This window comes from Oncorhynchus nerka, linkage group LG7 (assembly GCF_034236695.1).
Source record: "Oncorhynchus nerka isolate Pitt River linkage group LG7, Oner_Uvic_2.0, whole genome shotgun sequence".
Classification (NCBI taxonomy): Eukaryota; Metazoa; Chordata; class Actinopteri; order Salmoniformes; family Salmonidae; genus Oncorhynchus; species Oncorhynchus nerka.
Genome location: NC_088402.1, coordinates 79,727,250 through 79,799,338, shown reverse-complemented (window position 1 = coordinate 79,799,338; position 72,089 = coordinate 79,727,250). Strand labels below are relative to the sequence as shown.

General features: G+C 40.2%; 3 protein-coding genes and 1 pseudogene across 3 annotated transcripts; all 4 read left to right on the top strand.

The window, feature by feature from the left end:
* Nucleotides 1–26,944: 26,944 nt before the first annotated feature.
* Nucleotides 26,945–29,966, top strand: LOC115132862 (homeobox protein Hox-C13a-like). The gene is made up of 2 exons (XM_029665601.2): nucleotides 26,945–27,608; nucleotides 29,707–29,966. The coding sequence occupies exons 1-2, from the start codon at nucleotides 26,945–26,947 to the stop codon at nucleotides 29,964–29,966; spliced, it is 924 nt and encodes a 307-aa protein (XP_029521461.2).
* Nucleotides 29,967–39,615: 9,649 nt separating this feature from the next.
* Nucleotides 39,616–42,106, top strand: LOC115132861 (homeobox protein Hox-C12a-like). Its single transcript, XM_029665600.2, has 2 exons — nucleotides 39,616–40,232; nucleotides 41,158–42,106. The coding sequence occupies exons 1-2, from the start codon at nucleotides 39,617–39,619 to the stop codon at nucleotides 41,394–41,396; spliced, it is 855 nt and encodes a 284-aa protein (XP_029521460.1). The 5' UTR covers nucleotide 39,616; the 3' UTR covers nucleotides 41,397–42,106.
* A 12,464-nt stretch (nucleotides 42,107–54,570) lies between these two features.
* On the top strand, nucleotides 54,571–58,358 carry LOC115132480 (homeobox protein Hox-C11a-like; annotated as a pseudogene).
* Nucleotides 58,359–65,859: 7,501 nt separating this feature from the next.
* On the top strand, nucleotides 65,860–69,796 carry LOC115132482 (homeobox protein Hox-C10a-like). Its single transcript, XM_029665167.2, has 2 exons — nucleotides 65,860–66,686; nucleotides 69,482–69,796. The coding sequence occupies exons 1-2, from the start codon at nucleotides 65,936–65,938 to the stop codon at nucleotides 69,760–69,762; spliced, it is 1,032 nt and encodes a 343-aa protein (XP_029521027.1). The 5' UTR covers nucleotides 65,860–65,935; the 3' UTR covers nucleotides 69,763–69,796.
* Nucleotides 69,797–72,089: the final 2,293 nt, after the last annotated feature.

Here is a 72,089-nt window from a genome sequence, read left to right as displayed (position 1 = left end):
CTGCTGTGCTGTACTTCTGTGCTGTGTTGTTGTGCTGTGCTGTTGTGCTGTGTTGCTGTGATGTGCTGTTGTGCTGTGCTGTTGTGCTGTGCTTCTGTGCTGTGTTGATGTGCTGTACTGCTGTGCTGTACTGCTGTGCTGTGTTGCTGTGATGTGCTGTTGTGATGTGCTGTTGTGCTGTGGTACTGTGCTGTGTTGCTGCGATGTACTGCTGTGCTGTACTGCTGTGCTGCTGGGCTGCTGTGCTGTGCTGTGCTGTGCTGTGCTGTTGTGCTGTGTTGCTGTGCTGTCCTGTTGTGCTCTGCTGTTGTGCTGTGCTGCTGTGCTGTGTTGAGGTGCTGTACTGCTGTGCTCTGCTGCTGTGCTGTGCTGTACTACTGTGCTGTGCTGTACTGCTGTGCTCTGCTGCTGTGCTGTGCTGTACTGCTGTGCTCTGCTGCTGTGCTGTGCTCTGCTGTACTGCTGTGCTCTGCTGCTGTGCTGTGCTGTACTGCTGAGCTGTGCTGTGCTGCTGTGCTGTGCTGCTGTGCTGTGCTGCTGTGCTGTGTTGCTGTGCTGTGCTGTTGTGCTGTGCTGCTATGCTGTACTGCTGTGCTGTGCTGCTGTGCTGTACTTCTGTGCTGTGCTGCTGTGCTGTGTTGCTGTGCTGTTGTGCTGTGCTGTGCTGCTGTGCTCTGCTGCTGTGCTGTGCTGTACTGCTGTGCTGTGCTGTTGTGCTGTGTTGCTGTGATGTGCTGTTGTGCTGTGCTGTTGTGCTGTGCTTCTGTGCTGTGTTGCTGTGCTGTACTGCTGTGCTGTACAGCTGTGCTGTGTTGCTGTGCTGTGCTATTGTGATGTGCTGTTGTGGTGTGCTACTGTGCTGTGTTGCTGCGCTGTACTGCTGTGCTGTACTGCTGTGCTGCTGTGCTGCTGTGCTGTGCTGTGCTGTGCTGTGCTGTTGTGCTGTGCTGTGCTGTGCTGTTGTGCTGTGCTGTTGTGCTGTGTTGCTGTGCTGTGCTGTTGTGCTCTGCTGTTGTGCTGTGCTGCTGTGCTGTGTTGAGGTGCTGTACTGCTGTGCTGTACTGCTGTGCTCTGCTGCTGTGCTGTGCTGTACTACTGTGCTGTGCTGTACTGCTGTGCTCTGCTGCTGTGCTGTGCTGTACTGCTGTGCTCTGCTGCTGTGCTGTGCTCTGCTGTACTGCTGTGCTCTGCTGCTGTGCTGTGCTGTACTGCTGAGCTGTGCTGTGCTGCCGTGCTCTGCTGCTGTGCTGTGCTGCTGTGCTGTGCTGCTGTGCTGTGTTGCTGTGCTGTGCTGCTGTGCTGTTGTGCTGTGCTGATATGCTGTACTGCTGTGCTGTGCTGCTGTGCTGTACTTCTGTGCTGTGCTGCTGTGCTGTGTTGCTGTGCTGTTGTGCTGTGCTGTGCTGCTGTGCTGCTGTGCTCTGCTGCTGTGCTATGCTGTACTGCTGTGCTCTGCTGCTGTGCTGTGCTGTACTGCTGTGCTCTGCTGCTGTGCTGTGCTGTACTGCTGTGCTGTGCTGTACTGCTGTGCTCTGCTGCTGTGCTGTGCTGTACTGCTGTGCTGTGCTGTACTGCTGTGCTCTGCTGCTGTGCTGTACTTCTGTGCTGTGCTGCTGTGCTGTACTTCTGTGCTGTGCTGCTGTGCTGTGTTGCTGTGCTGTTGTGCTGTGCTGTTGTGCTCTGCTGCTGTGCTGTGCTGCTGTGCTGCTGTGCTCTGCTGCTGTGCTCTGCTGTACTGCTGTGCTCTGCTGCTGTGCTGTGCTGTACTGCTGTGCTCTGCTGCTGTGCTGTGCTGTACTGCTGTGCTGTGCTGTACTGCTGTGCTCTGCTGCTGTGCTGTGCTGTACTGCTGTGCTGTGCTGTACTGCTGTGCTCTGCTGCTGTGCTGTACTGCTGTGCTCTGCTGCTGTGCTCTGCTGCTGTGCTCTGCTGTGCTGTACTGCTGTGAGGGCTGTACTGCTGTGCTCTGCTGCTGTGCTGTGCTGCACTGCTGTGCTGTGCTGCTGTGCTGTACTGCTGTGCTCTGCTGCTGTGCTGTGCTGTGCTGCTGTGCTGTGCTGTGCTGCTGTGCTGTGCTTGTTTGACATCATTTACTTATTTCCAATACATTTTTGGTTTGGTAAAGGCACGAAATATGACATTGTTATAGGATCCCAAATAATCTGGGTGCATAACTAATTTAAAGGATTAAGGATTACATGTATTTCTATCTTCAATTTGCACACAAGGTCCAACCTAAACTTGACCTCTGATTTTAACCCAAACCCTCTAAAACAGAGATGTGAGGGGGGCTGTTGTTGTCAGCTCGGGGATTCAAAATGGCAACCTTTTGGTTACTGGCCCAACTCTCTAAGTAGTGTACCATAAAGTGAAAAGAGTGCCATGGGAAAGCCAAAAGGTTTATGTGCCAGAAGACACAAATAGTGACAAAGACTTTCTGGCTATTTAATTACAGGCTTCTTAATGGCTTCCATGTTGCTCTGGAATACCACTGGTGGTGGTGGAGGGATGGAAAGAGTGGGATGGGGGAGGGAAGGAGTAAGGGATGGGGGAAGGATGGAGGGAGGGAGAGAGGGATGGTGGGGGGAGGGATAGAGAGAGGGGGAGGGTTGGGGAGAAGGAGAGAGGGGGAGGGTTGAAAGGTCGGAGGTAGGATTGAGGTGGGATAGAGTCGGAGTTAGGGTGGAAAGGATGAAGGGAGAGAGACATCGATGGAGGGAGAGGGAAGGAGGGGGATGGAGCAAGGGAGAGAGGGAAGGAGAGAGGAAAGGGGAGGGAGAAATAGAGAAGGAGGGTTGAAGAGAGGGGAAGCGAGGAAAGGAGAGTGAGCAAAGGAGGGCAGGATGGAGGGAGAGGAGGGAGAGAGAGGGATAGAGCAAGAGGGAAGGAGAGAGAGAAAGAGGGAGGGTGAGTGAGTGAGTGGGTGAGTGAGTGAGTGACATCAGCGTGCTTAACTGTATCCAGATTGTGGCTAATTAAGTAGGGAGCATGCTGTAATGGAAACCGAGTTCAAACTCCTTCACAGGTGTCAAAGAAGACAGAGAAACAATACCTTCTAAATCATGTGGAAAGAGTTTGGATGGGGCACGGGGAGGGCAAATGGGGTGTGCACGGGTAGCGGGCTCCTCTCCTCTCTGGTGGAGTGTGTGTGTGACATTTTTTCTCCATTCGGTCAGGAATTGGACCTGAAAAGATCCATCTCTGTGCTTCACATTTGTGGCTTGTGTTCTTGGGTTTTATAGAACTAAGCACCACGCACCCATTTTCCCTGTGCCTGCCTGCCTAACCTTGCATAAGTGTAGTATGCCCCGCTATGCACACTATTGTCTCTGAGTAGAGTGGAGTCTTTATTATCCCGAGGGTCAATTCAGAACAAAGTGTTTTGTTGGTAGCTTAGAAAAGAATGTATTTTTCTTCAGAGGGAGTTGCTGTGGTTTATTGTAGTGGTATATACACATATCTTTATATTCCTGGGACACATAAAATAACGGCCCAGACATGGGTGTGCAGATGGAGACTAACGCCCACATGAATCAAGAGAGAAATGGGGGAATGAATCCCAAAGGCACCATATTCCCTGTAGTGCACTACTTTTGACCAGAGCCCATAAGGGCCGTAGGGCACTACTTTTAACCAGAGTCCTAAGAGGCCGTAATGCACGGTATAGGGAATAGGGTGCCATTTGGGACGTAACCGGGGACATATATGTCTCTGAATGAAGCCTATGAATCTTATTCACTGTTAGTTACTAGGTTTAGTAAATTTACCAGAGATTAATATGAATAAGTCTTTGGAGATGTTGGTAATACAGTATGTAATGACCTTTTGTAATCCTATAAGGCCTAATGTTAAGACCTACCGCTTTAATACCTGCGTAGCAGTAAGACGTCTTGTCGTGTCGTGTCCCTTGTATATATCGTATATATCGTTTTTTTTCTCGTTTTTACATATTTTTCTTCGCATATCTTTTAAAACATTTTGCTAAACCTCAACTTCCAAATACTCTCCTGCAACCCGCCTTACCCAATGTAGCTATTTTTCCTAAAGTATTTATATTTACTTCGGATCCGGAACCCCTCAACTGAAGCTAGCCAGCTAACTACCAGCTATCAGTCAGCAAAACATTGCTAGCGGTCTTCAGCTAACCGGTCATCAGCTAACCTTTAGCTGAAAGCTCTCACCAGTTCGAACAACGCGACTCTAAGCAGAGCATAACGGACCTATTTAAAAAAAAAAAAAAATATCCCCGGATTCCCACCGCAAACGGAACATTTCAGCTGGATCTTCACAACTAGCTATCTAACTAACCGCAACCCCGGATGATTACTCCTGGCTAGCGTTTCCACCCACTTAGCTTGAAGCTAGCCCGGCCAGAGCTCCTGTGCTACCACCGTAGTATACTCCTGGGCTACAATATCCGGACCCACGACCGGTCTATCGATGTCACCGCATGAAGAGGAATAAACAGACTCACCCCATCGCGACGTCCCCCAAAGGCTAACTCTCTAGCCCTTGCTATCTCCTTGCTTGCTAATTCGGCCTGCTAACTGCTAGCTTGTCTAGCCCCGGTCCGCTAACTGCTACCTTGTTTAGCCCCGGCCTACTAACTGTTAGCTTGTTAGCACAGGCCTGCTAACCGTCTGAATCGCCGCGTCCCAAACACTCACTGGACCCATATTTACTTTCTATCTCTTTTCGATTTTTAATTTGTTTATACCTTCCGGTAACCTGCCTCACCCAATGTGATACGGAATCACTATTATTTTTAATTTTTAGAACACACTCAAGAACCTCCAGAAGCTAACCAGCTAACTAGCTACAAGCTATTTAGTCATTGTTAGTTTTTTTAACCTGGATAACACTCGCCAGTCCAGCTTCCCTGCCCCATCCACCGCTGCCCCCTGGACACTGATCACTTGGCTACATAGCTGATGCATGCTGGACTGTCCATTAATCACGGTACTCCATTCTGCTTGTTTATGTTTTATCTGTCGGCCCCAGCCGCACTCAGGCTCTGTGTGTAGTTAATCCGACCCTCCCTCTGCCTAGTCAACGCCATTTTACCTGCTGTTGTTGTGCTAGCTGATTAGCTGTTGTTGTCTCACCTACTGTTTTAGCTAGCTCTCCCAAATCAACACCTGTGATTACTGTATGCCTCGCTGTATGTCTCTCTCAAATGTCAATATGCCTTGTATACTGTTGTTCAGGTTAGTTATCATTGTTTTAGTTTACAATGGAGCCCCTAGTTCCACTCTTCATACCCCTGATGCCTCCTTTGTCCCACCCCCCACACATGCGGTGAACTCACCCATTACAACCAGCATGTCCAGAGATACAACCTCTCTCATCATCACCCAGTACCTGGGCTTACCTCCGCTGTACCCGCACCCCACCATACCCCTGTCTGCGCATTATGCCCTGAATATATTCTACCATGCCCAGAAACCTGCTCCTCTTATTCTCTGTCCCCAACGCTCTAGGCGACCAGTTTTGATAGCCTTTAGCCGCACCCTCATACTACTCCTTCTCTGTTCCGCGGGTGATGTGGAGGTAAACCCAGGCCCTGCATGTCCCCAGGCACCCTCATTTGTTGACTTCTGTGATCGAAAAAGCATTGGCTTCATGCATGTCAACATCAGAAGCCTCCTCCCTAAGTTTGTTTTACTCACTGCTTTAGCACACTCTGCTAACCCTGATGTCCTTGCCGTGTCTGAATCCTGGCTCAGGAAGGCCACCAAAAATTCTGAGATTTCCATACCCAACTATAACATCTTCCGTCAAGATAGAACTGCCAAAGGGGGAGGAGTTGCAGTCTACTGCAGAGATAGCCTGCAAAGTAATGTCATACTTTCCAGGTCCATACCCAAACAGTTCGAACTACTAATTTTGAAAATTTCTCTCTCCAGAAATAAGTCTCTCACTGTTGCCGCCTGCTACCGACCCCCCTCAGCTTCCAGCTGTGCCCTGGACACCATTTGTGAATTGATCGCCCCCCATCTAGCTTCAGAGTTTGTTCTGTTAGGTGACCTAAACTGGGATATGCTTAACACCCCAGCAGTCCTACAATCTAAGCTAGATGCCCTCAATCTCACACAAATCATCAAGGAACCCACCAGGTACAACCCTAACTCTGTAAACAAGGGCACCCTCATAGACGTCATCCTGACCAACTGGCCCTCCAAATACACCTCCGCTGTCTTCAACCAGGATCTCAGCGATCACTGCCTCATTGCCTGTATCCGCTACGGAGCCGCAGTCAAACGACCACCCCTCATCACTGTCAAACGCTCCCTAAAACACTTCTGTGAGCAGGCCTTTCTAATCGACATGGCCCGGGTATCCTGGAAGGACATTGACCTCATCCCGTCAGTTGAGGATGCCTGGTCATTCTTTAAAAGTAACTTCCTCACCATTTTAGATAAGCATGCTCCGTTCAAAAAATGCAGAACTAAGAACAGATATAGCCCTTGGTTCACTCCAGACCTGACTGCCCTCGACCAGCGCAAAAACATCCTGTGGCGGACTGCAATAACATCGAATAGTCCCCGCGATATGCAACTGTTCAGGGAAGTCAGGAACCAATACACGCAGTCAGTCAGGAAAGCTAAGGCCAGCTTCTTCAGGCAGAAGTTTGCATCCTGTAGCTCCAACTCCAAAAAGTTCTGGGACACTGTGAAGTCCATGGAGAACAAGAGCACCTCCTCCCAGCTGCCCACTGCACTGAGGCTAGGTAACACGGTCACCACCGATAAATCCATGATTATCGAAAACTTCAACAAGCATTTCTCAACGGATGGCCATGCCTTCCGCCTGGCTACTCCAACCTCGGCCAACAGCTCCGCCCCCCCTGCAGCTACTCGCCCAAGCCTCTCCAGGTTCTCCTTTACCCAAATCCAGATAGCAGATGTTCTGAAAGAGCTGCAAAACCTGGACCCGTACAAATCAGCTGGGCTTGACAATCTGGACCCTCTATTTCTGAAACTATCCGCCGCCATTGTCGCAACCCTTATTACCAGCCTGTTCAATCTCTCTTTCATATCGTCTGAGATCCCCAAGGATTGGAAAGCTGCCGCAGTCATCCCCCTCTTCAAAGGGGGAGACACCCTGGACCCAAACTGTTACAGACCTATATCCATCCTGCCCTGCCTATCTAAGGTCTTCGAAAAACCAAGTCAACAAACAGGTCACTGACCATCTCGAATCCCACCGTACCTTCTCAGCTGTGCAATCTGGTTTCCGAGCCGGTCACGGGTGCACCTCAGCCACGCTCAAGGTACTAAACGATATCATAACCGCCATCGATAAAAGACAGTACTGTGCAGCTGTCTTCATCGACCTTGCCAAGGCTTTCGACTCTGTCAATCACCATATTCTTATCGGCAGACTCAGTAGCCTCGGTTTTTCGGATGACTGTCTTGCCTGGTTCACCAATTACTTTGCATACAGAGTTCAGTGTGTCAAATCGGAGGGCATGCTGTCCGGTCCTCTGGCAGTCTCTATGGGGGTGCCACAGGGTTCAATTCTCGGGCCGACTCTTTTCTCTGTGTATATCAATGATGTTGCTCTTGCTGCGGGCGAATCCCTGATCCACCTCTACGCAGACGACACCATTCTATATACTTCCGGCCCGTCCTTGGACACTGTGCTATCTAACCTCCAAACGAGCTTCAATGCCATACAACACTCCTTCCGTGGCCTCCAACTGCTCTTAAACGCTAGTAAAACCAAATGCATGCTTTTCAACCGTTCGCTGCCTGCACCCGCATGCCTGACCAGCATCCCCACCCTGGATGGTTCCGACCTTGAATATGTGGACATCTATAAGTACCTAGGTGTCTGGCTAGACTGTAAACTCTCCTTCCAGACTCATATCAAACATCTCCAATCGAAAATCAAATCAAGAGTCGGCTTTCTATTCCGCAACAAAGCCTCCTTCACTCACGCCGCCAAACTTACCCTAGTAAAACTGACTATCCTACCGATCCTCGACTTCGGCGATGTCATCTACAAAATTGCTTCCAACACTCTACTCAGCAAACTGGATGCAGTTTATCACAGTGCCATCCGTTTTGTCACTAAAGCACCTTATACCATCCACCACTGCGACTTGTATGCTCTAGTCGGCTGGCCCTCGCTACATATTCGTCGCCAGACCCACTGGCTCCAGGTCATCTACAAGTCCATGCTAGGTAAAGCTCCGCCTTATCTCAGTTCACTGGTCACGATGGCAACACCCATCCGTAGCACGCGCTCCAGCAGGTTTATCTCACTGATCATCCCTAAAGCCAACACCTCATTTGGCCGCCTTTCGTTCCAGTTCTCTGCTGCCTGTGACTGGAACGAATTGCAAAAATCGCTGAAGTTGGAGACTTTTATCTCCCTCACCAACTTCAAACATCTGCTATCTGAGCAGCTAACCGATCGCTGCAGCTGTACATAGTCTATTGGTAAATAACCCACCCATTTTCACCTACCTCATCCCCATACTGTTTTTATTTATTTACTTTTCTGCTCTTTTGCACACCAATATCTCTACCTGTACATTACCATCTGATCATTTATCACTCCAGTGTTAATCTGCAAAATTGTAATTATTCGCCTACCTTCTCATGCCTTTTGCACACAATGTATATAGACTCCCCTTTTTTTCTACTGTGTTATTGACTTGTTAATTGTTTACTCCATGTGTAACTCTGTGTTGTCTGTTCACACTGCTATGCTTTATCTTGGCCAGGTCGCAGTTGCAAATGAGAACTTGTTCTCAACTAGCCTACCTGGTTAAATAAAGGTGAAATAAAATAATTAAAAAATACCATCCCAGCAAGCAAAATTGGTTGCAATGACGTCAGGTTGCCGTTTTTGTGACATCATGGTCAGGTTGCATTCTGATTGTATTAGACGTCTAATTGTGTTGTTTTAGGCATCTTTTTAGCAACCAGAAATAAATGTATTTACTGTAGCTGGTTGTCCTGTGGTTATCTGTTGTCACTTCGACCAGAAAAACAGATTTCAACCAAAGATTACATCAATATGACGTCCAAAACCAATGTTGCTTGCTTGTCATTCACATCTAAGAATAATGGCGCCGGAGAGAATGGCTGCTGTTTTACAGTCTCCAAACCAATTGTGCTATTGTGTGTGTTTTCTCCTGTTATTTCTAACTTATTTTGTACATAATGTTTCTGCCACCGTCTCTTATGACCGAAACAAACTTCTGGAAATCAGGACAGCGATGACTCACCTCACATTGAAAGACAATTTCTTCTTTAACGAGTTGGACGAGAGGGATTTATTCCAGACACCCGACAAGGCCCTCATCCCCATCCAATATCTGTGGTCTTGGGTGCCAAACTCTCCCCTGCGCCTGGGGCAATAGATCCTGACGACACGGAACCCTCCATGGGTCCCCGCCCAACCGGCGGATGATCTCCGGGAACTAGGGTTGTGTGGGCCAATGAGGAGGCACCAGAATCAACAACAGACCCTTCTGACATACCCTCTCCAAAGTGGCCTGAATCAGGTCCACCGGAGGAAATGCATAAAGCAGGGTCTGAGGCCACTGATTCACCAAAGCATCCGTTTCCAACGGAGCGCCAAGAACAGACAACAATGTTTGTTTTCTCAAGATGCGTAAAGATCTATGTCGGCCCTGCCCAAGTCTGGGTAACCAACCAGAGGTGCAGTCTCCACTCCTTAGAGATTGGACCCCACCTAAAAAGTAGATGCGCACCCACATTGAGAGATCCGGGGAGACACCAGAGTGACTGGAAATTTGCACTGCTCTATACGAGCAGATAACGGGCCAGCTTCAGGAGAGAGAAACACCTCACCCCTGTTGATGTTGATGTATGCCACCGCTGTCCTGTTGTTGGACTTTACCAACACATGCTGGCCCTCCAACATTGGAAGGAAACGCTTCAGTGCCAGCAAACTGTCAGTAGCTCTCGGGGGCCTGATTGGTGTCACACTTTTGCCCCAACCCCAGCTAACACACCTGACTCCAATAATCAACTAATCATGATCTTAAGTTTAGAATGCAATTAGTTTAATCAGCTGGGTTTGCTAGGGATGGAGAAAAAGTGTCACACCACACCGGCCCCTAGGGAATGGAGTTTCCCATCCCTGCTCTAGGTAATTCATATGCAGCGTCCCTTTTCGCTGTACTAAATTGAGGAAATGAATGCGAGCCCTGGAATTATAGCCAGGAACACAAGGGTTCTCAGGGCGGGCTCGGCAACAATTGGCCCATTAGGGCTTGATTTCAGTTTTATTCAGGTGAATATGATTGATCGTTGACTCCTCATAATATGTTACACCGAGTAACCGACTGAAAGGGAACCCTAAAACGAACTATAACCCTTTATCTTGGTTGACCAACTGGGTTCCCCATTCTGACCAAAGAACAATATCTGGTCACCTGTATTCTGTGTCTGGTGTTGAACCCACAGGCTGTGTGATCAGATGACAAGTGTTGCTGGTCCACTATAGTGTCATCTATTGCAACTTGGTCTTCCTTCAAACGATGTGAGTAAGACATTCAAGCATGTTAACCCTCGTAAGGCTGCCGACCCAGACGGTATCCCAAGCCACGTCCTTAGAGCATGTGCAGACCAACTGGCTGGAGTGTTTATGGACAAATTCAATCCCTCAGCCTTTAACACCATAGCACCATGCAAGCTCATCACTAAGCTCGGGGCACTGGGTCTGAACCCCACTTATGCCACGCTGATCCTCAACATAGGGGACCCACGGGGGCGCATGACTGAGTGGCCACGTATGGCTACTCAAACACCTAGTTTGCTGATGACACAACAGTGCTAGCCTGATTGCCAATAATGACGAGACAGCCTACAGGGAGGAGGTTAGAGCTCTGGCTAAGTGGTGCCAGAAAAATAACCTCTCCCTCAACGTCAACAAAATAAAGGAGCTGATCGAGGACTAAAGGAAACAGCAGAGACAGCACGGCCCCAGCCATATCGATGGAGAAAATGGCCCCAACCATATCGCAGTTGAGAGGGTGAAACGTTTCAAGTTCCTTTGCGTGCACATCACTGAGGACCTAAAATGGTCCCTTCACACTGACAGTGTGGTAGGGAAGGCATGAATAAATGTTCTTGGCCCTTCAGACCCTCACAAATGTCTACAGTTGCACCATTGAGAGCATTCTGTTGGGCTGTATCACCGCCTGGTACAGCAACTGCATCGCCCACAACCACAGGTCTCTACAGAGGGTGGTCAGCCCAAAGCATCATCGGAGGCACACTGCCTGCCCTCCAGAACATCTACAGCACCCGGTGTCACAGGAAGGCCAAGAAGATCATCAAGGACCTCAGCCACCTGAGCCACAGCCTGCTAACCCTGCTATCAACTAGAAGGCAAAGACAGTATAGGTATAATGTTTACATACTGTTTTATATATATATACTGTATTCCAGTCAATGCTCATCCTATATACGTAACTACTGCTGTACACACCTTTTTATTCATATACTGTTCATACTGTCTAAACACACCATTCACATACATATATTTCACTGAGTGTACAAAACATTAAGAACACCTTCCTAATATTGAGTTGCACCCTGTTTTTGCCCTGAGAACAGCCTCAATTAATCTGGGTATTGACTCTACAAGGTGTGGGTGCTGGCCCGTGTTGATTCCAATGCTTCCCACAGTTGTGTCAAATTGGCTGTATGTCTGTTAGGTGGTGGATCATTATTGATACACACAGGAAACTGTTGATCTTGAAAAACCCAGCTGCGTTGCAGTTCTTGACACAAATGGTGCACCTGGCATCTACTACCATACCTTCGTTTAAAGGCACTTATCTTTTATCTTGCCCATTCACCCTCTGAATGGTCACATACACAATCCATATCTCAATTGTCTCAAGGCTTAAAAATCCTTCTTTAACTTGTCTCCTCCCCTTCATCTACACTGATTGAAGTGACATCAATAAGTGGCTATAGCTTCACCTGGATTCACCTGGTCAGTGTGTTTCATGGAAAGAGCAGTTGCCCTTAATGTTTTGCACACTCAGTGCATATTCAGGACTCTGACATTGCTCGTTCTGATATTGATTATTCCGATATGTCCGTTTTTTGTGATATTTCTTACTTTTGGATTTGTTTTGAGATAGTGCTGCACTATTGGAGCTAGAAATATAAGCATTTCACTGCATCTGTGATATCATCTGAAAAACTGTGTACATGACCTATAAAATGTGATTTGGTTTGATTTGACCAGACCACTATGGTCTCAATGGATCAATTTGATTGACATTGCTTCTAATGTTACTAGTAAGATTCTGCAATGTGCATCTCACACAATCACTGTCAAAACATAATTGTGATTAGCTAGGTGTCCCTCCAATTGGCAACAGATTTTTAAGCAATATTCAAAAATATGCATTAAAAAATATGCACATTTTCGAACAGGTGAGGTGTTTCCAGAAAACTGACTTGTTGTGGATAAAAGTCCGTGTTTGATGACGTAGTGCACACAACATTTACTTTTTCGTTTCAGTTTTCATGTGTAAATAAAAATCTAAAGTTCAATGTGTTTCCATTGCATTTTCAACTGAACGGATAGTTTTGTCACAAAAACTTGTTGAGTGAAATAGCAAATATTCTTCTCTGGTCTTGGCATCTGAGCTCTGGTCAAACAGCTAGCAGATACAGTGCCTGTGGGCTGTGCGGGTAGGCTAATATACATGATGATATTATTATGGATAAGAGCGAGAATATTTTGGGGGGTCAAATGGTAGTCAAGCATCTATCAGCATGTCATCAGAATAAGACCCTCGGTATTTATTGGAAAGGAGCATCAAACTCATCACCTTGCACTTTCACCACCTTGTGAAGTTCATCATAGTTGATCAGTATGAGTCATAGTGGGAGGACCACACACCGTTCACTCCAAGTTGACTTCCATATGATGATGGTTATTATATCAATATTTGCACATAAATGCGTTTCCACCTCCATTTATCGCATAATTAATTTCATCGACACAAAAAAATCTCACCATGTCAAACGAACAAATGATCTTTGGCATGTATAAAATTGTACCCAAACTTCCTGTTTCCATTACAGCTGCCGTGTTTTTTAATTTATTATATGATATGGCTTTACTTGCACAACAGATATGAGTGGAAACGTGATTAATGAGAATGGTAGTTTCATAGTAACTAATCCTATATTGTTTCAAAAAGATTGTCTGAATCGTTTCCATCTACAGACATGTAAAACCCTCTCATGCATTTAATATCTTACTGATGCAGATTATTTTACAACTCGTTCAACCGTTAATTATCCAATTAAAAGAGATTCATTAATTAAGGTTCCAAGCAGCACCGATTATATTTGTTCTATGTTCTATCATATAATTTAGAGTTCGAAGTGAAGAGTTTTGTTGGTCTTTCTATAAAATCCCACGCAGGATGAAATGTAACAAAATGAGCTTTTTCATCACCCCATTACTCTACGGAATATGTTCATGAAAAAGCTGCAATTTCATGTATTTTATAGAATGATTCCCTGAACAAAACAACTTTAATCCAAACATGGATAGGTCTTTAAACATACCAATTAAATCAATAAAATACATTGGAAGACTTGGAGAACAAACGATACCCACAGTTAAAAAGTTTATTTGGAATTCGTGATGTTTTGACGTTATCTGATTACTCCAAGAACTTGATTTGGAATATACTGTGGGCAGCGGCATGCTACTTTATTTTAACGTTTATATTTTTATGAATATTGACATTTTTTGTGTCCTCTTGAGCTGCATGTTACATGATAGAGGGAGCACCAACAAGTGACGCCTTCAAACCGGTGTGAATCAGACTTGAATATACCTCACCACATCAATTTAGAGTAACATTTTGTATCAACTTATTATCAATATATTGTTATCTAATTTTAGCCGGTAATTGTGATGGAAATTGAAAGCACAACGTAATAATGCAATGTATCTTTGAATATCGGCACAAACGATGAGTTGTGGTAATACACATTAATATAACGTTTAATCAATAAATGAAATTACATTTAAGGGCATTTCATCAGAAATCAAGTGTCGAAATATTAAATACTTAACCGATGATGTAGATGCAGTTTCTCTTTTACAGGTATCGTTTCGTGTATATTATCTTAGATGGGATATGTTATTGCCTTTCATGGAGCTTAACCTACTGTAGTAGGATTTTAAAAATAGTTGTTTTTTATTTTAAACTGAGCTCATAGAAATGTTTAGAAGCCAGACAAAACAATGATATAGCCTACCACACACACACACACACACACACACACACACACACACACACACACACACACACACACACACACACACACACACACACACACACACACACACACACACACACACACACACACACACACACACACACAGGAATACACTAATCCAAATGGAGAGTCCAAACAAAGCTGACAGGATCAAGAGGGATATAGGACGAAAACAGATGCAGCAGGCTCCTGAGGGTATGGTCTGGCTATGGTTGACCATCACATTTCAAATATTATCAACGTTCACCTCCTTGACGTATAGTGGGCTACGGTATTGACAGTGCAGTACGTCCCATTACGCACAGATTCGTACATTTTAGAGGGACATGGACATGTCATGGATACTTCTTTGATCCAAACGGTATAGTCGCGCTCCTCAATTTGTTCAGAGTTGTCAAACGAAGCTCTGTGATTTTAATATTTTTATTGGACTGACATAATACAATAGGTTAGATCCTATATTTTACTATTTTATTTTGGCTCGGGTCTCTGGACCCCGCTCTGTGTGCTACCGTTTATTTTACGACAAGGGTGAGTGAGGATGTATTTTACTGAGCGCACCCCGGCTCTGTCTGGGGAGACAGACTTTGAACTTGAACTCAGATCTTTTTGTCTTCTTTTTGTCTAGTCATTATATGAACTTAAATAGGCAATAGGGTATTTTATGAAATATCGATCAAAAGAAAGTAAATCGAAAGTGCATGGTTTGCGTTTTTGTGTAGATTGCAGCCTGAGAAAGTTGGGTACCTTATCCGTAAGCGTTACCTTTTAATATCTGGTGACATATTGACATATAGGCCACCTGTGGACTACCATTCCCGTGTACCAATTGTGCGTCAGAAAAGCATCAGGGAGGTTGAATGAAGTCAATGGCCATCTTCCTTTTCTAAAACATTGTGTCATGAAAATATGAAAAAATATCCGTCCTTTTCGGTCTTATTTCTCATTTGAGGGGAGATGGTCGTTGTAAATCCCTATAATCCCTATATGAGACATTTTGACAATAAAACGTATAAGCCAAATACCAATTCCTCAACTCGATCCATATGAGACGCATTGCATTGTCAACCAGACACTTTTCGTTGGATTAAAGTGTGAGTTAAAAGACGAAATTGTTTGGGCTATTTGCTCGATTGAAATAGGTCTATACCGGCTTAATGGGCAACCCCCGTCTTTTTTGGTTGTTGATTATTTCGCATTTAATTTGTTAAGTTATTGAAAACATGTTCCGATAGTATGCAGCACTTATGAAACAAGAGGTTATAGAGAGGACATTAGTGAGCCAATTCCAGCTGTGCTCTCGAATTTCAAACTTGATCGATACGAATTTGTGGACCATTTTGAGATGTCTGAGACGACTTTGAATGCATGGATACTTCTTAGAATGGTCGTCCTTGACCTTGACCTGTGACACAGACAGAGGCCATAAAGTTACATTTGAATAAGTGCGAGGATATTTACATATTGAGTCTTGAAAATAGAGAATAGAGGAGACGCATTTAAATAGAAATCCGAATGGGCTGTTTTAAATGAAGGAAGCGGTCAGTTTTCTCATATCTCATGCTCGAACTGAAATGACTGAATGAACGTCTTGCAAATCTTACTATTTCAGTTATTGTGATAAATGTTTTATTTTTAAGTGTGCTTGATCAGTATGCAACTGGAATATAGAGCCTATTGACTTAAACGCACGAATGGATATGCCTATTGGAGGTTATTCGCGCAAACGAGATTGAAGAGAACACAAGATGTAACATCTTTCCAAAAGTTGTGACATTGAACATATAGAAATGCTATGTTCAACAATGCTTTATGTGTTTGAGCATTTTTTAAAGCTTTTTGTTAATGATTATACATAATTTTTTATTTTATCAATCACAATCAGATCCTCGATCAAATTCATTCATGACTGAATGCGTGTAGGCTCAATCTTGTCCTTCTCACACGTGTCCCTCTGGTTTCTTCTGGATGACGTGAGTATTCCTGAGATCCCATGACATTTGAACGCAATTCTGAATGTTTTCTTTGTCAGCCTGTTTCACATGTCTTTAGATGGATGTAGCGCATCAACGTTTGCCACATCTAAGGTATACCTCTCGAGGAGATGAGGTATGCATCGCACCATAATTCCAGGCTGCCTTCTAAAATGTATTGTTTGCGTTACGTCTTGGGGAACTGCATTGTAGCTAAACTGAAGAAAGATAGAGAAAAAACGAGAGAAAAAACGATAATTAATTGACTGAATGTGGGAGAGCACTCAAACATAATAATGCAGAGTATAGTAAATACATTTTATACTCAGCTGTTATCAATACCGTGCCATCTACCTACTTGGAAGTAGCCTACAGATGTAGGATCTTAATTTGATCACTCTTTTGTTTATGAGAATGTTCATGCGCAGCAGGAAATGCAAACTTGCAGTGTATTGAAGGTTTAAATAGGCTTGTAAAGTTTGTAATTTCCACTTTAACATTTCAGACTTGATTTGCCCTAACTTAAAAGGTAACAACCCACACAGAAATTGTGGATATAAATAATTCACATTTCCTGTTGCTGCAGCATTATTTTCCTACTGTAGCAAACCGTCTCAAATTAAGATCCTACATCTGTACTCATGCCGACACATACATGCATTTGGGGATGTCTTGAGGTTTCAAAACGAGACGGCTTCTATCTACATTCTAAGTATTCAAATTCTAAATTCACTTTCAATGATGATTTGTGTCGTAGGCCACATGCATGAGAATATGTCACATTATTGGGCTGTTTGTATGCATTTCTGGTGGGCCTAAACAAAAACGACCAGTGTGTTTTCATTATTCTTTGTAATACCCAATAGTTTTAAACTTAAGCTTGGAACTTCATTTGTAGAATTAAATTGTAGCATGTCGCATTTAATACACATTTATTCGTGGTTGTTTTTCGGTTAGTATCATCAAACTTTTAAAATGATATTTCACACGGTATTTCTGTGGGGAAGGAACTTTGAATTGCAGCTAAATACATCCGTGCATTGTATTGGGAATGTACTGTATAGAGCAGGCTACTCAATGCACCGTGATGTCACCCGTTGTGAATGAAACACCTGTTGCAAATAGGGAAACTACACAGAGCAGGTTTCACATGTTTTATATTACATGTTGCCTGGATTGGACGTTGCTTTTGAATTTAAAATGCTTTGCACGGTACAGTTCTTACATCCAAGACAAGCAGAGAGCCCCACATGGATCTGAAGAAGTACTATGGCTGAGTGAGTATAACACGTTAATATTCTGAGGTTGGTATTGTCAATTTAATGCAAGTGTAGTACTTTGCAATTGTAACATACAAAATAAATTGTCATTATATTGTATCAACATTGTTCTCATTAGAGATGGAACGCGTAAATAGAGGCAACGTTTGTATTAGCTGCCTGTTTGTGGTGTGGCATACATGATTAGTGTACATGTCCCACTGACAGAATAATTCTGACTTTTATTTTACCCCATGCAGTTTGAAGATAGGCCTTCATCAGTAGCCTATAGAGCATCCGTCCTTCCACACCCAATAACCAATGATTACCTCATCGAATTATGGAAGAGGACATTGCTGCACGTGCACAATCTATTCATATTAAATGTTAAACATTTCGGGATGTTTATGTTGTAGGAACGTTAGTAGCATAGACCTACAGATTCGGTATAGGCTACTGTAAATGTTAACATATTCATGTTTATGTGTATTGTATTATATCATAATCTGATATTATATTGTGACTTATTATACTGTGTTAAAATAAATCATGTGTATATGGTATGTAATATATAATTTGCAAACAAGATACAATGGAACTGTGGTCAAGACGTTCCACATCTAACTAGAACGCACGAGGTGTAGGCTATGTTCTTCAAATCTTGATAATCACACCAGCAGAACAATGTTTTTACGTCATGTGTTATTTAATTGACTAATTCTGAAATAAATACAATTAAATAACCGTTGAATAATAGTTCAAATATAGGCTAGATTTTTAGAAAATCTGAACAATAATTAAAATATGAAAAATTCTCCATCCACTGACAGGTGAGTGCTTTAGTGTTCCGTGGGAATGTTTTCATCGCACCTCATATGATAAAATACCTTTTCGCCCTTTATTAAACATGCAACATGGAAATAAAAAGCGAATAATATCTCCTTATCAATAGCCTATGATGTTTCAAGTTACCAGTTTAACAAACAAATCAAGCAACTACCAATAGGCCGGCAGTGTGTCAATAACCGTGCTTGTATTTTGTCGTACTGTCTGGACAGCGGCTGTCTGAGCTCTACCTTGAACTTGGACTTCCGACGAGATGTGTCTGCATCTGCAACCTGGGAGGTTTTTTTCTGCGTTCAAGTGATTCAAATAATTGGACACATTGCTTCTCTATACTCTATATATACTATACTCTATACTCTATACCTATATTCCCTATACTTGTTTTACTAGTATTGATTTCGCTGATAGATGCTTTTTCAAAGGAAGGTTTAGCCTCTTGGTTGTGTTACCTTAGTTGAATGCACAGATTGTAAGTTGCTCTACATAAGCTAAATGGAAATGATCCAAGAGACAATATGCCTACATGTAGGACCTGTGCAGGCTAAATGAAGACAATCTAGCCTATTGTACGCCTGCATGTCATATTTGGATATGAATATATACTTGAACGTCTTTTTATTAGATGCATGGGAATCCATTTGATGTTTAGTATCCACCGCAGCGAGGGAATTCATGTTGTTTGTCAAATTCAAACTATTCTTATGATCTGTATCACACTGGGATATTACATAGCCTACATTCTACATTTCCGATGTGGAGCTACATTGTTTACGCAAACTTTTTACAGAACTGACCTCTTGTTGTTTTCCCAAAAACCATATAGCCTATGGAAAGGAAAAACTGCTTGAAATGGTTACATTTGAAACACATTCAGAATGAAAATAGTATGGTGAAATAACAAGTCGCTGTCTGCGGTATTAAGTCATTGTGAATGTACTGGATTTAAGTAGCACCCTTTGTTATTTCATATTCCTTAGATCCGAGAAAGAAGCGCTTTTACTCTTTGGCACTACTGTAACTCAAAACAGCAACGCAAAACACCGAGGCTTTATACAGTGCAATGACCCTTAGTTATATGCTAAGTATCTATAGGCTACATCTACACTCCCCTAACTATGCATTTGGCTAGTGAAGCAGAAACGTTTCATTTGTCTCTAGTCTATAATACAGCATTTTGGATTTGAGATTAAGATCCATTTTGACCTCAAATCCAAAATGTTGTATAGAGTATAGACCCAAATAAACCCTTTTTATCTTCACTGTCCAAATGAATACAGTGTATCTATATCTATAATTGTTTCGCATAGACCCTGAAAAACGTTGCTTGACTGCTTACCAACTTTGTGTAACAAGACAAAATCCCCCTCACAATAAAACAAACATCATAGTTTGTGGTTCAGACCTACTCTGCATCGCGCATGAATATGCAAATGATTTCCAATTGCCTAATCTCGAATATGAAATCGTAAATGATGGAACATATCCGCAATGCGACATTAACCGATATTGATAGTTCAGTATCTCATCTCAAGACGCACGTGAGGAAATCCACCCTCTGTCAGGCACTCTCCCCTCCCTTGCTAGGTTTGCTCGTGCATGTCTAGGTGTGGCCTTCGCACGGATTTGGTTATGAACTGTTTGCGGTTAGCAGGCATACAAGCACTTAAAACAGTCACCTTTTTTTATTCATTTAAGAAGAATTTTGATTTACCTGCACTAAAGAAGCTCAACAAAGGATTGTAGTTGGCCTTCAGATATGGTGATATTTGAATCACTGTTATCTTGAGCTGATACATGCCTTCAGATGCACTTTATCAGCAATAAGGTAGTACATACAGGCGACAATCTCAAGTCTTCAACGATGTATAAATGCTGCACATGTTACCTCATTTCACATCGCTGAGTGTAAATGTAAAGGTTTTTTCCCTTGTGGATGACAAAATAAAGTCAAAACTACAAAAAGTATATGTCTAAAATATATTTAAGAACTGTTTGAATCAAAACCGTCATCAAATGATTTCGTGGACTTCTGGCTCAAAATAACATTCATATTTAACTGTTATTGGCTTATATTGTCAAGGAAATAATCAAATAGTCTCCATTATTTTATTCAAAAATGTATATGTTTCTTCTGAGAGATCAACTTGTTCAGGCTACTGTAGTCATACATGCTAACGTAACAAAAAAAGTATCCTGTATTTACACATATATTAGTTGCAGGTTAATTGCCTGAGCGCACCAGACGCAGGCCTGTCATACACGAGGCACTACTGAATACAGGGTCTGAAAGAAGATGGTCGAAACTGCATGTGGACAGGAAGAAACCTGAGCCAACATGACTAACTTTCCAAACTTAGAATCCCAGAATCCTTGAATACTCGAGTGTGTAAGCGCGCGCTATGGTATGATATGCTATGCTTCGCTATGCATATGTATATATCTGTATGTATGGAAAAGTGATTCATTTAACAAAAAAAACTATATTTGGTGTAAAATAAGAAATGTAACTTAATGTCGATTGAAACGTGTTTTAATCTACGTTATCTTAGACGCACACGCAGAGTTCCTACAGAACACTGATTTGGCATTAGTAATACACACATATAAAATTACTTTTTAATCTGACGTCTCATTCCATACTTTACTTCGATTAATACATATTTTCATGTTCCTTTCAATAAAAAAACAAGATATTGAAATTCTTTTATTTGTGTGTTGCTTTGAGAAGTTATCTGTGATAATTCCAATTCACTTTTACGCATGGTTTTACGAATGGATATTTTTGATTGATATGAGTTTTTCATGACTATAAACTTATTTTAGAGTTCATTACTTTACAAATATCATGATCGTGCAGGATTTGTTTCAAACCATGTTTCCAAATGTGAGCGCATATTTATGTTAAATTAAGTGCACGAAACTCCATCTCGAGATTGATCTTTGTAGTTTGCTTATTCGATTAATCAACTACAAAACTAGCATATTCACTACACTTTGATGATTTAAACAACTAACATATTTCTGTGGTAATTATGATAATCATTTGTTAGATTTTCAAGCATAGCCTGAAGTTGTTGACAAGGCAGTTAGCTAGTCGTAAATAACTGTAGTAGTTTCGACATAGAGCTTTACCTGCAGTCAATCACTCCATCCATCCATCCATCACTCACTCCATCACTCACTCCATCCATCCGGCCATCCATCCATCCATCACTCACTCCATCACTCCATCCATCCATCCGGCCATCCATCATATGCTTGCACACCAGAGGCTACTTCAGAGAATTCTACGTGATCCGCCAAGATACTGCATCATTCCACCAGTGAAATTGTACCACAGTTTTAGACATTGCAATGTTGCCGTTTTGTACAGATGTAGAACTATTTGAGACAGTTTGTTACAGCAGGAAAATAATCCTGCAACAACAGAAAATGTTAAATACTATGAGGATATCAATTAATTACATATTTTATAGGGGTTGATACATTTTCGTAATTGAAAATCAAGTCTGAAATGTCAAACTTCAGAAGCCTTTTTGAACCTCAAATACACTACAAATTTAAATTAAAACGTCCTGCATTGCATGAAGGTTTTCCTGCAGCAAGGTAATCAAATTAAGATCCTACATGATCTGGCTTGTTCTATTCTGTTCTATTCTATTCTATTATGTTCTATTCTATTATATTCTGTTATGTTCTATTCTATTCTATTATATTCTGTTCTATTCTATTATGTTCTATTCTATTCTGTTCTGTTCTGTTCTGTTCTATTCTATTATATTCTGTTCTATTATATTATATTATGTTCTATTATATTCTGTTCTAATCTATTGCATTGGAAAAACCGACACATTGTTAAAGAATCCGCATAGAAAATAATTAATAATTCACTGCGCTATAGAGGACATCCTTATGTAAACAAATGACTGGTACTAAATCGCATGCTTTATGTGGTGAGCAGGCAGAGGAGCACACATGGTAGCCCCACCACAGGTATGTAGGTTCCTACGCGGTCTGTCCACCATCACCATGGGGACCTGCCTAGCGGGTGTGGTGGTGATGTGGGCCCCAACCCAAAGTTTACTTCCCAAATGATTCTTCCAGCCTTGCTGCCCGGCGAGACAGAGCTAGCACGATTTTAAGGACGTGTGTGTTAAATCTGGACAGAACTCAATTCCTGACATGTGCATTTAGCAGCTGCTGTTCAATGCTTGTTCACAACACTACACTAGGCTAAGCTATATCACACTATAGTGAAATGATTCTATTGGTGCTTGAAAAGTACATGCGTAAATTTCGGCAAGTGGTTGATTTTAGTTGATGGTGTACAGCTAGGCTAGCGTTTCCCAAATCGGTCCTGGGGACCCCAAAGGGTGCACGTTTTGTTTTTTTCCCTAGCACCACGCAGCTTATTCAATTAAACAAAGCTTGATGATTAGTTGACTATTTGAATCAGCTGTGAAGTGCAAACATCCAAATGTGCACACTTTGGGGTCCCCAGGACCGAGTTTGGGAAACGCTGCCCGAGCCTATGCTTGTGAGGTTCCATCCGATCTATTTCCGGTCAATTTAGGAAATGAATCCGTTCTTGAATTGAACGTTCACCGTAATTTCCATTGTTTCATTGTCGCATAAGGTTGCTGGAATGGAATTGATGATAGTCGACCCCTATCCTGACCTCTTTCCTGCATGCATGTTGCAGCATACTAGACTTCTGGATCAGTTGTTTCTTGTATATTTATAAGCGGTGTTGGGGAGTAGTGAACTACATGTAGTAGTCAAATAGTAATTGAACAACATTTTGCAGTAGTTTGGTGGTAGCTGAACTATATTCAAATGATGGTAGTGTTTCCAGTAGTTAATTACTGGAACTACACACTACTTTCTTTGCAAAAATAAAATATGGGAGTAGTCAATAATTTAATTTCTTTCTCGGAAGCTCCACCTGCCTGATTCTCACTTGAAACATGTTTTTTTGTTCTTGTTTAATAGGCCAAATTACACATTCTGTTAAGATCTGACTCCAAAGTGATCGGTTCATGCAATTTGTAGTCTGTGACATTTCAGATTTAGATATGCTAATTTATCACGAAGTAGTTTGCATGTAGCGAACTACTTTTTCAAAGTAAATTTAGTTAATTCAACTATGTGTTTCTTAAGTGTAGCTTAAAACTTCTTCCAGTGTGAAGTAATTGGTAGCTTGGTAAAACTATTTTTTCAGAGTAGCTTCCCCAACACTGTTTATAGGTTTGCTATGTGGGGAAATAAGGAAATATAACAGGATATTGGACATGATTTGGCTCATGGAGATATAACATTTTAAGTCTCATTGAGATGTTTAATCATTAGCATGTATTATAATTATATAGAGGATGTTCCATAGCTCGCATGAGGGTAGCTTCACTAGAATGTTTAGAAATCTCAGTTATCAGAATACTAAGAGATGATAGGAAGATCTACTTTTCCATGATCATATGGCTTCGTTAGAATTAGGTTATGGTATAGGAGGAAATATTTGGACTTTCGAAGCACTGAAACTGGTATTGTGTCATTGTTGGGTACTAGTTTACTGCAGATAAAGGATATCCTGAACGAATAATGGTCTTATAACCCAAAGTAATGCAATTATAAGTATCGTTGAGTAGACCTTTTATTGCGCAGGGAAATGTAATGTAACTCATCTACCCAAAATACATGTTGTTGTCTTTACACGTATAAGGACGCAAAGGACTATAACTGTATTGTCATAGGCCGGGCCTGCACACTTTTCAAGAAGCTTACCGCAAGAAGCTTACAGAACGTTGGTGTTAGTTTAATAAATACCTGTATAACACCCAAACTTACATTTTCTATGACACTTCCACTCTCAACCAGAGGAACAAGTTTGAAAAAGGACTCATGAATCATAACCATAATCATTTTTCATGCTGTAGAAATTATTGGTGTGATATCTTTATCAGGTAAATATGTATCTCAAGGGAAAAATGTTCAATATTTGGTTACAAGTTAAAGGTTTTCTTTTTTTTTAACTGCCGGCTTGGCAACTCCCGGTTAACAAGAGAACACTATGTATACTTGGAATCGTGTGGTGGGTATACCTCGCTAAAAATTACATTGCAACATTTGTATAAGCCTATAAACCACCCATCGAAATCCATATAAAATGGATAACATTTATTAACACCTCACAGTGGCAAAGTTTCATGATAGAAAGCACATGCGTTAGTTGTAGTTTTACCTAATGCATTGTTATGGCACGTCTGTCTGTGTCCTCTTCTCCACACAACCACATACCTATTAGTTGTCTTGTCCCTTTAAAAACACCGGAAATTACTCGAGCCACTATTGGAGTGCAGTCCTTTCTTGTCTTTATACTTACTAGCCCTCCGCAGGTATTTCAGAGCCAGGGTCTGTAAACTACAGAAGGAGTTTTCATGCATACTCGACAGCGTGAGTGTGAAGTTCATTCTTGTCTGTCTAGACTCTGATTACGACCTTGTTTGTCTACGTTTTTTTTTTACCTTGACCTTGGACTTCCGTGCAGCTGCCATTTGGATGAGCCGGCCCTCCATATCTGTAATCTCCGGACAACAGAGTACTAGTTGTCTCTCTGACGACGAATTACAGCCATCTAGTTGTAGCCTGGCTTTCCTTTTCCTGTGTAGATATCCATCTAATGTGCACAACACTTGCACAATGGTGGTACAACTGTTTCGCTGTCAGCTTTACAGTCGATTGGACCAGAGATTCAAGTGATCGGAATTAGTTGTCTGAGTCAGTGACATATTTTAGGATAGGCCTAAGCATCACAAGTAAAGCTGTTTAATTTGTTGAATATTCAGTAGTCCTATCCTATTGTCAACCTCCAAAACACCGGGACAACCTTTGGCGTCCTAAACACATTTTAGAAACATGTGACTTCCATCAGAACATTTACATTGTCTATGGTTTTATGATTTTTATGATTTTCCACATGTTAATTTAGACTATTATTACCAGTTATAGACATTAATGCATTAGTCCAAAGGAAAGAAGGACAAATGAATCAGAAACGGAATCTTTATTCCAAACTATGAATAGGTCCAACCGCTTATTTTTTATTTCAGCGGACAGAGTATTATAAAAAATAGTGGAACTAACAAAACTCACTTGCGAGGTAAATTTTTCTGAAGTCTTTCTGAAGTCTACCGATTGCAAAAGGCTGGAAAAACTGAAGCTTTTTGCAAAAGCATAGCTATCAATATTTCTTCGAAGACGAAGGCATACGATAAGAACAAAATATAGACAGATCTTGCTTATTTTAGTTAAACCTGACCCAAGATTCAGCTTTTACGCGTTACCTTTGGATTACCCAAAAGGTGCCAAATGTGATGCCCAATATTTTCTCTCACAAATATGATTATTATTGTTTTAAAAAGAAAGGATAAGTCATCTTTAGAGCTGAAATAAAGTGCATTTGGAATACGTGATTATATCTCACCAAGTACATTTTGAAATTAAAGATGCAATCCTGTAGCATAATTCAAAGCTCTGAATTATTTTTTTTACAAATTAGACCAAGAAGTTGAATTCATGCCAACACAGTTTCGAAATCCTGAAACTGATTAGCCGTAGTTGACACAGTTTACTGACAAACCTTAATGATCGACCATTTACCAATGGTCGATCGTATCATTATTTGTATTCCTAAGAAATGTGCATTTGTGTCTGCATTGCCATACCAATGTTAGTCGAAAAAAATATGATATTAAAACAAATGTAGACATGGTCAATAGTGTGTTAACCACTCCTGTGAATATGCAAGTCTGAATATGCATTTTAATCGTCATGCCGCCAAAACATTTTCCACTCTGACTCTAAAAGAGATTATTGTATGGAACATTGCATTTGTTAGTGAAACCAGCACACTGTCATGAATGAAATATGATGCAATATGTTTACTTTAGTATAAATATAAAAATGCCTAGACCTGCATATTAATTTATTATAATAACATTTTTTTTCCTCACGCTCAGTAATTAAATGTTCCTTTACATTTAAGTAATTTAGCAGACGCTCTTATCCAGAGCAATAATGGTTAATTGGCTTGCTCAAGGTTATATTCACATACTTTTCACTTTGTCCGCTCGGGGATTCGAACTAGTAACCTTTCAGTTAACGGTCCAACGCTCTAACCACTAGAGTACCTGCGGCTACTTCAGGTTAATGTTTTCCAGTGTCGGCCAAACTTTGCAGGTTGTTTTCATTTCCCCTTCTTCGTCTAAGGTTTCCAACCTCCCCTTTAAAGATGTTCGCGTATGTGACTTCAGCCAATGATAGGACCCTGTATTCCCCAGAAAGAAGCGATGAAACTTGAGCTGCTGGTTGTTTATAGGGATTTTCTCCCCCCACTCACAAGCCTCAATCTCTTCGGGCTGGTTAGCATATCACGTGTCAGAACCATAACGAACTGGACACACCGGGTCATGGTTGCGCATGCGCTCGCGTAATATGTAGTTGGAAATGAGGTGTCCGTCTTGGAGTAGTCGACTTTTAAAAAGCATCCGCAACCCCTGATATGACAACTTCACTGGTTCTGCATCCACGCTGGGCGGACACCTTGATGTACGTTTATGAAAAAAGCCCGAATGAAAATAATCCGAATAAAAACCAAACAATGGAGGGATTGAGCGGGAATTACCCGGCGACCCATTGCAGGGACCTAATGTCGCACCCTGGGTTGGGGCGACATTCGGGCACTATAGCGACCCATCAGGGCTCTATGTACTCGGATATATCTTCCCCAGACACCGGCCGACAGTGTCCTGCTCCCCAAACCTCCTCCAGTCCATCTCTGAGCTACGGTTATCCGTTTGGAAACCCTTATTACGGTTGTAGGTTATCTCACTCGCACAACGTGAACTTGCAGCAGAAGCCCTGCTCGTACCACCCTGCAGAGAAATATGGCGACCCCACCAGCACCGCTTTGCCCACCGAAGAGCTGTCTAGCAGGGCGAAAGAGTTCGCCTTCTACCCCAGTTTTGCTAGCTCATACCAAGCGGTTCCTGGATATCTAGATATGTCAGTGGTTCCCGGGATCAGCCACCCCGAACCCAGGCACGACGCGTTGATTCCTATGGATGGCTACCAGCACTGGGCTCTGTCGAATGGCTGGGATGGGCAGGTGTACTGTTCCAAGGAGCAAACACAGTCCACTCATCTTTGGAAATCTTCATTTCCAGGTATGAAATTAAACATTTTTAAAATGTCATAACCCCCACCCTTGTTATTACCTATCATTAAATGCAATGGTTTCCTCATCATAACGTAGCCTTATAATTTACCATGTGGCAAACCAAAGCCATGGCTAAGCCTTTATGTCAAGTGTTGTGTGTAGAGTTATATATAAACGACAATGTATAGCATCCATTTGATACATTCTGTAGGGACAGCGTAATATTTGTGCAAAATTTCACAGCGTAATGAAAATGACAGTCAGGCATGGTAGGCTATTTTCATCCACTGGGTCCTCTAATACAGGGGGAGTGTTGGCGCGGTTGGCTGGTTATGAGGTTGATCGCTTCCAATATGCCAAAATCAATGTCACGTTTTTCAATTTAACTCAACGCCATGGTTTGTGCTTTAGTTGAAATCACAGCTGAAAAATCTATCGTCATAGAAAATAGCTTACCAGGTGTGATTTTATGTATCTGGTGATAAACACCATAAACGCGCATTGTAGAAACAAAACAATTAGTCTCAGCTTTGTTATTTACAAATCACAACATGAATACAATAGTGCTTAAACCAGGTAGTCAGTCATGCAGCGGCATAACAACATCCATTTGCCACTTGTATTATAAAAGCTAGGCTACTGTTTGGATTGTGCCAATAAATCTCTGCCGAATCTTTGTCAACAGCGCCCAATGTTTCGCGAGGGCGCGTTTTGTATGTGAGAATCAATGTTCCATTCGCCCATGACCAAAGCATCTAATATCTGACTCAAATACTGTGTTGCATAAGTATTTCATAAGTATTTATAATTCAATGGCTTTTGGAAAGACAAGCTTTCCTTTTGTATTGGCTACATAGCCTAGTCTGATATTTGATAAAGAAAACCCGGTCCATAAGCGTCCAGTATGCTGTTTACTAGAGTGCTTAGTTAACCACAAGGTTTTATCGTCTTGGTGAAATGTGTATTTGCATTTCGGACACGGAGGAGTTGTTGCCCTAGCTAGCTCTCCCCTCACGCCATTTTGCCTCCTTTTCCAGGAGATTCCTCAAAAACACACACGCGGACGACGAGCGCGCGCGCATGACGCACAACACACACGCACAAAACAAACACAAACACAAAAAAACTCTCTCTCACACACACACACACAAAACTCTCTCTCTCTCTCTCTCTCTCTCTCTCTCTCTCTCTCTCTCTCTCTCTCTCTCTCTCTCACTCACACACACACACACACACACACACACACACACACACACACACACACACACACACACACACACACACACACGTAGCCTATGGGTCTGTTATAGACAACTTTTTGAGCAAGCCAGACAAGCCTAACTCATAGCTATAGGTAGCTCAAGTCGCATCCCAATTCCCAACTTAAATCAAACGTCAGATGTTATGCAAAAGGTGAGCGCGTCAACGGGTTCTTGATTAGTAAGTGCTCATCGGATAGGTATTGGTATTGTTGATATATTTATATATTTATTTCAAAACCATTGTGAGTATTATATGAACATCGTTAAGTATTTGGGGGTAACATTGTGTACATCATGTTTTTCTCATAAAAATCTGAAAAAATACTATACTTACATCCTCTTTTCGATGTATACAAGGAGGTATGAACGATGTATCGACGCCCAAGGCCCATTTCTGTGTCGTTCATATCTTTATTACGGATCAAGATTCTTATATTTTGAAGAAATAAAATATTTCACAAATTTGTCATGTATACTGAGTGCCTGTAACTCAAAGAAAAGATGTTGTAATACTTCATACACCTCGCGTACCTAACTAAATATATATAACAATGTGCTTGATATATGCTTGTATTTGAACATCAAGGAGGAAAGCTTATAGATAAAAACGTATACCAATAAAAAAGTAAATACCAATTGTGCGTCCAAAAATATCGTGCGTCATGTTTAAATTTCGCCCATAGATAATTTATTAGGCTGAATCTAATGTCTATGAGGTATTTTTGACATAAAAGGCATCTCCATAACAAACATATTGATACATGAAATACATTTGAATGAATCAGATTAGTGAATAGTAGTGGGAAATGTGTTTGCGTAATACATATCTCCTTTTCTCTCCAGACGTAGTCCCTTTGCAGCCTGAGGTCAGTAACTACCGTCGTGGACGTAAGAAGCGGGTTCCCTACACCAAGCTCCAACTGAAGGAGCTGGAGAAAGAGTACGCTGGCAGCAAGTTCATCACCAAAGACAAGAGAAGACGCATCTCTGCCGGGACCAACCTCTCAGAGCGCCAAGTCACAATTTGGTTCCAGAACCGACGGGTGAAAGAGAAGAAATTTGTCAGTAAATCCAAGACTAGTAATCATATGCATACTACTTGATAGATTCCCGGCCCATTCTACACTGCAGCTGATATCCATCCCACCATCTTCCAATCCATGATTTACCTCTTAGGGACAACCAAGCCAGAAGAACACGTCGGCAGTGTATTTCAATTCAATTACAATGGTCCACACACTCCACGCTACAAACCCTATTTTTTCCATTTACAGAAAGAAATGCTCTAAAAACTGTGAAAATATTGAGAAATCAGTTCAACTTTGTTTTATATGAATGTACATATATAAATATATAATATTTAAAACGATATTTGTATTTCAAAAAGACACAAGGAGTGCGTGTTTTTTTTTCTCAAACCAATCTCACGAGGAATATTGACATTTCCAAGACTTTTCATCCAACAGACAGCCAGATGAAAACAAGATATTTTCCTCATGTCATCAACAGAAAGTTAACTGAAATATGGACATAAACCTGTCAGGGAGAACGATAACTTCAATTAACTCGAAATTCTACACAAAAAAAACTATGAGATGTATTTTCTTCAGCCAAGAACTCACAGACTGGGTTTTTGCGGGGGCGACGGATGGTTCTTTAAAACTGCTCCCGTTCCGGATTTCAGAAGCTATATATGTTGTCCTCCTGTCTTTTCTGTCTTTCTTGTTAATAGGGTAAAAGCAAGGCTGCTATTGTTATACATGTACAGTGCAATGCCTTCATTATTTAATGCATATTCTCTCGTATGACAGGGCTGTAAATTGGAATGTCTCAAATTCTTTGTGTTCCTTTATCAGTGAAGGATAATGTCTGTCATGCAACTTGAATGATTGTAAGCAATTAAAGTCCGTGAATATTACACATGAATGCACATTCGTTTTCTTTTGTTTTCTGTTTATAGTGGGCTATATACAGTACAGATCATTAGGAGCTGTTCATGTGCCTTGGAAGCAGACAGTCTTGTAACTGTATCTCCTGCAGTAGGCTATGTGCACTGTCTGGTGGTGTTTTAAACATACTGGTGACATGTTTCAGAAAGACATGATGATGATTAACATCATTTCAATATTTTCACCCCGGTCAAACAAGGTTATCTGTTGAAATATCATGAATTAAATATTGTGGTTCTTTCCTGACGCCTGTAGTAAGTAATCATATCACTCAGTGGAACTTAGTTTGCAGTGCATTCTGTCTGACATCCTCGTGGCCAGTCCAACAAGCAGAACTGACATTGAACAGCCCTGTTATTGACGAACGGTTTGTATAGAAGAGGATATATGTGTATACGTGCTTTGGATAGACATGTATGAAATTGACATGTACGCCTAGGAGATCCATAGGACAAAAATGATTCATATTCAACTGTGAATCCTTTGACGCGTTAACTTAGGATAGGTTGTATGGATAGGCTTATGTAATAGGCCCACCTAATACAGGCCTGTATAATAAGTTTATATTGCACTGTTGTTTAAGTAGAGAATTAACCTTTCCACAAAGTTTAATGTGGAGGCTTGCAATGTGAGATTACGACGTCTTCTTGGATATTTCTGATTCTTCCAATTACTTCCTTCTAACTCAACTCAATATAATAGAAATGTCTGCTTACCAGATGTACCAGGACACAGCAACAGTATTCGCTAGCCTCGTGTTCGGTATTGAACAGCAAACGAATCAACGATCAGTGATAGGCTATATTTGGTTTTTCATGCGCACCTACATTTAGATCAAAGCAATGTAGGCATACAATGTCTTAATGTCTTCTTACCTTCCTAAAGAAACACAATACCCTGAATAAATCAAATATTCCATAACACACAAACACACACAAAAACACGCACACACAATGTTGATATTTCGACAGCTAGGCTATATTCTTTAAATCCAAGTTCATGCTAAAGTAACGTACTTCAGTTTCACTAAATCCATAGACTTACAGCAGCTTAATGCATCCACATATGTTTTCCTTACCCTAGAAATAACGACGCATTCCATAACAGAGGAGACCTTCTCCATCATTTACCCGCAGTTTACTCGTGACTCGTGATATTGACTTGCTTTTTCAGGTTGACTACGGGCCTCCGAAATACCTTTTCGTATACTTGAGTAATAGTGTATGTGTCATATATATGTCATATGTTAGCTATAATTTGTCAATGAATGTAAAGTAAGTATTTTGCGCCTAAAACTGGATATAAAACTTGCGTTTAAATTAATTTATCGATTTCTGCTTAAAGTTGGTTCACACGCCCGTATTCCAAGCTATAGAATTCCGTCCAAAGTCCATAACCTAGTCATTCTGTAAATGTATTGAAGCAGTTATAGTATCATCGTCTCCGCCATTGTTGGGCCTATTTTATAGAACCAATATACTGTAGATGTTCTTAGATTTGTTTTATTGTTACCGGGCTTATTTCTGGTTTTAAAGGACACACCACACACACACACACACACACCAGAGAGAGATGGGACCACTCACCAAACATCAAGCAAATAACACTATGCCTTTTTCTCAGTTTCTTGAAACATTACGCACCATTACGCACCATTACCCCATATGCTTCATTGGTCAACCTGATAATGCTTCTTTGAAATTGTAGTAAGCAAATGCGAAGCGTATAAATAGCGGTGTTTGACGTCTGGGGCACCTCTTTACCCTTGACCGTGACTATGCAGCCAGCCACTTTGACCTTGACATCAGAGCATCGCGTGAATACTAAACAGGGGGCTGGGTGAGCTTAGCAGGGAAGGCCCACGGGTTGTTTGCAGGCAAATAATGTGTTTTTTCCCTGTCTAGACAGCTAGACTTAATGACATGCCATAAATACATAAAAATGGAAAATGCACCGATATCCTACTGGCCTGACCATCTCTGACTGGTGACCAACTCTGAGTGAGCCTTTTCGTTAACATTTGGGTTTCTGTGTCATCGTTTGTGTTAAACAGAGCATACCTTTCTCTCAAAGTGGGTTATTCTCTTCTCTCCTCTCTCTCTCTCTCTCTCTCTCTCTCTCTCTCTCTCTCTCAGCCCCGTGCTACTCAAAACCAACCAATGGTTTCATGCACTCATCATGAAGTGTGCGTGTGTGTTATTGACCACAAAGGACAGGTAGAACGTTGACGTCTCCAAACACCGACGCCTATCTGACTGCAGGGAGCAGCCATGACGTGTCCTGGGCTCGAGACACGGCTCACCTCACGCGCAGCTTCTGTCTGAGAATAAATGAAATATGCCGAAGTGGGACGTCGCCCACAGCATACCGATTTAAGGTAATAGCCATTTTCTTATTTTATTTATGCATATTTGGTCAAATGACAGCACATTTTAGACAACTGGTATTCCTTTTTGTGCTAGAAAGTACAACTTTGCTTGGTTCAGCTGCTATAGGCATTGTTATTCATGTGCAATAACAATGCAATCTTTTATCAACTTTGGAAATTTGACTCTTAGTATGTCAAAATAGACCGAACAGTTTGCATTGTTGTGTTAGGAAATATAGTTGTATTTGACAAGAGGGGTTTTTAACACATGAAGAATTCATTGGTTCTCTCTGGGGAATGTTTTGGCTATGTTCTAATAATGTTTTGGGTAAGATAAATGCTGAAAATAAATTAGATGTGATTGTGGTATCAGTTTGCAATTGTTAATCTCAAATTCAAAACATATATAGTTATCCATATCATATATAGTTATCCATTCTTTGATTACTTGAGATATCGTCATGTACAGACAAGTAAATCACGGTGCTTTATTTAAGGATGTCAATATGCCGCCTTTCTATTCAAATATTACATACAGGATTTGATTTAAAACAATATTTTGCAATGAAGGCAAACCAAATGACAAATAGCCCCCCACCCCCCACCCCCCACCCCCCACCCACCCACCCCACCAAACCACCCACACCACCCAACACACGAACTATTTGTTGTAAACTTACTTCATACTTCTACAAATCTTGTATTTGCACTAAATACACTGAAGTGAATGGACAATTTGAATCATGACAAATCCAGAACAATTATTCAGACGTTTACTTTATATAATCCAGGATTTCATATTAGCCTAGTTAATTTTCATACATCACGCTCAATCTACAATATCTGAGAACGTTTTAAATTGAGAATTATGAAAATTGACTCATATCTATGATGTGACAAGCTTAGATATTGCGTGTTGAGTTAGACAATTTAGTGAAACAATTGCTAATTAAATCAGGCACAGAGGGTGTCGAAATTCTTGAATCATTCACGCAAAGGCTTAAATCGTTTGTTTTAAATGTTTATTCACTCAATATTGTCAATCATTTTCGGCATTCTAACTGATAATTTCAGGTAAGAGTGTTTTGTCCAATCAAAAACACAAGACACCTTCACTCCAAATGGAATGGAATAATTTGTCCAGTGAAAATGGAATGTAGTCGTACACTTACTTCCTTTAGATTATAACAAGTAACCAAAAAGTACTTATTTGATACAAGTTTCAAAATGTAAATGAAAGCTTTGGCTAATGTGTAGGCTTAGTCTGGTTAAAATATGAAATAGGGCTATAGAGTGAATAGCTTGTGGATGCTGCCAGGCCCCGGCCCAACCAAATAGATGGCGCTGGCCCCAGCCAGCATGTTGCTGAGCAGGGTTCTAGAGGGAAAAAGCTGAATTGAGAAGGGGGCTGATAACCTCTGGTGGTGGCAAGGTGAAAATACCAGGCTGTAGAAATTAAACTTGGATTTATTTTTGAATTAATTCAGTCAGTCACATGGACGGGTTGGTTGTTTAGGGTTTGCTTAGATTGTTGATAACATATCAAATATATTTCCTCTCCAATGTTTATTGAAAACGTAAATACATTTGCACAATGAGCACTTCTTGTCTCTCAAAATACATCGTTGATTATTAAGATAGCGAATTTTAGCCATATTAGCATAGACATTAGTCAAAACACCTCAAAACAAGACATGGTATCAAGAACAATATAAAACCAGCTGAAACGAGCCAACTACGATTCCCCACATGGTAGTTATTGTAATTGTTGCTAGCTATATGGCTATCTAGAATCACAACAACAAACAGACTTCTGCCCCTGTTGACGCGCACGCATTGTTTTCGTGACATTGTCAGCTAACCCATCTATACAACAAACGATGCTGCATCTTACAATGATCATTATGACTATTAGGCTATGACTTTTTAACATCAATAGGCCTATATATGAGCCTAACACTAAATCCATATTCATATTATAACATAGTATTGTTATTATTGTTGCTGTTAAATTTATGCCATGTCTTGTTTTGTGGTGTTTTGACTAATGTCCATGCTAATATGGCTCAAATTCGCTAGCTAGTTAACCGATAACTATAACAATGTATTTGAGAGACAACAAGTGCTCATTGTGCAAATGTGTTTATGTTTTCAATAAACATTGGAGACGAAATATAGTTTACATGTTGTCAACAATCTAAGCAAACCCTAAACAACCAACTCGTCCATGTGACTGACTGAATTTGTGGTTCTTATCATTGTTGTTAGTGAAGTTTTACTTTTGTTTTTGTTATCATTATACCGTACGCTATATTCATTATGCATATTGTTGTTTTGTTGTGGTGATGTTATCCATTTCTTAAATCCCAACATAACGATTATGCTCCATAGCGTTAATACATTTCTTATATCCCAACATAACGACGTCCCATAGCGATTTTGAGTTTTAGCGACTATTTCCTCTTAGACACATGATGAATATTTTCAAGATTATTCATATGAATGGTTTATGTTGTGTTGGTAATGCTATTTGCGTCATTTTTTTGCTATAGCTACAGGCTCTTCCAACGCCAAATTATGTAGATGGTGGTTCGTTTGCTATTTACTTAGGCCTACTGATTGCTGTTCTAACGGATTAGGAATAATAATGTTATGCATAATTGGGCTATGCGTAAAATGCCTGAGTATATGTTAATTGATTGAAAATAGATAGATTGTGATTGATTTGTAACCACTAAATATATTAATCAATTCCCTCAGCTGCGTGCGCACGCACGCACACACACACACACACACACACACACACACACACACACACACACACACACACACACACACACACACACACACACATATATATTACGTGTCACTATGCACAGGCTTACACTGGCCGAATAGTTATAGAACTTTATCAGGCAATTATATGATATTTCGCAATGATCTTCCAAAAACAATTGTTTTGAACAAATGTTTTGACGGTCAAGTTCAAAGGGTGTGCACCCATAGACGGGTGTTAAAATATCTAATATTGTAGCACGAGCCACTTCGTTATAGGTATGATATTAAATCCTAATTATTTATAATTTAAAGTTTAATATAACCATATTTTATAACAGAAGCCTATTTTAACAGTTTACTCTAGTACACTATTATTTTTTCTAAATTGAAATTTCTTCCTATATTAAAATCGACAGAATTAAATAGGCTACACTTAAAATCTTGCAGTTCTCTACGCGTTGTTCACAATCAGGGAGGTCTTATCCTTGAGGGGAACTTAAAAAAAGATCCGAGGCCATAACCCTGGCAACCTGTCTGCACAAAATCAAAGTGGTGTAAAAAAGTCCTTTGTTTCCGCTATTGCCCTGTCTGGACAGGCCGAGAGATTCCAAGACAGAAATTCCAATCCCGAGCCTCCAGACAGCGCACGAGACAGTGACCTTGAACTGACAACCAGTATTTCCCAACTGTCGTTTTGTAAAATAATATAGACCTATCAAAAATACTTACTTTCTCAGAATATCACAGAATATCAGTTGAGTGTTGCTCAATTCCCCTACGCTTCCAAAGGTATCGTCTGTATCAAATGTGAATCCAGAAATCGTTCAGTGTGAATGTGAACTAGGCTTGTTGGAGAGCTGGTCTGGATCGAAGGCGTGGTGGCATAGGGGGGTCTGGTCTGCTGTCTGCTGCGGCACAACGACGCTGTTGCCTCTATTCTCTTTGAGGTAAAGTGGAACCATTATATATAATGCAGATTCACTTTTAATATATATATATATATCGATAATTAAAGCTCTACTTTGAAAATGGTCATGGACTTATCATTAGATGGTTACAGACATTATCTCGTCTTGTAATTAAGGTTTTTGATTTGGCAACTTTTCCTAGAATGGATTACTATGTCGTAATTAAGAACATGAGAGGTTGTGAACTAAACCGATACCAAGTAATCTCCCATAATGGTCAGACGGCTGTAGCTAGACTCATAACATATAATAACATTTATGTTGTTGTACTGCATTACAATACTTACTAAGGGTCTGCAATGATTGGAGAAGAAATTCTGAAAGTGCACGAGGCCAGATTAAAACTCAAAGAATTCAAAGCAGCGTCTCCAATTTCAGATGTATATTTTTCGTTCTATTTAGAGGCTGAGGCGCGCTGGTTCTCTGTGATATCTGTCACTGCTGACGATGGATCAAATAACGTGTGGGTTGCATCAAATAATGTCTGAGTTGAAAATTGTGCAGCGACCAATGTAGCCTATGTAAAACTAATTAGGCTAGTATTCTCAGATAAGGCTTTGTACTTCTTGTATATGCAGGAATATTCAAATTGCAAGTACAAAATGCCACACATTTACATCTAAAATGTTATTTACCTACTACAATTACGTTGTCAGTAGGCCTAAGTTATTTTATTTACCGATATTTTCTATTTTCTATTTTACATAGTTATGCTGTTATGACGTATAATATGAACATATCGTAAATTGTCAAATTGTTTTGGACAAAGAGTTATAAATCCACATTATAGCAGATCATCATTATTATTATACATCAAATAGTATGGTAAGGAGTTATATTCCTTTACCATACCCTCAACACACAGTTCTATATGTTGTAATATCCTTATGACGTAAAACCGCGCGTGATATTTAATTGATATTATGGTAACGCATTCTTCATGAAAAGAATGTGAATGGTTAACATATCTTAAGATCAATAAAGCGCAATTTTGCTCATGCACTTGAGTAGAACGGACATATTCAGAGCAATATACATTCATTAATGTATGTAAATCTTTATTTAGTAGGCCTTATTTATGCCTACTAATCGTCACCAGTGCTACAAGACATCTGGGATCATAGGCAATGAGCCTTAACCCATAAGTATACACACGTGCGCATAAGAGGCGTTACATAATTACATTTAAAAGGGGTATGCATTTTTTATTAAAAATTTGCAGATCTGAGGCGGCAGTTAGCCTAGCGGTTGAGAGTGTTGGCACAGTAATCAACAATTTGCTGGTTCCAATTCCAGAGTAGACTGGGTGAAAAATCTATCGATGTGCCCTTGAGCAATGCGCCTAATTACGCCTGTAAGTCGCTCTAGATAAGAGTGTCTGCTAAATTACGTGTAATGTAGGTGTAGATAAGTTTTGTTTTTTTCGGTCTTGCCCGGTGTCTAAACATTACGTAACTTCAGAAGAATTAATATGAGTGTCAGTACTAAGCTATATATTAGAAGGATTTATATCTAAGAATGCACTCTGAGTCTAAGCATTTCCAGATACCTTCAATGCAATTGATGAGAGGATCTGTGGACCAGATGGGAGGAGAAGAAAGAGAAAGAATATGGTACCATACCATCCACTGGCGTATATGTTGAACATTTTGACAGGCTTAGACCACATTGGAATGTATTTGCTAACTGTTGGCTACGTGCCTGAATGATATGCATAGGAGTCGTATTTTTTTTTAAATATGGTAAAGTGATTACATTTTTTGCTGAGACTAAGCATTCATTTTTTGCTGTTGTACTATAGCATATAAGAAAGTATTTTTCCTCTAAAATTGCTCTCAGCGGTGCTCTGCTATTATAACAGCTACACTGTGATGCATAATAGCGATTCCTACAGAGCATCTTCAGAATGATAATACTACAAATCAACTAATTAATGGAATATGATTCAGCACGTCTCCACCGATTGAATGTGTTAAGTTCCCTCTGCTAACTTGTAAAGTTTATATAAAATAATTGTGAGAGGTATAGGCCTATCACCGTCCTCATAGAGTTTGGCTGCGAACGTTTATAGGGGGTATCTGTTAAAGTTGTTCATGGGTGTATGGGAGAATATTATGTGAGATATACACTCTTAAAGTAACCTTATAGAATAACGTCTGATTTTAACAGAGCCGCTAAAGTAGAGAGCGGCAATGAGCATCAGTCTTTTCTTAAAACAAGCTTGTAAAAGACGGACATCACAGCTTTATTTGACATCTAATTCAAACATAATTTGCTCGAAAAAACGATGCACCTTCTCCTTCAAAGGAAAATAAATAGTTTTCATAAGAAATAGTATTTTAAAACCTTTGCCAGCTAATAAAAATATTAAACGAGACTAGGGACTGTTACATATATTTGTATAGTAGAGGAGAAAGTAGGTTTGGAATCGACTGGGTTCCAGAGAAGAAAAACAAGATTATACATATTTAATAAAACATTTATAGTATTTTTTTAAAGCACATAAACCCCGTAATACAGTTAATGTTTTGTTTTGTCTGAGGTGGACCAAGTGGGTGGTACCCTTGTGTAGCATAATTTAGTCCTTAGATCACATGACTTTAGGTTTACCAATCAGGTGCACCCCCAGGTTTAACTACGTTAAATGTCAGATTGCAATAAACTAGAAGCTGTTGGTCGGGCCCGCGGAAATGGGCGAGCATAATCTTCTTAATCCCGGGTTTGTGGGACCTTTGGTAAACATCCACACTGGAGACACTTTTTACTTTCCGAATTTCCGAGCCTCGGGGGGACAACTGGCGGGGCTACCATCTCTCCCCTACCCGAGAAGGGACAATGTTTGCTCCCTCCCGTGGAACCCATCCGAGCCCTGCAATGGATATTCTCAATCATATTTTAGCAGCCCCGTGTCTATTAACCCTTCTTTCAACCGGTCGTGTGAAATTACTCGACCGGAGGAGAGTAAATGTTATTATAGCAATGGCAGCGTGAGCAGCAGAGAGAGCTGTTCAGGTGGTGGCGGGAGCAGCCTAAAGCGAGAGGATAAAGCGAGGGACACATCATCATTCATAACATCTGATCACGGGATGCACTCTGGCATGGGCAGCAATAACATTGGTGCATTTTCTAAGTATAATTATGGGACCGAGCAACTCGCTCAAGACCCGCCGTCCTGCCAATCTCTGGAATCCGATTCCAGCTCCTCGCTTCTCAACGAGGGCAGCAAAACTTCCTCCAGCGACCCTCAGACCCTTCTGTCACCAGGAAACCACACCGCCCACTCGGGCAACATAGCTGCATGCGGAGGTGGGTCCCATCCTCATTCATCCAAACACTGTTATTTGATATTATAAATCCCCAAAATGCTCGTTTATTATCAAAGGAATTGTGTAGTTCAGCATAGCCAGAGGTTTGTTGTTGGCTCTAGCGATGTGTTATCATGATGCTCATGTTTTGTTTTTTTGCCTGTAGGCGACTTCACTTGCGTGGCAGACAAACGCCGCTAGGGGTTTCCTTAAAATGTTCCGTCATGCTTCAAGCGTTTGTCTTCAACCAGGAGACTTTAGGCTGCAGACCATTTTAGTCCACGGTCTTGGCTCTTACTGCCACTGCATGCGTCTCAGGGTCAGAGACAAATCATTACGAATAAGCTTATCGATGTGAATGTATCAGTTTGGTTTATCTGTATCATTTAGCTTGTTATAACATGTATATTATGCAAATATTAGGCAGAACAAATGAGTGCAGTGATTTGAAGAAGTGAGGCGCTGTGGATGACTGCATCAAATAGAGAGGGGTTTCGTTTTAATGACTCGTTAACATAATTCATATCTGTCGCTGTGTACTTTAAAGGGAGGGGGTGTTGGGGTTTTGCAAGGAAATACTTCATTATCGCGTTAACTGCATCAGCTTTAACTGCATCAGTAAAACTTCATGTGACACAAACTACTGTAAATTAGTGGTCCCTTTGTCTTTATGTATAAACTCCGAAGAAGGAAACAGAATCTCAGCTGCAGCTTCTGAACAAACATTCCCCATGTCATCAAATAAGATTCAGACTTAGAAAGGTCTAGATAGATTAGACCACAACAAGTAAAGTGTAACACAACACATGTTTATGTGCGCAGCACAGGAAGTCACATTGAAATGAGAATAGTCTTGGAGGTGACTGTGAGCTTAATTTGTAGTCCTAACTGGTGTGACTTATCCATATCTTGTATGCCCCCTCCAGGTGCCCCGTGGTACCCGATGCACACCCGGACCCGAAAGAAACGCAAACCCTACTCCAAGCTCCAACTGGCCGAACTGGAGGGCGAGTTCATACTGAATGAGTTCATCACCAGACAGCGGCGGAGGGAGCTGTCTAACCGCCTCAACCTCAGCGATCAACAGGTTAAAATCTGGTTCCAGAACCGGCGTATGAAGAAGAAGAGACTGATGATGAGGGAGCAAGCTATGGGCTTCTTTTAGATTTAGTAGAGACGTGGCACCATAAGGATAATCGATTGACAGGCAGTGTTTCTCCTGTCTGCAATTGCTATAAATGCATGCATGCACTCACCTAGCCTACTCTCGCTCCATCTCCATCAGAAGGTGCAAAATGTTCAGGAAAATATTTTAGGTGTAGGCCCTAAGGAAAGCGACCAAGTGATACTGCTGCGATAACTTAGAATATTGGCCGAGTTATGCAGGATAGTACTACCATAGGCCTACAGACGTTAATCAACTGTGAGATTATATTATTGCGTCCCAAAGGACGGAATTAGTGCATGATGTCCATGACTGATGTCATTTCCTAAACCCTTGAAAATGAACCATTTATTTTGATAAATGATTTGAAAACTAAATTAACAAAATGAAAAGCAATATAATAAACACGAGGCCAGAGTTTGCGATAAACCTATCAGGCCAATTCTTCACCAGTGTTCCTGAATCAATGTAGATTGGTTAAGACGAACGACATTGGTTGAGACGAACACAATGCCCTTATCTGCTTTCTCTAGTTCCCTGCCATGTGTTTCGGCACGTTCACGGTCACGAGCAAGGAGTCAGACTCCAAGCCGCAAATCAGAGGATCTTAAACCTCCAAGCCAACCTCTCTATGGCTGCAGCGCTTTGAAATATTATTTGCCATGAATTCGTTCATGTGCTGACAACTTTCTCAAGATATTTGATATTGCCCCCCCAAACAGCCTCTGAATAACTTTGGGGGTTGGATCAGAACAGATGAGGTTGTTGTTTAAACACGGGTTCGTGCTGGCTGCTATCGAAGATCATAGTTCTCGTAGACGTGCTGACAATTATGCTTCAATTATTCTTCCACCATAGAGTTGTTGGAGATCCTTATTGCAATAACAAGCAGAGATATATGTCTTCTTCGTAAATGCACATCCCATAGATAGACTCTCAATAAGCTTTTTGTACTTGATATAGGCCCAGGAATAACGGTTACCGCTGGAAAAGTGCACATTTGAAATGGGCATCATTGGAAGTAGAACTTGACTGAAAAATAGGCTCAGTGGAAAGACATATCATATTATAAACATATATGACATACAAAATCTAAACGCTGGTGTGTGAACCTTTAACATCTGGGCAGCACAATGTATTATAGTGTTGAATGTATATGGATTAAACCCCAGCAGTGAAAGACACAGTAAAGCATGTTAGTGATTATGTGAAAAATAAACAAATGGATGATACATAATGATTGCTCGGTACCTTATGACTTTTAAAGTAGAAACAACTGAAAGATTGAAAGACATATCGTCGCATTTTAAAAATCTTTATGATGTATGCATATTATAATTATAATGATTATAATACATTGGTCGGAGGTACTGACTATCATTTGTAGGCTACTGTATTTGGTATTCGTTATGTACTATATGGTGTCTCTTTTTACCTTATAACGTGTAGCAAATTGGAAAAGTATGGAAATAATATGATATTTGGGGATATCCTATCTCAATATAATAGTGTTTTATGTTAATGTTCCAATAATCAATCTCGCATTTCCATTATTTGCGGTTGTAAATGGTTATATGAAATGAAGATTTGAAGATGAAATGAAGATTTCATACAGCCATGACATGGTTATAAAAAATTGTATGATATGATACTATTTACATGATATTTCAGGATACCCTTTCTCCGTCTGATAGTGTTATATTATTGTTCCTTATTTTTTTGTACAATATTGCGTTCCCTTATTTGCTCTTGTGAGGGTTGCTTAAAACGTTGTGTTGTATAAAAGTTTTAAAAATGACATGAATGTATCTATGTATGAATAAGGTTTCTAATAAACAGAATCTTAAATAAAAAAAAGTTATACCACTGTCATTTTACTGTGGTTTCAAGTACTTTATTATGTGATAATGGCACAACAAATGAGTCGCATTCTAGCATTACACACGGTTATTGCGTTGGATTCTTGTTTGGATATACACGACATATATCTAAGATCAGCTATAGCTTTATTTTGTTTCCGTTTTTCTTCCAAAACAAACATTTTGAAGATCTGTAATAAATGCTACTCGGAGTGTGGCAACACATATACTGTAAGTTGAGTAGCTTCCTCATCTAAATATTATAAACACATCTTGCAGTTCAAAGGCCAGGTAGTCAATGTCGCTGGAATGCAATAAAACAGTGACTTGAACAGACAATAGCAGTAATAGGACTACATTCCAGTTATAATATCCTGAACCTCATAGTTGGCTGGATATTCTGATTATATTTATCCTACATGCTGTTTCAATGAACTTTTACTGTGGTCCGTAGTTGAAGTGATGTGTACAAGAACCCCAGCTCTCTCATTTGGAATGGTAAAACAATATGATGCACTGGTTATGTGGTAATGACAGGTAAACAGAAAATATGGAGTTTGCGTTGCACATATCAGCCAAATAACTCTCAAACATAATTATCATTGAAAAAAATATATATTGGGAATTAAGGGTTTGTCACAATAAAGTGGGGGCTTGTGTTTTTTTCTGAATTGAGATCAGTTGTTGGCATTTCAGTGAACTGTGTGGATGGCCGGATCCGGCGACCGACTCCTGGCACCAGTCAAGTGGTCTGAATTAGTCCCTGTATATCAAAAAATACTTACGCCTACATCATACGCTGCTGCCACTTGTGCGTTTTTCCTATAGTTTACTAGCCTACCATACCGTGTTGAATATAGCTTACTAGCCTACCATACCGTGTTGAATATAGTTTACTAGCCTACCATACCGTGTTGAATATAGCTTACTAGCCTACCATACCGTGTTGAATATAGTTTACTAGCCTATAGTTTACATACCGTGTTGAATATAGTTTACCAGCCTACCATACCGTGTTGAATATAGCTTACTAGCCTACCATACCGTGTTGAATATAGTTTACTAGCCTACCATACCGTGTTGAATATAGTTTACTAGCCTACCATACCGTGTTGAATATAGTTTACTAGCCTACCATACCGTGTTGAATATAGTTTACTAGCCTACCATACCGTGTTGAATATAGTTTACTAGCCTACCATAGTTTAATATAGTTTACTAGCCTACCATACCGTGTTGAATATAGCTTACTAGCCTACCATACCGTGTTGAATATAGTTTACTAGCCTACCATAGTGTTGAATATAGCCTACCATACCGTGTACCTTACTAGCCTACCATACCGTATAGTTTACTAGAATATAATATAGTTTACTAGCCTACCATACCGTGTTGAATATAGTTTACTAGCCTACCATACCGTGTTGAATATAGCTTACTAGCCTACCATACCGTGTTGAATATAGTTTACTAGCCTACCATACCGTGTTGAATATAGTTTACTAGCCTACCATACCGTGTTGAATATAGTTTACTAGCCTACCATACCGTGTTGAATATAGTTTACTAGCCTACCATACCGTGTTGAATATAGTTTACTAGCCATACCGTGTTGAATATAGTTTACTAGCCTACCATACCGTGTTGAATATAGTTTAGTTTACCGTGTTGAATATAGTTTACTAGCCTACCATACCGTGTTGAATATAGTTTACTAGCCTACCATACCGTGTTGAATATAGTTTACTAGCCTACCATACCGTGTTGAATATAGTTTACTAGCCTACCATAATATAGTTTACTAGTCCCATGTTGAATATAGTTTACTATCCTACCATGCCGTGTTGAATATGAATACCATACCGTTTAATATAGTTTAGCCTACCATACCGTGTTGAATATAGTTTACTAGCCTACCATACCGTGTTGAATATAGTTTACTAGCCTACCATACCGTGTTGAATATAGTTTACTAGCCTACCATACCGTGTTGAATATAGTTTACTAGCCTACCATACCGTGTTGAATATAGTTTACTAGCCTACCATACCGTGTTGCATATAGTTTACTAGCCTACCATACCGTGTTGAATATAGTTTACTAGCCTACCATACCGTGTTGCATATAGTTTACTAGCCTACCATACCGTGTTGAATATAGTTTACTAGCCTTCTATACAGTATTGAACTATATCTTTCTATCCTACTATAAACTGGCTGACTATACTGTGTTGAACTTAGTATATCTCAACAATATCTTCAAAATATACATGAGTTTATTGAGAATTTAGAAGGCTGCAAATTTTGATCCATCATCACATTGCGAACATTGAGGTGATACGTTGCCACAGTTACTTATTCCGTCCTTTCAGCTTCCTTCATTTCTTCTGCAATATTATTATTGTGATTTTGCCATTTTAACTAACCTGTGTTCACAGTTTCTACAGTCAGGATATTGAGAGGTGCATTGTGTCATCAACTCAATGCACCTCTCAAGAGATGTATTAGACCATAATGCTTTTACCATACGCTAGTTTCTAGCAGCAGCCTATGGATTTGCTTATAGATAAAGTCAACAAATGAGAAAAGAGAGAGAACGTGTTTTGGGTACAAGCCTACTATACACAACTAGCAATCATCTGAATAATAAGTATTTAGTGGTGCATAATAATGTTTCATCGAGAAAAATTGAAGTTCAGCTGTATTCTACCTGAGACATTGTGGAGAATGCATGGTGGAAAATGTGTGAATTTTACGCACAAGGCAAAACAATATTGTGGTCCTGATTTTAGGTTGCACATAATAGTCTATAATAGTCTAACATGTTAGATTATACCGTACTTATTAATAGAAGTGAATGCATGCAAATTTGAACTCTGAAAACTGGTATTTGAAGATGAAAATATTCGGGTTACATTCTGTGTGTGTCTTCATTGGAGTGGTTTTACGCAGAGATTACACAGAGAATATTCTCGCAGCTTCAATGTCGAATGCCTTTGATGTGTTAAATTAGAGAGTATATTGTACTACGAATATTAGTCCAGTACCTCATACTATTTTTTTTAAATCATAATAATATAAGTATTTTGTATGTTATGCAATATATAGCCTACATATTGTCTGGATATGGGCTATATTTCAAAAAGTATTTGCACCTTAGAAAATGAGTGCATATAAGCAATCAATCACAGGTTATCATTTTCTCCCTGTGTTTTTTTTCCCACTTCGAAAACACATATTCGACTTGGAACAGTTATAGTAAATTGCATAATGCTACTTCTAGTGTTACGTGCTTTTACGCATCGGTCATTGTATCCAGCAATGAAAAAGAGGCACATTTGACTCAAATGTAGCCTTCAAAATATGATGGTAATGTCAGTGAAGAACCAATCTCTGAGACGATGTTCTTCGTTCTTGTGTAGAATGCAGATATGAGGTTATATGTGGTATGCATGCACACCGATCGTACTTTTGACTTTGAGACTGGCTAAATCTGTTTATGGTGCCTTGTCTCCCTTAGCGCCCCGTCACAGAGGTCAGTAAAGCGGTACATGCATGCCTTTCACAGAGAACTTCACAGATAGCCACGTGGCCTAGCAGGCACCCCAGCACCATCACATTACCTCTCTCTCTCTCTCTCTCTCTCTCTCTCTCTCTCTCTCTCTTTCTCTCTCTTTCTCTCTCTCTCGCTCTCTCTCTCAAGTCAATTTCAATTAAATAGAATTTGAGGGCTTTTTTGGCATGGGACACATATGTTTACATTGCCGAAACAAGATAAATATGTGTATGGTAATTTTGCAGGAAGTTAGGAAGTGGGCAGTCTGCACAGAGCCTGTATGTGGTCTGCACAGAGCCTGCACAGAGCCTGTCTTCTCTTGAGAGCCAGGTCTGCCTTCGGCGCCCTTTCTTTCTCGCTCGCTTTCTCTCACTTCTTTCTCTGTCTTCTTTCTCTCTCGCTCTATCACTCTCTCTCTCTCTCTCTTGCTCTCTCCTCTCTCTATCACTCTCTTTCTCTCTTGCTCTCTCCTCTCTCTATCACTCTCTCTCATACCGTTTATGACACCGAGCATGTTAGAGAGAGAGGAAAAGTAGTGTGCAACGATATTCACTTGCGTGTGTGTGTGTGTGTGTGTGTGTGTGTGTGTGTGTGTGTGTGTGTGTGTTGAATAAAATCAGAGAGCATCGTCCAGCATTATCTTTATAATTAGCCTAATAATAATGACATAATAATAATTATAGCATAATAATACCAATAATAATTATAGAATAACAATAGTGGCATTAATATAAATACTTGTAACGAAATAACAATTTAGAGGAGGATCTTTGTACCAGAGTGTCCCCCAGTCGTTTTTACAAGCATTTATTGGATACCTTTCATTCTTATTTAAATCCTGTGGTCCAGACAAACCTAACGCTGTGACGAACTAAACGTGAACTGTGTATTTGTTAGCGGATTAATTTTGTCAGCTTAAGTATCATGGTTTTGCCAATCAAAACTGGATTTTGATCTTCCAAAGCTCCTCAGCTTGTGTTTGTTATTTGTTTAACATTATGGCTGCGTGCACAATCTATTTCGGGGCCTATCCAAGGTTGTGGGGAGTGTTTTCTATAGGTTATCCTCACCCCCACTCCTTTAACTGATACGTGTGGGCGGGAACAGTGCACAAACTGAAGGTCAAGTTAGTACCTTATATGGATCCCTAGTGTACCAACACACTGACTGACTGACTGACTGACTGACTGACTGACTGACTGACTGACTGACCAACACACTGACCAACACACTGACTGACTGACTGACTGACTGACTGGGTGCAATAGAAATATGTGAATTGTCTCCGACTGGGAGCAAAACAAAAACAAACGTCTCACTAGTTTCCATTTTTGTATTTTGTTTAACTTGCCGTTGGTAAAATGCATTGAACACCATGTGTGGGCGGGAACAGTGCTTACTTTGAGCTGAGCTGTAAGCCTAATAGCTGTGCAACGGGAAAATTGACTCTGATTGAGTTCTGACTGGTAAATACAGACGATGCGTTGACTTATATTTGAAACGTTGTGGTATTGAAATAGTAGGAATAATTTACCAAATTATCCTAAAAATAAAGAAATTCTCCAGCTACGCCACTTTAGTCCTTCAAGCTTATAGCATATATCGAGTAACGCATGTGCGTTATTCAGTGCTCAGTGTCAGTTGTTTCCTAGAATAAAGCAGGACTTGGATGATGATGTACAGACATGCTAGGCTCACTGACCAACACAGCCGCGGCCTCGTTCAATTCAATCGTTTGTCTTGCCTAATTGTACCGCAACATTTAGGCCTTTGAAAGGTATCTTTGCCATTGTATATAATATCTCACTGCATGGAAAATTACGTGTTGACTTTTTTTTTAGCTTTATTTAACTACACGAATCAGTTAAGAACACATTCTTATTTGCAACGACGGCTCACAGAGGGTTCAGTGCCTTGTTCAGGGTCAGCTAGGGGATTCGATCATGCAACCTTTCGGTTTACTGGCCCAACGCTCTAACTACTAGGCTACCTGCCGCCCCGACTTCAAAGGTGAACTAACAAACGCAGACAGGGGAACCCACAAAGCAATTAGGTAGGGATCCATCTTTATTGACACACACAATAACAGGGGTATGCTTTGCTAACTCATCAATTGAAACAATAGTAACAAATATCGCAGCAAATAAACAACAAAAAGTAGTAGGGCTACGTAAAATGTAATTATAGCAATAACTGAATTTGGGTAAGCAGGCTACATTTACTACATGAAATAGTTACATTTGGATTCGTTTTAGTATAGATTAGACCTGCAGAAATGAACCTATTTACTCGTTTTCCTCTGATGTATTCCATTTCACACTAAAATGTAACTTCATATAGACACGTTTATTTGGTGAACTGTGACGCACCTGTGCAAGATATTTATCTTTACGATTTATGTAATAAGATATTCTTATTTTCGCAATGGAAGCATACTTGTAGTTGATAATATAACCTACACAAAAAGTCAAAATATGTATTTTAGTGTGATTTGTGTATTTAGAACTTTATGTATTTAGAACATACCCAGACTCATATGCAAACACATTGTGGTAAGGAAAGTTGTTTTTTTATGTAGGTGCAACATAATAGAGGGAGGTTTAATAACTGTTTAAAAAAAGTGAAGTTATTCAGGCCTGCAATTATTGATAATTTTTTGTGTGCCTTTTTATTCATGTTCATAAGTAGGCCAAACACGAGCTGGTTTTGTTTTTAGGATGCCCACTACACTTTGCCGCCATGCAATAAAAAGGATTTGACCAGTCAATAATATTTACCATAGCCTATGATAATAAACTCCTCAGAGGAGCAGACGTTTGTTTCTACTTCAACACATCACTGGATACATATGGATGAAGATAAACATCAAATAAATTGCCAATATGTGTGAAATAATTTGACACTTTCACAGAATTGATGACAACATTTCATTGATCATTATTGTAAAAAAAAACTATTGTAAAACACACCAAATTATTGTCCGCAAAATAATACAAAGCTATTTAAATGTCCAAACACTGGAGTTCCTTTAACTTGAATGTATATCTTTGTGATGAGAGGACTAATCAACGGCCTATAATGGTTTGTCAACCTTTGTGCTCCTATAGTCCACAAATAGACTCTGGAGAGCCCTTTTACCGCGTTTATATCATCTGATCTTGTAACCTACTGGTTCCCGGTACAAATGCGTTCAAGCTAGGTGCATTCACTGAGACCTCAGTAAAAATAAGGGCCTTTCTTGTTGTGCTTGAAACTCTTCGCAGCTCATAGAACCACGTTTAACAGACCGACGTACATCCAATTAAATGTATCTAGGCCATGGGGGGACAGTAACATGATTACTCACGCTCCCCACATTTAGCCCTGGTTCAGACCGCTTTAATATGAGGCGCGCCGGGCCGGCCGTGCGCCTCTCAACAGGATAACTGTGCTTTCCTTCCATTTTGGTGCCTGGTGGTGACGAAACAAGGTCTGTGTCTGGAGCACAGAAGCAAAAATGTGGATGATTAAGTTATTTACAGCATTGTCTGTTCCCCAAAAGCGAAGGAAAAGGAATAGTCCATAATACGTTTAGGCTATGAACCAGACCACACAATAGACATGCTATCGATCATAGGCTATAAACAGAATAGCCTACGACTTGTGTGTACACATTCAACTTATTCCCATGTACTTTTTTACTGTTCATTTTTGTCCAGATAGTTATGTGTGTTGTAAAAAACATGTAGGCTACCATTGTAATAATGGTGCGAGGTATAAATACATTGCCTATATTCCTGACGTAGTCGTAAAAGCTTGTGCTCACGAACAGTGATGTTTAACCAGAGAATGGCACATATTTACAACACCTCCTTCTTTCAGGAAATTCTCAGGACTCCAAATGCCATGTGTGGCTACTAAGTTGAAGCCTCTGCCTGTATTTTCGTACATTGTATGATCATACTCGCTGCGTGTGGTAGACATATTCGTCAGGGACTTAAGTTAGTCAAAAACATTAGTGAAGGAAACCCTTCCCACTGGGCATACACTGGTTGAATCAACGTTGTTTCCACGTCATTTCATTGAAATGACCCTGACTCAACATGAAATAGAATTTGAAATAACGTCTGTGCCCAGTGGGTTCTTATTTCGAGAAATGGCGCACCAGTCATCCACTTCCAGGGTCCTACTGCGGGTGGAATATTACAGACTAAAATCCATTACTTTAACTTAAATCCAAGAAGAATAAACACATGGTAAATCGTATCCCCCGGATGATGGCCTTAGAGCTTCAGCCCCGTAAGTCATTCATCGTTTTAGGTATTCGAAGGAGGATTACCCACGGTGTTCATTTTCCTTACTACCCAAGTGTTGTGGGCATGCCATTTATGTAATACCACAGACAATGTGTTGGCATCTCTGTTTGAAATTGTACACGACTGGTATATAGGTATATCCCTGTTTCAGCGATTAGGCCTTTCAGTTAAGGCATAGCTTGATTATCCTTCTCAAAATCATTGTGCATATTAATTAGAGCGCATGCAGAAAACGCTGTTGTTAGTGATTTCTGAGCTGGAGAATATCTGACAGTGTTATGGACATGAAGGCTATTACATGAAGGTCACTATGCACTTTGTTTGTTGTTGTCTTGCTATCGACGATAATGAATTCCACAAAGGACCTAATAATGAATTATTCTGCGTGGAGGCTTCGTTTACAGTAAAGCTTTGGATAATTAGCGCCGTTTAGAACTCTTTATTGAAATGACTCAACAGCACAACGACAGTACATTTTCTGCAACCTGTCAATATGAATGGTTTATTATTATGTTTTCGAATAGTTTACTTTTTGGAATGTATGAAGTTCCCAATTAAACGTATTATATCCGTTCTTGAGGCGCGCTTCTCCTAAATAATGCAAAGCGCCTTGAGCAAAAAGCGCTATTATAATCCAATCATGATTTGTGATATTCATTATCCAAGATATAGAATTCCTTGCAAAATATGAATACTAGGCCTTCCTAAAACTGGATGGTAGCTTTAGGCCTATGCATTTGAGAGTCGAGCTATCGCTTCTTTGTGTGCGTTTATGGATTGTCTAAACCTGAATAATTAAATAGGCCTATATAATGCAATATACTTCTGTCAGGGCCTGAATTATATCCATATGGTTTATGGTCATGCGTCATGATATTCCAATGGTTTCCCAATATGGTATGCAAAGTCTTTGAATGTCATTATAGGATCCAAACTTTCACCATGTTCTATTAGGCTACAATATTAGACGCTACAAGCCTGAACGAGAGGGAATTGACTCACTGCGCTCTAGGCTATATATAGCCAGACTAACTAATGGTAGCTAAGTAACATTTGTCCAACATAAGCTATAAATGCTTTCAACTTCTTTTACCCGTCCCTTGTGGTGTGACGTGGAATTGTTCATTTTGTGTTTTCATTTAGACAGTATGACTGCATGGTTAGACTACTTCATATGTGCAGGGTAGAACTTATTAGTGTTCAAAAATGTTTAACTCCTTACTCTCCCTCTCACTGTATTGTGTTCTATAGAACAAAGGGATTTAGCTTTTTCTTACAGCCATTCGGCGTTTTATGGTTAGGCACGTAGAAGATTTTAGTGGTCAAATTCAAGTGCTGTGTCTAGGCAGCTGTCTGCTTTCTTTGTACTTGGATGCAGGCATCGTGTACTTCAACCTTTTATCTTCTGAAAGGGGTCTGTAAACAAACATATTTCAATGCTACTGCCACATACCTCTCCAAAATACATAGTTCTAGTTATTATAGTATTATTTATTTCTGATGGTTTAAATGGAACAGCAGACGTAACGTGGGTTTTTCTTCCTATAATGTGCTTTAAGGCGACTGCCAAAACGCGCCTACATGATTACACACTCTCACAATCTTAAACATTTAAATTATTGAAACAATAGAGTTTGGGCTATGCAATTATATAATTTGCATAAAGATTACCCTTCAGAAAACATATTTTGGAACAGAGGAAGTTAATGATATTTATCATAATCAATACAATGATCATAGTTTTACTTTGTATTGATGATTGGCCAGTATGGTTCACGTGATTCAACAACAGTGAAAGTTTCCCACATAAGAGAAATCGCACACGGAGGTATTATTGAATAAATGCAATTACATGATTTAAATACCACACATCCCTGTACTTGATCACATGGCCCAGCCACGTTTGTGATGGGGATTCCAGACGTCATGTATATTTTGAAGGTAATAACCAATGTATGTTCTGTCTGGGAGCACAATTAAAACGAATCAATAACGAGATTTGTTTTCTCTCCGGAAAACAATGCATATTTAATCGGGCATCTATGTACAGTAGTTACACGATGTAGCCCTAAAGATATACATACAGTAAAGTATTCCTTACTTCTCAACAGCTGTCAGAGTGAAAGTATTCCATGACAAATCGATTCATGTGTTGCCCAGTGAGACTGTGGGGCCTAAGCAGAAATATGTCCTCAAGCCTAATTCAAAACAAAAGAAATGGTCTCCTTTAGACTTTTAGCTTAAATATAGCTAGGTCACCTCTCGAGTAGACTATCATTTTCTAAAACACTGTTAATTTCTGCAATTCAAAGTTAAGATTATTTTATATTTTACACTCCGCGGTTGGTGGATTACAGCTGTTTTGACAGCCGTCGTCGACCAAGGTTAAATTTCACTTGTGCTCTTCTCTCCACCACGTTCAGCCTGGAACCTTGGTCTTGAGTTCCTCGGCTATTCTCCTCCAGCTCTAACATGATCCAAGAGAAAGGAAAATAATGAAGAAAATGAGTGATTTTGTCGAACTAAAGCACCCTAAACAGTATGTTGTGTATCGTTGTTTTATTCCCGTTTAGTTCACATATTTTGAGACAACACCAAAGATATAGGCTTCCATCAAGGCCATGTCTTGATAAAATAAAATAAAATACCATCCGGAGAAAAACTAAATCCTTCAATCACGTGAATGTAGCCAAATGCGTATTGAGTTTTAATGTTTTTTTTTCCTTATAGGGAAATGTTAGTCTGTTAGTGGCTGTCAAAAATGTAAATATAGGCTATAAAAGTGGTTTAGATGAAAAATACCCCACATTTCAAAACTGCAATATCTTAAGCAAGACAACATCTATATCAATCAAAAACAGTCACAATCATTGCCTTGATGAGGAGCAGTTTCAGAGAGGTTAGTCATAGATTCACGATAGATATTTACCTATAAATAAAGCCTGCTATGCTATGTGTGAAAACACACTTTTCAAAACAGGGGCGCTTCGAGTGTGGTGTTGGAATCTTGGTCTCATTGTAAAGCATGGATTTGTTTTAACTTCACAGTAATCTCGGTACACTTTGTTGGTAGCGTTTAGTCATACATTACAATGTGTGAGAGTAAATTCTGCTGTCTACCAGTAGGCTATATGCTATTGTACAATATACAACATGTAGTATACTATGCTATGGTAATAGTAGTAATAATCATAATAGTCATAATAATAGTAAGGTCTTACCTGTAGAATTCAAAATCAAATTTAGTCTGCTATATCACATGCTAAACTATGTTACCCTAGCCCACTCTCATACATAAATAGCCTCATATTCAAGCTTATCTTTATAATTGCCATAACCTAAGCCAACAAACAGGATTATGTTACTGGTTTTCTTAGTGCTCCTGTGGTGTTTAAATTAATCGTTTGAACCTCCTAGATCTTACCTAAGTGAACTACTACACATCCAAGTGTTCCAAATTGATATATGACAATATCTACTTTCGATCACGTGTCTTTGGCGACTTAGACGGATTGCGCGTCATCTTTTGCCTTCCTAAATTTCCCCCTTCTGCAGTTCGAATCCAAAACATCTATCTATAGTACGGAGTACGGGGGAAAGATGTTTAACTCGGTGAATCTGGGAAACTTCTGCTCCCAGACGCACAAAGACCGGACATCCGAGTTTGGGGACAGAACGGGCTGCGCCTCAAACATCTATCTCCCGAACTGCACCTACTACGTCCCCGAATTTTCCGCCGTCTCTACGTTTCTTCCACAGGCCTCGTCGCGGCAGATAACCTACCCATATTCCTCAAATCTGCCTCACGTGCAGCCGGTACGGGAAGTTTCCTATGGATTGGACCCTTCTAGTAAATGGCACCATAGAAGCAATTATGCATCATGCTACTCTGGAGAGGATCTGGTGCACAGGGACTGTCTTCCGTCATCCACCATGACAGAAATGCTTATGAAAACGAACGAGAGTGTGTACAGTCATCACCACCACCACCACCACCACCCCAGCTCCAACCATTCCTCCACAGGGTTCTACCCCGGAGTGGGGAAAAACAACGTCCTCCCTCAAGGTTTCGACCGCTTTTTTGAGACCGCATACTGCGGAGCGGACAATCAGTCAGCAGAGAATTGTTTACATAAGAGCGAAGCTAGTAAACTGGAAACAGAGTCCCAGCAGCCAGCGGCTCTACTGGGCGCCCCAGACCAGGACAAGGACCCAGAGGATGAGGAGGAACATACACATTCGGGCTCGTGTACTTCTTCAGCCACAAAGGACGGCAGTGCCAGCAAGAACAGCCAGTCGAGTAGGTACCGAAGCTATAAATGGGGAAAGGTTAAGGGACTAGCCGAGTGTTTTGTCGGTCAGATTTTATGTGGAGTTTTATAAGCATTCAAAGGATTTTATTGTAACCTACAAAGCTCTTTCTTACAACGAGAATACATTTTACGATGGGAAAGTGCTTTGAAAAAAAGCATGTTATACACAGACGCTTCTATCTTAGAGTCCGTGAAATTTTAAGAGCGCGCTATTGTGACAAATGCTAACTTTGATCATGAACTTGCGTTGGGCATTTTAAGGGATTTTCTCCTTGGTCTGTCGTGAGTAAAAACCAATTGGGCAGAACATTGCTTTTGGTATCTTGTTAATTTTCTTTTAGCAGCTTGCATGCAAACTAACCCTACTAAAAGATGTTGGGAGATTATTAGCCTTGTGCACTTGGAGGCAAACTAGTATTCTTAATTCAGCTATTGACCATATGACAGGCTCCATAAGTATCCATCTAGGATATTTATATGTATCTGGAGACAAAATGAATCAGTCGTAGAGACTCGGTTATGTGTTTGTGTCCATATCTGGACCATGCTTGTGTCCGCAATTCAAGCTCTGTACCGCAGTATGAACAGTGTTGGGGAGTAGTGAACTACATGTAGGCTAGTTCAACTAGTCATTTCATTCAAATTTGCTGTAGCTTGGTCGTTGAAATAAATTCAAATCTTGGTACTGTTTTCAGTAGTTTATTACTGTTTTTACCATGTAGCGGTGTAGCTCAAATAAAGGATGGGTAAAGTAGGCAGGAATTTCCTTTCTTTTTCTGCATCAGACCACCTGCCGGATTTTCCCTTGAAACATCGTTTTGGGGTTAAATAAACTAAATGACACATTATGTCCAAGGTGACCTGTTCTTGTCATTTGTAGTCAGATTAAGGTATGATACTTTTTCATGAAGTAGTTTGCATGAAGTGAACTACTTTTTCAAAGTTACTCCAGTTAAGGTTGTATGTTTCTTAAGGGTATTTTTAGTGTATCTTAAATTATTCCAGTGTGAAGTAATTGATAGCTTGTTAAACTATATTTTCAAAGTAGCTTCCCCAACTCTGAGTATGAAAACACATTCTGTCCAAATGTAGTCTATATAGCTACATTTGTGTTAGCATCCAAGCTACATCTATGTGTATTGCATTTAGTTATGAATGGGTATGTGTAAATTGTGGTCAGTATGAACTGAGAACCTCTTTCCATTCGGTTAGCCCTGAGATATCTATGTCTGAATTTGCAGTGATTTATATACACACACACACACACACACACACACACACACACACATTGGCGTCTGTTTGTGAAGCCTAATGTTGCACAATCAGAGCATTACTGTAGAGATGTTTTATGTCGTTGTACTTAGTCTTTTTCATGAGATTTTGACCACAACTGTGATGTATTGCCATTTTGAGAGCCATTTTAGCTTTACAAGAGGATTAATATCTCATATATATATAACAACATTTCAAACAACCATGAAGGAGTGTGAATTCCATGGGAATGCCCCGCAACCTGCAGCCGTATACATTTTGTTATTGTATATTTGTAATAAATAAACACATACTTAGAGGCTGTAAATTGATATTCTTTGCACTTTGAGTGCGTGGGATAATTTAATAGTCTTTATGGATGATTGTTTTGATATATTACGTGTTGGATGTTGACAGAATTGGTACCATTAAATGAATGCTTCTAGAAATACCTGAATAGTGTATTCGCAGAAAGAGCCTACGTACTTTATGTTGATGTTAATACGTGTTAGCTAGGCTACTTTAACTTCATGTGAATATCCGTTCGTGAATGACAAACTATTCCTTGAAACTTTCGTTGATCATGTCCTTCCTGTTTGATTACCCCAGGTACTCCTCGCACGAGGAAGAAGAGATGTCCATACTCCAAATTTCAGATTCGAGAATTGGAGCGGGAGTTCTTCTTTAACGTTTACATCAATAAAGAGAAACGGCTGCAGCTTTCCCGGATGCTGAACCTCACCGACCGACAGGTTAAAATCTGGTTTCAGAATCGAAGAATGAAAGAAAAGAAATTAAGCAGAGATCGTTTGCAATATTTTTCTGGAAACCCTCTATTGTGAGCATGTGAGGAGTGTTAAAGCATAGGCCTAATGATTATAGTCAAAGGTCAATGACACTCTTTTCTCAGTGAATTCTTATCACCAGTAATAAACAAAGTTCAAGTTACAACAAAGAGCCCAGATCAGCAGCCACGTTGAGCAACTAAATATTATGTTGAGGTTATTTCTATTTCCAACATATGGGGTTTCTCTATGTATGCGTAATAAGCCGCCATTTTCCTGTAGCCTTCGTGCACAGAATAATTTCTATTTCAGATATAGGCCTACAGGTGATATAATAATCATTGCTATGCCGTAGTTCATATGAATTTCCATGTATTTACCACGAATTTTAATTCTGTGTATTTACTTGTGCATTTCACAAGTATATTATTTGTTGAATATTAAATGTTACAACACAATTTGGAAGCAATGATAGGCCTGTATTGGATATTTAAAAATGTCTCTTCCCCCTGGTCGTTGTATAGGTATATGTATTGCCTATGTGTAGCCTACCATGAAACCACGATTCTCTTTTCGACTAGACTATTGAAGACAAAATAGTATTTACAGGCTTCATTTTTGCCATTGAGAACTGTGACGTGTACAATTTGTATTGATGGTTTCCCTTGTACAGACTATACAACTATGTGCATTCGTGATTGTAAATATGATTTCATTTTTAATTTCTCACCCCCTTTCGGTGCTGCTATTTTCTTTACACCGCCCAAACAAGCGGTGTACTTTAAAAGCTTTAATGTTAACGCTCCTTTAAATTATTTGCTTTATGCTCGGTGTTGGCTATGGAAGATGAGGAGGAAAATATGGAGCTGTGCCTGTGTATCATTATTATATAGATACCTATGAAATAAACAGACATATAGACAACAAACAGACTCTGGTGGATTTTGTCATAGATTTTATTATTGACCATGTCTATCTGCTGGTCATTTTCAAAGGAAGTGATTAAGAGTGGTAGCCAATGGTTGAAAAGTATTGCCAAAACATCTGACTGCATTTGTGTCTTAGATTTTATTTTTAACCATTAAGCCTATCTGATGTTAATTTTTAAGGGATTTGAGTGGGGTATTTCTCGGGGTATTTATGTATATCAACTATTGTCATCTAGGAATAGGCCTTCCCTTTTTATGCAAACATTTTCTGACAAAAAAGTTGAGGGAGTGTGTTGTGGGAATGTTGAGGGGTACATTCATATAGGAGTGCATATTTGAGCTTTTGCTCAAATATGGGTTAGACACAAACAACAACATGCAAAGAAATTTCAGAAACGCAGAGAAAGAAAGAGGTACGGGATCCTTCTTTAGTGCCCACTAAATGGAATCGCCACTCTTGCAGTCTAGACACTGCCATAAAGACAAAGGCACTAAATTGACATTTTTTCTCTTAATTGCACCGTCTGTTCGGCGGGAATGGTGCTCACTTCCGCAGTAAATAGTAAACAAGTAAGACTGGCTGTCGGAACAAAAAAACTTGACAACTACACTGTACAACCTGACCTCGGGCCGGTGTTGTGCACATACGACTGCATATATGATACACACACACACACACACACACACACACACACACACACACACACACACACACACACACACACACACACACACACTCACACACACACACACACACACACACACACACACACACACACACACACACACACACACACACTTTAGCCATATGGCAGACAGACATTTCTGATTAAAACGGACCCCTAAAATTAGATCTTGGAATTCCAGGTCAATGGTGGTAGGTGTATGTGCATATCTATAAATATCGAGGACATATCGAGGACATCACTGGTGTGTGACTGATTTGATAGATTTTGTGTGTGTATGGATAGGCCTACGTGCCTGCGCCCGCGTGCTCACAGAGCATATGTCTATGGAAGATTGCACGTGTATGTATTAACTACAATTTATAATTAAAAGTAGTCTTTGAACTTCAATAATGTCAAGGCTTTCACCTCTAACCCGCTGCAATAAAGTGGAATCAAGGAGCCCCTTTTGCCCGGAAATTTGCGCAGGAGGGGTATCGACCAATGGGAGTGAGTGGGAACAGAAAAAGGAATGTGTAGAGAGTCCAACTTTGACCCATGCCATTAAACTACAGCAGGTAACTTTTCCAGCTTTAGCACGCCCAGTAAATACATTTTATTGTCCCTGTAAAATGTATATGTTTTCACGCATGAGAAGTTTTATAACATGTTGGCATGAGCTTTAATACCTATTTCATATTTCCATCGTTTCTTGTGGAAAATAATGTATAGATAATGCATTTGGGTTATGTTCTTCTTTGAGAAGGATGCAGAATTCCATTCAATTTTGTTATCTCTCTCTCTCTCTCTCTCTCTCTCTCTCTCTCTCTCTCTCTCTCTCTCTCTCTCTCTCTGTGCGTGTGTGTTTTTTCTATGTAACACACTACCCAGTCACCCTCCAGAATGAAGCTGAGGGCGGAAGAGGGGGATGTTGTTTGTGACAGGAGATGGGGAGGGAGATGCTAGAAGGCAGAGATCAAGGCGAGAAGACTTCACTTGTCACACCCACCAACCTTGGCCCTGGGACGATGACGTCGGTCATTTGGATTTCTTTGCCACACATATTCACCGTCCTCTAACTGCAGAGGCTCGAGGCTCCTCAAATTGCCTATCAACCACAGGGGGCCAGAATTCACCCCGGAATGTGTTGGTCGCACAATGGGAGAGCATTGTTTTGTTTCCTTTCCTTCAATAGGCTTTATAAAGTTATAGGACACTAGAAACATCATGTTATTCTTTTGATGGATGCTTTTATTCATACGTCATTAAAATGTAGGCCTACATGTAAATCTTCGATATTGAATTACATTTTATTTTGTTTTGGTTGTCTTATAGTTTTAATGTGATGATCGTGATTGGTCCTGAGAAACGACGAGAGAAAGGATACTATGCAGCCGGGGGTTGGTTCAGTTGAGCTGATCCCGTTGTGCGCTTGGCTATTAGGAAGGAAAATGGCGGGTCTGTCACAGACGAACGCAATGAGACGGCCTGGAGAATGGCATTTCGTAAGAGCAAGTACATGGCAGGTGATTCAATAATGGTGAAAAGGAACTAACCTAACAAATAGCGAAATCTTTAATGACTCTTTTCGAAGTGATAGTAGCTAATGGTTATTTGAATGGATTGTATGGCATTTTAGGCACCGATCAAATAATTAGAATGTATGTGTTTTTGACTCCATGTATGTGTCATTGTTATGGTTTATGTGTTTTGTGAGTACTGAAGGACTATTTCATTTCTTTGATGTTTTTAACATTCCTTTATCTTATCCATACATGTTTTCAGTTGGAAAGGATAAATACACTGTCTAAAATACGTGTCGTTGTAATTAAAGGTGGATTTCTTGAAATTATGTTTGTGCTCAATCATTTTCTCCACATTTTAGTCAGGTGCTATGTCAGGACTAGTTAAATAAAGGTTAAATAAAAAAATACATAAAAATAAACGTGGTTTATAATAGGAGCGCAGTGTTTTGAAAGCACAAGCCCGCGCTATCAAGTTCCTCAGAGTGTAACTTGTCAAAGGCCTAGATTTTGAAAATAATTCTGCAATGAGTTCTTACGTGAAGGGAGATAACGCACTCAACATATATCCTCTTGCATAAACAAATTAACGGGTGCTTACAACCAAAAAATAGATTACATCAAAAATGGAAAATGTCAATTTTGATACAAATTGTTTTGCAATGAGTTCTCGCCATAGTGATTTCCAATGTACATACGCTTATACGTACATAGGTGGCTTACCTTCCCCCTATGTGATGAAAGCCCAAAGCTGTAGATATACAGTAGCCTACGTCGAAGAAACTAACCTGCGGTCCCTTGTGTGGTCGTAACCATATTGGAATGTAATGTAATATCAATGTGTGCTTTCCGATTACCACCTTTGATTTATAATTGTCTTTAAGAAGCTACATGCCTCAGCCATACATTCCCACATTCACAGGGTGTGGACGTCTGCTTGCAAGGAGCTCAACCCCGTTACATCAAATTGGAAAGATATATCATGGTGGTCATGGCGGCCTGCAATGCAAACTAGTTTTGGCGTCCCTCGGTCTCTATATGCGCCACATGGGAAGGGGATGAGCGGTTTATGCGTAATCCTGAATGTGGGTAGCCTGTCTGTTTTCTTTACTCGGCATGATGGTAAATATATTAGTAGACTGAATACATTTTAAAGACGTAAAACATGAATGTGCATCTGCTTATTTTATATTAAATACAAATCAACAACTATTTAGTAATATAACGAATGGAAAGGACATACCTACGAGCAAATTAAACGTACCCCTACGTCTGTGTGTGCGCTTAAGTAGGCCTATATAGGCCTATATATACGTGCGTACATCTCACGTCAGAATTAGACGTGTTCCAATGTTCTTCAAACGCCAAAATGTCGAGGTAGATAGAGTAAGGTACAACTCACACACACGCATTCAGCATTTTCACTCAAGGTTATGACATCGGTATTACACACATGAATGTCGTGATTTCAGGATGCTGGTTTCAGTTTGCAAACTTAATAGCCTCCTAAAGGTGACATTACAGCAACATTTAACATTATCTCTCTATCACAAAACAATAAAAACCCATTTGAGAATACTTTTTCATTTTATAGAATATAATATAATGCCATACCCATAGAGAATGATAGAGGCCTCTAGTGGCCAAAAGGCCATATCAGCATGGGCTCCCTGTTGGAGTCATGTCCAACTGGGTCATCAGGAGGGATAAGAAATAGTCATGAAGAAAATGGACTACTTCAAAATGGAGATTCGAGATTCAAAGATGAGTCCTCGAGGTCTCTATAGTCATACCCCAGGTTCCATGTATGTGAAAACAAGAAAAGTGGTTTTAATGGAAATTGTAAGATCATAAACATAATATCCCTTTTATTCCATACATGTGTACAATTATACTATGTTGGTGCACTAAACTTACTCTAAAAAATAAACATTGTTTACATGTAGTTGCTTGTGTGTGGGTAATGTTCAGAACGAAATCAGGACACACAAAAATAGCGTTCAGCCTACAGGCTACATGCCATTGAAGAGCATACATGGACAAAAATATACTTTTTATTGTAAATTTCAGTGTTAGATTTTGTTAACATATTCTGAGACATATGAATACAAATATTGAATTCTAGCTTTAGAATGGAAGACTGTGAGGCATAGATTCAATCAGATCAAGCGCTAACCGGTGATAGCAGACACCTGCATAGCAGATGTTTTGGTGGTTTTGGAGGTGTAGCTGCGTTGGAGCTGTCAAAACGGTGAGCAGCTGCTCTTGTGATCATTGTACCGAAAACACACCCACCTCACTCGCGCTAGAAGTTCAGAATGAGAAAGTGTAGGCGTTATAGAAATAATGACGCTCAAATTTAAATTCATTAAACGAAATAATGAAGGTTTCTATCATCCTAATGGAGGTGTAGATTACATCTCACGTTCCAGGGTTCCATCTTGTAAACAAGGCCGCATGGATTTGCCAGGAGCCGCTTGTGGATTTGATAGCTCTAACGCAGTTCCACCTCGGACAACGCCAAAACAACCCCAATACAGATGTTGGCTAAAGCGGATCTGATTGAAGAGACCCCTGGATTCCATTTCTAACAAGATGGTGAAATGATGGACAGGTGAGAAAACCAATCAAAACAGTCTGGTATTACTCCTAGCGTTTAGTGGTTGGTGGAGAAATATCAGCATTCTCCACAGCCTATATGTATTAGCATAATCTTCCTATTTGAAATAGGCCACAGCATTTAGCTAATATGATTTATTTTAGGTGAAAATGGCCTTGGCATCCCACCATTCAATATACATAAACATGAATAATGTACATCAATTTCTGTTAGGCTATTAGCTAGACTATTTGTTACTTGCTTCGAAATTAATCAAAGCGTCTCTAATTGTCAATATGCTTAAACCTTTTTCATCCGGTTCGTTTTAACTTTTTTCTATGCAACTGAAATTGCTCTGGTGTTATCTGAATTAGACTTAAGGAACAGAAGAAGTCGTGGGCCGATGGGCCAGACTTAAACAACCTCGAAATTCACGGACACGTTTCAGTCAACGTTCCAATTCAAATGAGACATAGGCCTAGTAACCATTGTTACATTTTTGCATCAGTTTAGAATACAAGACGGGCAAAGTCTGATAATCCCTATTTATCATTGCTCGTGATGAAATTACATTTTTTTAAAAGAGGTTGGATTGCCCCTGTCATTATAAATAGCCAACACACGAGCAATAACAACACTCAACACACAAGGGGCCCTGCATTGTTTGGCAGTAGTTGCTAAACCTGGTAGCCTACTGTTTGTCGATGTCACTGTATTACCTTAGTAACGGGAATATCCATCGTGTTGAGGATATATATTCGAGTATAAAACAACAAAACACTAGACATATGCCTTATGGATAGACATTTTCATAGGCCTTCGGCTGAAAAAACTATGCGCATCTTTTTGATTCTGGTGTTGACTCACACTGTGAAGGTGATTCAAAATAAGGAAACACAATCATCTATTAACATGCAAACCATCCAGCATATAGGATTTTTATACTCGTCCTCTTACATTTTAACTTCAAAACAATATGTGAATAGGAATTTTTTAAAACATGAATTCAAAATAAAATGTTACTTTCGCCTTTGTTTATCAATATCAGAAAACATGAACTAGAGCCCTTACTGGAAAACCAGATTATCTTTATGCAACGTTTTAAATGCTAGAATGTTATTTTCATGGGGAAACTATAGAATGTACCGTACAACTTTGTGAAAAAGTGTTCTGGGTAGAAGCAAAAAGGTTATATTGCTTCATATATGGCACCCCTAAAGGTTCTATACAGAACCCTTTAGTAGGGTTCTTTGATCAGAACCCAATGGCTTCTTCTTCACTGAACCAAAACTGGTTCCACATAGAACCTTTGGGTTCCATTTGGGTTCTTTAATGGGATTAATCGATATAGAACCTTTGGGAACCCAATTTCGATTATATATTGAACCTTAAGGGGTGCCATATATGAAGCAAGCATAGAACCGTTTTTGGTTCTATCCAGATGTGTTTTTTCTAAGAATGGGTATAAACTATAGAATATAGTATATATGTAACAACATATATATTCGCAATGGATTTAAGAATGTCTGAGTCGAAGCTTCAATTAGTACTAAATTTGAAAAAAAAAAACTACACAAATGTCTGCTTAATAGTCTACATGTACACATGAAATTACACTTGATATTTGTCTAGAAAAGTTCTGGTCCTTTGTCTTCAATAAACAATTTACACGTGGCATAAATGTTTCTCCCTCAGTTTGATATCACGCCTGCATTTATATGAATGACATATTACACACGAATTACACACGAGTTGGAGTGGAAAAGAAACGCCAGAACTATAATAATCCTTGATATCATTTTAAACGTAAAGAAAAGGATTTTGCCACCAACCATTCTTTATAGACTCATGATCTATTGTAGATGGATCATAGAGGCCATATTTAATTGAATGTTCTAGCTTTTGGTGATTAAAAAAACACCTAAATATGCTTAGGCGTTACTAGGACTTCTAAGAGTACACATACAAGGAATAGCACTACCGTAAAATGCTCTAGAAAAACAGGGCTGCTAAAGTAATTAATGACAAAAATACACTTTGGAATACTCACATTGGTTAACATTTTAAATAGATTTTAATCGAACAAACGTTCTTGTGCAACTGCTGATGCAACAACGACTAGCTACAGTTATTTGATTGTATAGGTTAGCTTAATGCAAAGTCTACCTCTTATGAAAATCAGTTTGCCTAACAAGTCTAGGCCTACCCGAGAGTGGGGCTGATAATATGTACGTCCATTGGATTGTCTTAATGTATTGACGAAAACCAGAACGAAGTGACTTTCCTATAGTGGCATTTGCAGCGACATCCAATAAATAATCATATTTATCGAATTATTTGCGCGGTCTTGTTTTTATGTTAGCCTTGTTTTTATGTTAGCCTTAACGATTACTTATTGAACTATATTTCATTTCGGCTATAACCACGTAACTGATTGCAAAGTATTTTCTCGACCCCTTTGTTCCTTCCTCCCGTGGCTTTTCCCCCTAAATCTCTCCGCTAGGTGGCGCCCGTTCACCGTGCAAAAATCACTTTGCTTAACAACTTGACCGCGCTGACGTCACCTTAGTCTGGAGCGTCAATGCCACTTCCACGCCGCTATTGGTCTGAAAATCACATGACATGGAGCTCCAAGAATCCATAATTATGTTGCTGATATTTTTGGCTCCAAAAAGTTGTCAGTGTCCTACTGTCCTTATTCTCCCCGAGAAAAACCGTTACCACAGGAACGCAAAAGACACCAACAAAACCAACAATAAAAAATAATGTCATGCCAGGATAACATTGTTGCCAGTCATTTCCTGATGGATTCTTTGATGGGAGGATCATCTTCTTCCTATAGAGGCGAGGGCTTCTCCGGCAGCAACCCAGGAATGTACATCCACTCGGCTGCATCTGAGTATGGATGCTCAATGATGAGACATTTTGGAGTAGTTGGATCGCCCCTTCCCAAAAAAGACGAGGTTCCTCCGAGTAGCCACCCTCTCGGCTCCTACCAAGATGCGCTTTACCTGTCATCCCAACTGGGCACTTGGACCTCTGTTTCTAAAACTAACAGTGACGAGCAACCTGTTGCCCAGTCCAGTTTACAACCGTGTTCGTTTCCAATCGACAACGTCAAAAAGGAGGCGTTCTGTTGTCTGTATCAGGGTGACAGTAGCAGCAGGGCTAATACGGACAATACAGAGTCGGCTACTTACATTCGGCTTGGGAACAATAGCAGCAGCCAGACGGACCAAACCGCTGTCTCGGAGGTGTCCGAATGTTATGGAGGAGTAAGACGGGTATACCCAGGAGAGAGCAGGGGACAGCGAGAGGAGCAGTTCGGGACAGGGTTTGCGTCTTTGGCCCCGGTGACGACATCTGTTGAATCACCAAGAGAATCAACGGTTAACAAATCTACGCAGGAGAAAGTTAGCGAGGAAACAGGCATCGAAGAGGAAGAACAGCGAAAGCGCAAGAAAGAAGAGAGTGCAAAGACTGACAGTTGTTCTGATAACTCTGACGAATTGAAAGGTAATCCAGAAAGCTCCCACCCCCACTCTCTCTCTCCTTCTCTCCTTCTCTCTCTCTCACGCACACGCACGCGCGCGCGCACACACAGTGCAATGTACACACAGTGCAATCCTACAATAAAGCCTCTGCTAGAGAGCATACTAAAATATCCTCTGCATGCATGTCATTCAGTGTTTACGTTTTTATATTGTTGGTTTGCTACAGTATATCTACACTATGTATATATCGGAGACATTCTGAACAGGCATTTCACGGTCTGGCCTAGCAGGGGTTACTGTGGCGACGGCACTTATCACCTTTCTATTTAATGTGCGAAGGTGAGTTGGGCAGTTATCATTGAAATTAACAAGATCACACACTCATAACGCGCGTGCACCGTAAAACAGATAGACCAGACAGACACACACACACACGACTCAATTTCCATAATTACTGTTTTTGGTAAAACAGTGTAGGCCTGCGATTGACTTTTTAGACTGAAATAACATTCATAAACATGGAGAGGTAATACTACTTTCCTTACATGAGATCTTTGATTGAGAAAAAGCTTAAACGGCATTTTAATTATTATGGTGGATAGATAGCGTATACAAATAAACACAAATGGTGAATATATATATATATTGTTAACGAATGTTCAATGTATTATTATTATAATTATTATGATTATACAACTAACATTCAACAAAACAACCATTAAAATGCAACCATCATTATAGTCCCCATAACATTCCAGTTGAAATTTGACTAATCTATGCTGCTACACTGCTTAAAAAAATATCCATTGTTTGTTTTCTCAACAGTGTCGACTACATATTTTCCGGTACCGCTATTTGTAGGTTAAATGCGCCACACATCCGGTTATTTTAACCGCTACAATGTAGCCTTCCTTTTGGTATTATGGACTATTCATTAACCCTATATTATTCCCTTTGCGTCGTCTTTTAGGAGCGAAATAAGACCGTTGATGATCCAGAGATGCCCTTCTTATATTCTCCTCTTTTGTTTGAATTAATTTCATCAATCGTTTAAAAAGGTTGGGCATTTAATAGGCAATCGAAGAGTTGGTCTAACAAACATGTTATCCATGTACCCTGAAATATGGAATATGCGTAATTAATTATTAAACTATTTCCAATCTAATTTGCGTGTCCGTATAGCCTCAAACCACATAAAGGTTATATGGTGTCTGGGCTTGTATAGTTCCCCTATAGCCTCAAACCACATAAAGGTTATATGGTGGCTGGGCTTGTATAGTTCCCCTATAGCCTCAAACCACATAAAGGTTATATGGTGGCTGGGCTTGTATAGTTCCCCTATAGCCTCAAACCACATAAAGGTTACATGGTGTCTGGGCTTGTATAGTTCCCCTATAGCCTCAAACCACATAAAGACTATATGGTGTCTGGGCTTGTATAGTTGCCCTATAGCCTCAAACCACATAAAGGCTATATGGTGTCTGGGCTTGTATAGTTCCCCTATAGCCTCAAACCACATAAAGGCTATATGGTGTCTGGGCTTGTATAGTCCCCCTATAGCCTCAAACCACATAAAAGCTATATGGTGTCTGGGCTTGTATAGTTCCCCTATAGCCTCAAACCACATAAAGGCTATATGGTGTCTGGGCTTGTATAGTTCCCCTATAGCCTCAAACCACATAAAGGCTATATGGTGTCTGGGCTTGTATAGTTCCCCTATAGCCTCAAACCACATAAAGGCTACATGGTGTCTGGGCTTGTATAGTTCCCCTATAGCCTCAAACCACATAAAGGCTATATGGTGTCTGGGCTTGTATAGTTCCCCTATAGCCTCAAACCACATAAAGGCTATATGGTGTCTGGGCTTGTATATTTCCCCTATAGCCTCAAACCACATAAAGGCTACATGGTGTCTGGGCTTGTATAGTTCCCCTATAGCCTCAAACCACATAAAGGCTATATGGTGGCTGGGCTTGTATAGTTCCCCTATAGCCTCAAACCACATAAAGGCTATATGGTGTCTGGGCTTGTATAGTTCCCCTATAGGCTCAAACCACATAAAGGCTATATGGTGTCTGGGCTTGTATAGTTCCCCTATAGCCTCAAACCACATAAAGGTTATATGGTGTCTGGGCTTGTATAGTTCCCCTATAGCCTCAAACCACATAAAGGCTACATGGTGTCTGGGCTTGTATAGTTCCCCTATATGCTCAAACCACATAAAGGCTATATGGTGTCTGGGCTTGTATAGTTCCCCTATAGCCTCAAACCACATAAAGGTTATATGGTGTCTGGGCTTGTATAGTTCCCCTATAGCCTCAAACCACATAAAGGCTACATGGTGTCTGGGCTTGTATATTGTCTGTAGGCCTATAGCACATAAAGGCTACATGGTGTCTGGGCTTGTATATTGTCTGTAGGCCTATAGCACATAAAGGCTACATGGTGTCTGGGCTTGTATATTGTCTGTAGGCCTATAGCACAGGGACACTGTAGAATCCCGTCAAAATAAATAGGCCTAAATTATGTTTCAATTTAAACTATTTGTATTTTCGTTCCAAGCGTTCCAAGAAAGTAAAAAATAGGTACTTATTAAACCCGTGTATTTAAAGAGCGTGGACATTTGATTCAAGCTCAAGAACTTGAATGTGCGTTTGAGATAAAGACTGGCAGAGACCGTCCAGACATTGCGGTGCGGCAGTGCAGACCTGACGCAGACCAATTGGAATGCAGTATTTCTGATATAGTCTGTCTTGAACATGGAAGTAGACCTTCAGTAGGCCTATGCTCACCTTTTCCATGTTTTTATGTCTACAGATGATTTTACATTGGAAAATGCTCCAGGAAACTGGTTAAAAGCCAAAACTGGACGGAAGAAGAGATGCCCGTACACGAAGCATCAGACGCTCGAGCTGGAAAAGGAGTTCTTGTTTAACATGTATCTGTCTCGCGAGCGCCGTCTGGAGATCAGTAAGAGTATCGATCTGACCGATAGACAGGTAAAGATCTGGTTCCAGAACCGAAGGATGAAGCTCAAGAAACTCAATAGTGAAAGTCGGGGTCGGGATCATCTTATGGCGGCCTACAACTTCACCTGAAATGATATTATCTATAAAACCCTTCCATTTACACACACACACACACACACACACACACACACACACACACACACACACACACACACACACACACACACACACACACACACACACACACACACACACACACACACACACACACACACACACACACAGTATTCCGTCATACAATGACAATATTTCAACGATACCCAAGAGTACACGACTTTATGAAGGAAGGACTTCACAGCACTTGAGTTTGCCTTTCAACACATGAACATTAAATAGCGGTCTCGTTTCCATTGTTCTGTAAAGCAAACATATAAGTGAAGGCCTGTAATGAACACCAACACTCAAGCAGCTTAGAACTGCTGGAATGAAAAAATACTTTGTTTTGTTTGTTCTCGAGCAATGTCCTCTTACTCCCGAGCTTCATCGTGTTTGCCTTTAGTTTTCTGCTGCTATGTGTCATAGGCTATTCTTGCACTGGACTTTTTGCATCCACATTGTTGCTCGCGTCATATTTGTCCGGTTGATTATTCCTATAGAAAATATAGTTTGTCCTTCCCCTTATTATCAATTTGGCACTATGTTAAGAGAGAGAGAGAGAAAGAGAGGGAATGAGAGAGAGGCTGTGGATAAGAGAAATTGGGAAGATCATGGCCGTTTTAATAGAAGAGAGAGACCATTACGTTGATTTCATTATTATCCAGGTGAGCACAGTAAGTCAAGGTCATAAAATTATAACGTCAGAATCGTCTCGTGGTAGAAGCGCACAGCTAGGGGTGGATTTTATGATCTGCAAATATAATGTGCTAGCTGGCTGCTGCAGTTAAGATGCATCGTTTAAAGGTGTGTGGAGGAGAGGAGGGACAGGCTACTCTACACATAGGAGAGGGTCTGCTATGCCTACTGGATAGAACGAATGCGCTCGGGGGGTTCCCTTTGCTATGGAGGCAAGCTGCAGCCTTCTATTGTGGATACTGCATCTCAGCAAGAAAGGAAACAGATGGATGATTATCAACAACAATTACAACGACAACAAGGACAGCATGGATAAATGAGGACCACGACGACAGAGGGTGTGTGAGGAAATGCAAGGTAGGACACAAATAGATATTTATTCTGCTGTTATTTTGAGATGAGTAGCCTATGTCTGCCGGTTGCTCAGCCAAAGGCGCTTGGTTGACAGTTCTTGTTATTGCTGCTACTGGTCTTGTCTTTTATGTCTACATGATTGCCATTTCTGGAGACGTTAGAACAGTTTATGACATATTCTGATGTTCTTCAGCATTTTGTCTAACGAGCTTTCCCTTTTATTGGTTCGGCCTTTTTACACACCATGTATTATTCTTATATTAATAGTTTACACGATAAGCCTATTTAGGATAGCATGAGAGAGGCAAGAATATCATTCGGGTAATAGCCATGTTATTGTAGACATACAATAAAATTCTTACTTTGAATATTTTTGCTGTTTATTTCGTTTCCCTTCCGGTTGGAACACCACGTCTCGCGCAGCTGAAGCGTGGTTTAGGTAGTTTCATGTTGTTGGGATTCGCTTCCTGGCTCCGCAACAAGAAACTGCCTTGATTACGTCAGTTCGTCTTCATCAAGGGCGACACTTTCCTTTAAATTACACCCTAGGCTCTGACTGAAATCATCACAAATGGCATTGTAAATGAACTGGAGCTTTAATAGCCGGGACGGACACTTTTTCTCCCCGGCTCTCATGTTTGTGGCGGGCTGTAAAAAGTACTCTAGCTTCTCAGATGGAGAATGAGTTGTAAACGACATGGGGTAGACGTTAGACCGCTATTGTTGCCTTGTCATTTTGTTCCTGGTTTTTGGTTAGGTTTCCCCTGATTTTGGTTTAGGTTGGGTTTTGGTTTCTAGACCATGAAATGATGGGAATGTCCTTTACAGGCTTAGCTTGGTCGGCCACCATCTAAAGATCACATGGCTATCAGGCCAGCCAGCCAAATGTTGACCTAATTTAGTTTTCTTTTTTCTAAAATGTGTAAAATATTATTGATCTTAAAGCTGGAAACAATGTATGTTGTATTCATGTGGGCTCTTTGATCTTCTTCTGAATATAAGTTTTCGTTGGTACACATAGTCCAGTATTTTTCTGATTGTGGCACTGTGTGTGTGTTTGAATATCCCGTAGGTTTTGCTGACCTGTAACGCATTTGCCACCTGTTTAAATCAAGGGGAAATGACTCCATCGTCATAATATGTTTACCATTACTTTTTTATGGTATTTAACTAGGCAACTCAGTTAAGAACAAATTCTTATTTTCAATGATGGCCTAGGAACGGTGGGTTAACTGCCTGTTCAGGGGCAG

Coding starts and splice junctions, on each gene's coding strand:
- LOC115132862 (XM_029665601.2), top strand. CDS start 26,945: ATGACAACTTCACTGGTTCTGCATCCACGCTGGGCGGACACCTTGATG. Junction 27,609..29,706: donor TTGGAAATCTTCATTTCCAG/GTATGAAATTAA, acceptor TTTTCTCTCCAG/ACGTAGTCCCTTTGCAGCCT.
- LOC115132861 (XM_029665600.2), top strand. CDS start 39,617: ATGGGCGAGCATAATCTTCTTAATCCCGGGTTTGTGGGACCTTTGGTA. Junction 40,233..41,157: donor CAACATAGCTGCATGCGGAG/GTGGGTCCCATC, acceptor TGCCCCCTCCAG/GTGCCCCGTGGTACCCGATG.
- LOC115132482 (XM_029665167.2), top strand. CDS start 65,936: ATGTCATGCCAGGATAACATTGTTGCCAGTCATTTCCTGATGGATTCT. Junction 66,687..69,481: donor TAACTCTGACGAATTGAAAG/GTAATCCAGAAA, acceptor TTATGTCTACAG/ATGATTTTACATTGGAAAAT.